The sequence below is a fragment of the Panthera pardus genome, unplaced genomic scaffold (assembly GCF_024362965.1).
Source record: "Panthera pardus isolate Hobbes unplaced genomic scaffold, ASM2436296v1 HiC_scaffold_3, whole genome shotgun sequence".
Lineage (NCBI taxonomy): Eukaryota > Metazoa > Chordata > Mammalia > Carnivora > Felidae > Panthera > Panthera pardus.
The window spans coordinates 37,708,704-37,778,576 of NW_026526876.1; the positions used below are offsets into that span (position 1 = coordinate 37,708,704).

A 69,873-nucleotide genomic window follows, 5' to 3' on the forward strand; every position below is an offset into this window, starting at 1 on the left:
AGCTGACTGAATATTAAGAGTCAGAATCTGCGGGGAAGGGCGGGGGGTGGGGGGCGAGGGTCGGAAGAGGTGGGGGGGGGGGTAGGATACAGATGTCGCCCACCTTCCTGCGTAGAAAACAACATTCTTTTTCTACTCAGCAACTAACAGCTCATAGTATTTTAATTTCTGTTGCCCCAAGCAGAGGAAAAAAAAAAAAAAACAACAAAAACCAACAACCCGTCACAACCCCCCAAATCCGACAAACACGTGGCTGGCTAGAACAAAACGCGGATTTGGAGAGTGGGTTTTGAAGGTGGTGATGGAGAAAACCGAGTTGGAAGCCCTCCCCCCACGCCCAAGCCCCATTTCTTTGCAGCGCGCGGGGAAAACCGGGAGGGGGACAAAGGTGCGGCGTGTGGTCTTTTAACTCCCGACTTTTTGAACGGTATCAAATCGTCTGACAGAAGAGCGGTGTGCCCAAGTCGGGGAGTCAGCTCACTGACTCTGCAAACAAAAAATAATAACAAGGAAAAAAAAAAATCCAAGGCATTCATATCAGTGCAGCCAACACGTGTTGCGGAGCCGGCCCGGGCCGCAGGCGACTGAGACAATGGGGTCGGGGACGGGGAAAGAGAGAGTGACCCCCTTCCTCACCTGCCCTCGCAGCACGCGTGCCCCCGACAGAATTGTTTCTCCCTCCCGCAGAACCCGGAGCAAAACCCGAGCTTCCGCCCAGTGCAGGGAGAGTCTGGCATTACCGGGGGTCCAGTCCCTCCCCCCTTCTTTTCCCGACCCTCGGGCCTGGGGGGCTCCGAGGTCCCCGGGCCGCGTTCTCCGCCCCCCCCCCCCCGCCCGGCGCCGTCCCAGCCCCCTCCGCTGGAAACTCGTTGCCCTCGCCCGCCACTCGGCCCGGGATCCCGGTTGCGCGTGGACCGCGCGTCCCGCTCTCCGCCGCCTATCCGGGACTCCGAAACGCGCGGCGAACTGCCCCCTCCCCCACCGCCGAGACGGGGTGCGACCGCCCACGTGTCGCCCCTAGCCCAGTCGGGTCCGTCCCTCGGGCTCCCGGGGCCGGAGGATCCGGAGCGAGTTGGTCAAAGGCGAGGAAAGGGACCAGGGCGGATCCGCTTCCCCCTCCCCAGGAACGGGCGGGGGAGGGGCCACCGCCCCCTCCTCCAAGCTCCCGCCCCTCGCTTCCCCGAGCGCCGAGCGGAAATTACCCCCTCCCCCCGCGGGTCTGACCTGGGGACGTGGGCGGGGCTTCGCGCTCGGCCCCCCGCCCCCGGCCCCTCTCCCGCCTTCCCGCCCGGATCCCACCGCTGCACCCCAAACAAAGTTCCGAGCCCCTAACCCAGCGCTGGGAAAGCTGCGGTCGCCGGCCTGGGTGGGGCGGGCGGAGGGGACTCCACCTGTCTGCCCCCGCGTCAGGGAGGGAGAAGGGGAGCGTTCGGATCTCCACCCGGTCACTCCCTCCCTGAGACCTCCCCCTTCGGTTCGCTCGGGTCTGCTCACGCTACCACTCCTCTTCCTCCTCTCCACCCCTCCCTCTCCTGGGGTCAGCTTGGGCCGGAGCCGCGCGTTCCCCCAGGACCTTGAGACGGCCTCGTTCAGCAGCCGAACCCCGGGTGCGAACCACCCTTCCCCCGTGGGAATCCCGAAACATGATTTCTTGCGGCTCCCTCGTTCCCAGCCGCGGTCCCCCCGCGGTCTCGGCTTCCCGGTCCCGCGCTCGCAGGGTCCCTCGGTCCCGGATCCCCGCAGGCGGGGGAGTCTCCCAGGGCTGGGGCCGGGAAGGCCGAGACCCCTCACGTAAAAATCCAGGGGAAAAGCGCCTTTCTTTTTAAAATCGCCGGCTCGCGCGACCCCCGCCTGAAGACCCCAGAGTCCTCGGCTTCTCTTTGTCTATCTCGGCCGTTCCCCGCCTGTCAGTCGCTAGCAGTTAACCGGGGTAGGGTGGGCAAACTCTCCCCCCAGCCTGCACACGAATAAAAAAATAACCGTACATTTTACCCATAAAGAGGTGGGAGATTCAGGGCCCGACCACCCTCCCCCAGCCGGGGCCGGGGTAGGGGGATGGGTGGGGGCGGGGCGCCTCCCTAGGGGCCAGATTCTTGCCAAGGGGGAGGGGGCAAGCCGAGCCTCGGGAACGCGGCCCCCGCCGCCCTGTTTTCCCCCCGGGGGTGAGTTGAGTGCCCCCTCCCCCCGCACCCCAGGCTAGGGATTGGTGGGCAGGGCCGGGCTGAAGGGCCGATGGGCCCAGAGGCGTCGGGGGTCTTCCCGAGCAGGGTGGGTGGGGGCTTTCACCACGTGGCTTCGCCTTTTTTTTTTTTTTTTTTTTTTCCGCTCCATTTTTTTTCAAGTCGATTTTATTTAGAGGCGGCGCCAGGGCGGCCGCGGAGAAACGTGACACACCAGCCCGCTCGGAGGGGTTTCGGACAGAAGGGAAGGAGCAGCGCCGAGTCGTCCGCCTCCCAGCGCGCCGCGGGCACTTCTCCCGGGCCTCGCCGAACTCTCCCGCGACCTCTGCGCGCCCTCAGGCCGCCCTCGCCGCCGCGGGCTCCGGACAACTTCAGGGGTGGGGTGCGAAGAAAGTTTGCGGCTGCTGCCGCCGGCCTCCCGCCTCTCGGCCTAGGAGGCTCGCCGCCCGCGCCCGCCCGCTCGGCCTTGCCAGGGACCGCGTCCCGCCCCGAGACCGCCACCATGAACAAGCTGTACATCGGCAACCTCAACGAGAGCGTGACCCCCGCGGACTTGGAGAAAGTGTTTGCGGAGCACAAGATCTCCTACAGCGGCCAGTTCTTGGTCAAGTCCGGCTATGCCTTCGTGGACTGCCCCGACGAGCACTGGGCGATGAAGGCCATCGAAACTTTCTCCGGTAAGAGTGCGCCCACCTCCCCGGAAAAACCACAACGAAATCCCCGAACAACGGAGACCTGCCCCTCTTCTCTCCTGGCCCGCCAACTCCTCTGTCCCTCCGGCCTGCGGGGCTTGGCCTGGGCACCCACCGTCCGCCCACCTCCTTCGACGCCCCCTGCATCCCCCCGACTCGCCCCTCGCGCGGAAATATCCCGGACCTCCTCACCCCTTCCTCCCAGCCCCAGAGCAGAAGCTGGAGGCTTTAGCAAGGCCGCCCCTGCCCCCCACCGACGGGGCGGGGGGCCCCATTGGCTGTGTGTGTGTGTTGGGGGGGGTCCCCACTCTGGCGGCCCCGGTCCGGGCATTATTTTCACGTCCGCCCCTCCCTATCCGAGGCTGGCCGCCCCCCACCCCACCCCACCCCCCTCGGCCCCCTGTGCGAACACCCCCTGCTCCCGTTCCTCCGCCCTAGGCCTTTCCAGGCGGGGAAAGGGGTCCCCGCTCCGTCTCCGATCTCCCGGGAGCCCGGTGGGGACTGCAGCCTTCGGGCAGGACCTGAGACGAGGGGGTCCCGCCTCCCGCCCAGGGCCTGGGCTTGAGCCATTTTGATTTGAAAGTGGGGCGTGAGCGGGGTGGCGCGGCGGCGGCGGCGCCGGGTCGCCATGCTGCTTCCCGAGACGCCCAGGCTGGGCCGAGAGGCGCGCGTCGCGGCCGCCGGGGACCCTCCCCGCGGGGCCCCGCACCGCTCCCCCAGGGCCTCTGCCCACCACCGGCCCCGACAGGTGAGCGCCCCGCCGCCCGGAGCCCCTCTCCGCGGCAGGACGGGAAACTAAAGTTTCATTCTGCACCCCTCCCCCGCCACACACTTTGGGAGCATCGGGGGGCCCTTTCTCTCCCGGCCCCTGCTCCCCACATCTGGGAGTCGAGCAGGCAGCCCGCCCACACGAACGCCCTCGTCGCCCCTTTCCCGGATCCGGCTCCCAGAGCGAGCCACTGCCCAGCCAGCCTCGGTGGGAGAACAGAACGAAACGAAAATTAACAAAACACAATAACGAATTTATAGGTTCCACCATTCCCAGAGCGGCCGTTTCGCGTCCCGGCCGCGGAACCCACTGCCTGGATTCCTGGGCAGATCTCAAATCCCAGGAACTCCTGAGTGCCCCTCTTTCTCCGTCCCTTTCCCACCCCACACTCCTGTTCCAGCTCTTACATTGTCTTTTTTTTTTTTTTTTTTTTTTTTTTAATCTTTAGGGAAAGTCGAATTGCAAGGAAAACGCCTAGAGATTGAACACTCGGTCCCCAAAAAACAAAGGTAGGAAAGGGCCCTTTGAGAAGGGAGGCAACCTGGGGGCGCTTAGAGGCTGTGTTAAGGGGTCCATAGTGTCTCCAGTGGAAGAAACCCATTACTGGCCTTCCCACCCCCAACTCCGGATGTTGGGGGCAGGGAGGGAAGATTGGCTAAGATCTTGTAATGGGTGGTTTACAGCTTGTAAAAAATAAGCCGGGTTTGGGGTGGGCTGGGAGAGATGGTATTTGGAGAAGTAAAAGGGAAAAAAATCAAGAGGGGAGAAGCCTTGTGGAGTTTATTCAAGGTGTATGGGGCCATTTTTGTGGGGAAGCTAAAAATCGTTGAAGAGTTGGAACTCCTGGACATTGCTGCAACTTCTAGCAGGCCTCATTTTCTCTTTTTTCTCCACTCATCCCTTAGCATAATTCTTAAGTGGATTGGGGGGGGGGTCCCCTCCAGTTCCCTAGGGGAGGTGGATTTGGAGTTCCTGTCCCCAAAAGAATTGCTTGTGCTTTATATGTATTTCTGCAACAGGCAAGGACCTTTTTTTTTCTCAGACCCCTACTCTTAGTCCCTCACATCACACATCCTCCCCTCCCAACTGGATTTTGCAAAGAATATGCTTTGGCTGTGTGCTATCCTTTCTGAGCGCCCCCCCCCCCTCCCTTCAGTCCATTGTTACAAGGGGACCATCTGGGGTGAGAGCTTTGTGTTCAGGCTGTGAGCTGGGGCTCTTTGGAGGGTCTAGAACTCCCTGGATGAATAGTGGAGAGAGAGAGAGAAAGAGAGAGTGTGTGTGTGTCTGTGTCCCAGTACCTTTCTGTTCTCACTGAAGCAAAAAGTGGGGTACCTCTATGATGTTCCCCCCAAATGTGATTCATGGAGGGGGGGGGGTTCCAGATCTTTTCATTGAACTCTGGTTGGGAAATTATAAGAACAGAGTCGGCTCTCTCAAATCTGACTTTAAACATGTTGACAGTGCAGTTTTCCCTCCTGTGGCAGCTCCCAGGAAATTTTTGAGCCCTGTGTTACCCTCTCCCCTCCCTAGGTGTGTTCTCCCCCTCATTTCACTGGAAACTTGCTGCATTGAGAATAATCCCTGGCCTTTTTCCTGGGTGGTAAGGTGTAGGTGGGTGGCTTTGGTTTTTTGTTTTTTTGTTTTGTTTTGTTTTGTTTTTGAGCCTGTGAAGTTTAACTGCAAAGTTTAAGTCAGATAAAAATCTGTTCCGTGGTTTTTTGCTTTGAGATATTTTAAGTAACTTGGAGCTATTGTATCTATAGATGATCAATATGGCTTGTAACTATGTTTATAGAGTCTGTGATTTAACCTCACAGTGCTTCCAATACTCTTATTGGAAAGGCAATTAGAGTTAGGAGTAAAGAGGCAATAAAATCGGAAGGACGGGGGGCAAAAAAAAAAAAGGCTTATTTATTATTTTGAAACATTTCCTGGAGATGGGAATGAGAGCAGCATACTGACACCAGTAGATTTATTGAGAAGATTGTGGCTAATTGAACTGAAAGCTGAGTGTTTGAAACATGTTGATGAGAGAGATCCAGAATAACTGGAATTCTGAAATATGTAGGATTTTTTTTTTCCCTTTGGCGCTTCAGGATGGTTTAAATTGTAAAGAGAATGCATCGAAGGCAAGAGAAATAGCAAAACGTGATGAAATGGGACCCAAAACATTTATACTTTAATTTCCATGGTGCTCTGTATTTATGGATCTTACCCCCTAAGCCATCTGTTTGCTTTCAAGCCATTTTTAGGCTCCTTCTTGTTCCCTCCAAAATGCATTACTTAGGGCCCTTTTGAGTTGGGAAGGGGTGGGGTTTGTGAGAAGAGTGGGTACAAAATCTTCCTTTCCCCATCCATATTAAATTCCATCTTTTGTGTGTTCTTCCCTTCCCTGAAATAATTTTTTGAGCACAAACACTGAGTCAGTTGTGTGTGTGTGTGTGTGTGTGTGTGTGTGTGTGTGTGTGTGTTTGCGGGGTGGTGAGAAGGCACTTCATTTTTCTAAAATGAATCAATTTTTGAAGTTTTAGGATTTAAAAAAAGAGTTTGTTTGCATGAAGTCCGTTTGCTCTATCATTTTGAGTTCTTTGAAGGAAGCATTTTGTGGTATGTGTTTTTAGTTAGTCTGTCTGAAAACCAGTTCTTCAGTTGGTCTGGGACTGGCCTTTTCAAATCTCACGGATGTATAAAACAGGATCTAGTGAATTAACTATAACTGATATTTGAAGCAAGATGAACAACTGTGCATGTGTATTTTGTGTGTATGTACTTCTTTTCACTGTTTAAAGAAATAGAAGTAACTATTTTTGGTGCGCTCAGTTCCAAATGAGATATGACTTGACACATTTCTGAGAGATTCAAGAAAGTCTAAACCCTATGTGTTCCTGTTTTTTGTTTGTTTGCTTGGTTTTTTTGGGGGGGGCGGGGATCAAACAAATGATAGAAGGTTACAGCAGTTACCTTAGCATCCCTGACTCTGAAGTATGCATCTATTTTGTTCTAAGTTTATATCTATTTGAATATAATTTGTACCTTTTTAAGAACCCAAGAGACCGAGCCCTATGTATTTACACTGAAAACATGTTTAATTTTAATTTTTAATCGGGTGACATTCGATTTCTTCCACCTTTCCAAACCCCTTCTTAGACAGTGTTGGAATTCTGGCTAACAGTTTTGGCTTTTTGCTGAGACTTTGTGTATTTTCACTGTCAAATGTTAGGACAACGGAGAAAAGCCAAGAGCATGTTTAAAACAGTTGTGGAAAGGGTTTATATATGTGTTTTATTTTGAGAGACGTAAGAGTCCTTTAAGGGAAGGGGGGGGTCCCATTTTAGACGTGTTTACCTTGGGAAATGACTTGCTTTTTTAAGGGAATTAAACTTTTATTTCATTTGCCACTGTGTGTGCCTTTTTCTGGAGGAATGTGACGTAAAGACAGCATACCTACTGTCAACTGCTGTCATAAAAATGAAAGGTGTTGGCTGTTAAGAGAAAAATGGAAGAGGTGCACCGCCTTTCTGCATGAAATGTGTTCAACTTAAAAGATTGATTTTCCTAGGCAGGTTAATGGCGGTTCTTTTCTCTAAGCTGACTTAACATGAGGCGGGCTAACCACTTTCCCTTTAATTTTCCAACTCTTACTACAAAAATGCCCAAACAGAAATTGGGTGTCAGAGCCACGGAAGCGTGGGAACCCTCCAAAAGGGCTTCAGCTTTATTCCGATTTTGCAGTCGAACTTCCCAAAGTTAGCAGCTTTGGAAATCTGTGCGAAGGGGATGTCCTTCGTAAGTGGCAAAAATATTATTTTTAATTTTAAGTGATTTGCTCTGAAGTCATTGGATCACTAAGTGTTTTCAAAACAAGCAAAAAGATTTCGCCTTCAGAAATGGATTTGTCTTTAATAAACAGTGTTCTCAGGGGCTGAAAGTGAATTATAAGGGGTTTAAGAAGCAAGGGAATGTCTTTAAAAAAACAACAAAGGAGTAAAAAGTACAGGGTGGGAGGATTTTCAGGCACTTTTACTTTAGTGGTCGCAGTTGAAAGATACATCTGACCTGTATTAAGCCAGTAAGTTTCACACTTTTAGTAAAAGGTTTTCTTGTGAGTATGTGGTTAGGGCTTTTTTTTTTTTTTTTTTTTTTTTTTTTTGCCTTGATATAAATTTAAAAATGGTTGATTCTTAAATTTGTCTGCACTCTTTGGAGAGGGAAGGTGGAAATCAATTCACTCTCACTTAATTTCCACCTAGCATGTAAACCTTACACATTCGTGAGTTATGTTTTCTTCGCTGCCCAGAGGAACCCTTCACTTGTTGCCACTTAGTGCACAGCATTTCAAGATCCTTTCCCAAGGACAGTGGTGTTTGTCCATTGGAAGAGTTGTGGGTTTCTAGAATCTTTTCTTTTCTGACCCAAAGTCAAAAGATGAAATTTTACCTCAGTGCTTTCCCCGATGGAGAACTTTGGAGGAAAGGAGGGGGAAGAGTTGTAATTCCCATCGCTAATTTATTCCAAGTATAGTCAACTCTTCCAAATGTACAATTTTAATGGCATAGCTTTTGGTGGAAAAAGAGCAAAACATTCTTGTAATTATGTTTCAGAGATGAAATACATGACATTAGCAGTTGGAAAAATCTTGATTCAAAGGTTCTGAGCTTCTAATCTTTTCAAATTACCTTAATATACATCATTTGAATCTATGTCATGTGTTTGGGTACTTTTAAGGCTTATTTTTTAAGAGTTTATTCTATACTTTAATGTGTAGCAGCCAGCTGACAAAGATTACCACTGAGATAGGCTAGGGAGGATACAATTATAAAATATTCTTAACAATTTCAGATCTGGTTTGGTTGAGTAAAAAGGGGGGGGGGGTGGGGAGACCAGCAAATGCTGTGTGAGATGGGGGGGGGGAGTTGCTGAAAGACATATACGGGTTCTATCTCTTGGGTGGCAATGTTGTCATTAGAATGAAAGTGTGAACCAGAGGCGTTTGAAGAACAGACATTTTGCCAGCTGTTAGGATTTGAATCCAGTCTCGTTCTCAGTCCGCCCTCTATAAAGATTCCTAAAACGTGGCCGATGCCTTCCAGAAAGTGCAGCTTAGAATTTGGGATGGGAGTGTTGAGGGAGAGGGGAGAGGAGGGGAAGGGGGGGGGGGGGAAAGCAGCAGCAGGGGAGACTGGAGAAATCAGACGAGTTAGTCCCGGGTTGGAAATTCCAGACGGGGGGAAAAAAAGAGAAAGAGAGATGGGGGTTGGGGTGGAGTCCCCGCTTCCCTTTTTAAAGAGAGGCGGCCGGAGGCGCACAGCGCCCCACGGGACAGAGGGGGTCGCAGGCGGGCGCTTTCGAAGACGGGTGGGAGATCGGGGCGAAGGGCAAGGCGCTTTCTGCCGGCGGGGTTGCCCGCCTGCCCTTCCCCTTTTTGCAAAAAAGCCGAGAAAGTCGCGGCGGCGCCGGCTGCGCTTCCTGGAGGGCCCGCGCCGGCCCCGCTGCCCCACGCCTTCCCCGCCCGCAATCTCCGCCCGCTCCGTTCCTGGGGGGGGAGGGGGGCCGCCGGCGCGCCCGCAGGCCCGGGGATGGGGGGGGGGGGGCTCCCAGGAGGGCTTCCCTGCCCGAGACCCCCGGCCGCGGCCCGCGGCCAGACAGCCTCGCCTTGGACCTGAGAGCCCCCGGATCCCCAGCCTCGCCCACGTGGAGCGGTCCGTGGCTCTGGGCGCAGCCCTTTCCAGCGCCCGGGCTGTCCCTAGACCTTTCCACTCCAAGGCAGAAGCAAAAGGCCAAGGAGGATCGAAGAGGGCTGGGGAGGGAGGGTGGGGAAGGAGAAAAGGGCGAGAGAGGTGGAGAGAAAATGGAGGTGCATGTGGTTGTTGTGGCCCTCTCCCAGTAGCTGAGGCCCCTTGGCAATGGGGCGTAAGACTGGAAGAGTCAACAGGGTCCAGGAATCTTTAGAAAATGGACTGGCTCCCCGTTCCAAAGGCTTTAGGAAACAACCACAAAAGGGAGTAATGGTAGTCAACCCGGGCTTCTAGGACGGGTTTTGTTCCCCCGGGGTAAAAGGTGGACGACAGGCCCTCCAGTGGGCCACTGACTGGCCCTTGAAGAGTTTTCTCAGGGTCTCAGCCCGGGGTTTGACTTCATGTGAACGTAAAATTTGCACGCCATTTCCACCTGTGCGAAGCACATTTCCCCTCCTCGCCCACACCTTTTAAAACGCCTGTCAAAACAAAAGCAAGGAAAGGTCTCAGAAAACATGCACTGGAGAGAGTGCAGCCTTTTTTGGTTAACTGATAAAAAGTTTGATTTGGCTAGGAAGAGATCTTTCGGGGGAGCGTCTGTGCTAACATACCCTTGGAAGGAAGGCACGGCCAGCGGGAAGATATTCAGTCTCCAGTTGGCTAATTCCATTCCGATAGAAAAACTTGGATGTCCTCTCAGATTTTGTTCAAAGGGGCCTACGTGCTTTTTTAGTGAGTGGGAGGGGTCATCCTGATACTGAACAAGCAGAGCCAGCTTTGTAAGGCCTTATGTTCGCAGCCAGTAGGTTTGCAATAAAGAGTCAAGGAATGAAAGGCACAGCAGGTTCAAACAAGTTTTCATCCTAAAGACAGGTCACCGAAATCAAATGTATGTTGATTACGGGTAAATCGCAGGAGAAAAGTAGGTCTGCACCTCATCATTGTGATACAGTCAGAGAAAACCTGATTGCAAGACACTGAAATGTAACCGTACGGAACAGACAGGGCCAGAAATGGAGTCGCATCGCAGAAGTCCAGTCCTCCAGGGTCTGGAGTCCTGTCGCAGAAGTCCAGTCTTCCAGTTGTATGGCAGAGAGCATAGAGCATGGCGACCCATCAGTAAACTGCTTTTGAGTGAAAGAGCAAACAGCTAGATGATGAGAAGAATTTTTGACTGGTATGTCCAGATATTTTCAAAGCCCCTAAGGACAAGTCTGATTATTAGACAAGTGGCATTTAGGTGGCTCGAGGCACCTAAGGGACCTGTCAGGATGGATGGGTGTGAATTTCGCTCCTAGCGTAGGGGAAGGGAATGGAGAACTGTCCCTTTGAGAGGAGACAGGAGGGGACCTGTTTCCCACACCATGTCTGTTCCCTGGATTCTCGTCCGCCCTCTCAGTATTTCTGTAGAAGAGGGTTAAGGAAAACTTCAGTTTTTTTATTCATATAGCGTTAGTTTCAGTTGAAAAACTAGTCCTTCATCCAGATGTTTTGGCCACTCGCAATGGAAAATGTTAAGTCTGCGTGAAATTTGATTGGATAGTTCCGTTGATTGGATGTAGTTAGACTCTTTCAGAGGAGAAATCAGAATTCAGGAAAAAACTGTTTTGTGTAAAGGTTGTTTGTGGGGTCTGAGTTCTTTGGCAACAGGAACCTGGTGGACAGGAATCACTGAGCTCCTGAGGCTCAAGGAGAGAGGAAGCTCTATTAGGTCAGGGTCTCGTGACCTACCCTGGGTCCCTCCCTCCACCCTCTATTGGACTGTGGAGGAAAGGTCTCCCAGGAGAGCCCGGTGTTTAAAAAACAAGAGCTTTGGAGTCAGGCAATGACTATGAAACCGCAGAAGTTAATCTTCTTAAGCCTCAAGTTTCTGGAACCGTAAACCGGTGTTACTACACATTAACTATTATTATTGCTGTTGTTACTTGTTTTAGATAGGGACCCCTCTGCCTTCTGTCTCTGGACTGGCAGCTTGGGGCATATACTCTAAGGCAGTAGGTCGGGTGTTTAAGCGTGCTTCTGTGAACGTGGCCTGTAGTTTACATGGGACAACGAGGGGCAGGCATATGGAAGGGGGTTTGTGTGTAGGGAGCTCTGATAACCTGCATGTTGAAAGGAAAAGCCCCCTTTTGGGAGAGGGAGCTGAGGCTTACCAGGGCAGTCCCCCCAGACCCCCTGGGATGTGGACCCCCGCTGCCAAGTCTCTTACCCCTCCTGTCAGACAAAAGGCTCGAAGAGAAGGTGCTAGCATGGTGGAGAATGCTGCTGCTGGTTATTCCTTAGGGGAGGGGGCCGCAGATTCTACTGTTGTTGATGCCATGAGCCCGGGCCAGGTGAAATTTCACACTTGAGGGCTACCGTCAAAGGGGCATGTGGTGTAGGGATACTGGTGAGTGAGGAGCCACCTTCGTGCTGCCGATGAGGTAAGTGTTACAAGAATTCAGGATGGGAAGGGGACAGTGGGAGTCCTTGAGCGGCTGAGGAAGGAAGAAATGAGAGCAGCTTCCCCCACCTGGTGGGAGATGGTCGCGTTTTGCCTCAACGCTCCTCTCTCTCTCTCTCTCTCTGTCTCTGTAAGCTCACAAAACAGCCTTTCAGGAGTTGGGGATCCCTGGATGCCCAGGAAGTGACTGCATACACTGTTCCCCGTCCTGGGCCCTTGTAGACGGCAAAGCTCCAATGGCCTCGCTTTCCCTGGCCCCCTGGACTGGAAAGGGAGCACTCCCCCCCCCCCCAACATCCACTTCCTCTCTCTGGTGCTCCCTGTTCAAAGGGTGCACAAACACGCGCTCGCGCGGACCTATTGCCCCTTTCGAAATCGCAGTGTAGGGACTGAGGATTGAACCTTCTCTTAGCGGGCTGGGGAGAGGAAGGGCTTCCAATCCGGATGTGGGTTTTGGCCATTTAACAGGCTTGTGACTTTAATCAGTTACCATAAAGGGTTTTTACAATTAGTTGACGTGGAATGATATGTGTTGCCTCTTTCCTGGAGTGGCGTCTGGGATTGCTTGGGGCTCCTCAGCTTCCCATGAGGTGCTCTGAAGATGAAGAGGAGAAAATGAGGGGAGACAGGAACTGGGCTGGGGGCTGTCGGGTGGAGTGAACTTGTTGAGGATGTGTGTTCGGAGCTAGAAATATTTATTCTACTTCCTCCTCCAGGTCTCTAAGTTGCTTGGGAGAAGTCCGTCTGTAACAGAGCATTTGCTTTGGCAGGATTTGGAGACAGAACCCTAAATTAAAGAGTAAAGATGATCCTCTGCAGACCAGGCTGTTGGTGGCTGCAGCCAGTATGTTCTGAGCAAGGACTAGACAGAGGATGTTGGCTTGGGAAGGAAGGCAGCAGGGTTCAGAAGAGTATTTTCTTTGAGTTCTTTGGTGGAGGGTCCCCCACACCAGCAACTTTTTACCGAACGTAAAAGAAGGGAAAAAATCTAGCTAGCTGACTAGCTTTTTTACCGAGAGGGTTTTCCTGAATGTGGTCATTACCATTTTGAACCAAAGCGGCTGCCGCTGCTGCTGGCTTTTTTATTTATTTTTATTTTTTTTTTAAATGTTTTTACTTATTTCTGAGACAGAGACAGAGCATGAGCAGGGGAGGGGCAGAGAGAGAGAGAGAGAGAGAGAGAGAGAGAGAGAGAGAGAGAGAGAGACACAGAATCCGAAGCAGGCTCCAGGCTCTGAGCTGTCAGCACAGAGCCCCACACGGGGCTCGAACTCACGGACTGTGAGATCATGACCTGAGCTCAACCGACTCAGCCACCCAGGTGCCCCGCTGCTGGCTTTTTAGAACAGGGTAGAGTGAGACCTGTCCAGAGTAAGCTGGGGGCAGGCAGGCAGTGGAATAAAATGATCTTCCCAAACATCCTAGGTCTTCATGAGATAATCTTTCACTTTCCTACCCTTGCCCCTCGCTGGGCTATCTTGAATGAGTAGTTGGCTGAATTTAAACTTTAAAAAAAAAAAAATTTTTTTTTAATGTTTATTAATTCTTGAGACAGAGACAGAGCATGAACAGGGGAGGGGCAGAGAGAGAGAGAGAGAGAGGGAGACACAGAATCTGAAACAGGCTCCAGGCTCAGCTGTCGGCACAGAGCCCGACGCGGGGCTCGAACCCACGAACTGTGAGATCACGACCTGAGCCGAAGTCAGACGCTTAATTGACTAAGCCGCCCAGGCGACACACTAAATTTAAACTTCTAACTGGAGGAAGAGCCATGCCTGTCTAGGCCCAGGCTCCTTTGGTCTCTTCAGAACATCCCATGGTCAGCAACTTTAGCCTGGGCGTGTGTGTGTGTGTGTGGGGGGGGGGGGGGGTGCTCTGGCATTCTGGCATTAGCCATTTTCTGCAGGGGGATGGAGAGACTTTAAAGATACGTGGTTACAACCAAATGTGGCATAAGAAAATCTTTAACAAGATGGTGCGGACTGGTGGGATAGCTTGCTTGCATTTTGCAGTGAAGTTTGGTACCTCTGAAATATTTGTAATTTAAAATTTCAGTTTTTTACGTTAAAAAAGAATTTTAGATATTTTAATTTGGCTTTTTATTTTTAACCTTTTATTTACTTAATTCTAAGTGGGCTCTAGGCCCACAGTGGGGCTTGAACTCATGACCTGGAGATCAAGAGTCCCATGGTCCACTGACTGAGCCAGCCAGGCGCCTCTTAAATAATTATTTTAAAATAATTTAAGTCAGGGGCGCCTGGGTGGCTTGGTCGGTTAAGTGTCCGACTTCGGCTCAGGTCATGATCTCACGGTCCGTGAGTTCGAGCCCCGCGTCGGGGCTCCGGGCTGACCGCTCAGAACCTGCAGCCTGTTTCAGATTCTGTGTGTCCCTCTCTCTCTGCCCCTCCCCTGTTCATGCTCTGTCTCTCTCTCTCTCAAAAATAAATAAATGTTAAAAAAAAAATTAAAAAAAATAATTTAAGTCAATTAAATATTTTTAAAGAATAATTTTATGTGGTGAAGCATACGTAACATGAAATTTAGCATCGTAAGCGTTATTCAAAAAAAATTTTTTTTAACGTTTATTTCGTTTTGAGAGAGCATGAGCAGGGAAGGGGCAGAGAAAGAGGGAGACACAGATTCTGAAGCAGGCTCCAGGCTGTGAGCTGTCGGCAGAGAGCCCACTGTGGGACTCAAACCCATGAACAACGAGATGGTGACTTGAGCTGAAGTCAGATGCTTAACCAACTGAGCCACCAAGGCACTCGAGCAACGTAACCATTTTTAAGTGTGCAGTTCAGTGCCATTAAGAACATTCGCAGTGTTGTGCAGCCATCGTCTCCACAACTCTTTTCATCTTGCAGGACTGAAACTGTACCCAGTGAACAGAAACCACCCCCCCGCCCCTCTCTGGGGGATTTCAACTGTTGCCAGTTTTGCATTTTCCTACATGGTGGTCATCTCTTCATCCTATATAAAATGGGAGTCTTGGGGAGCCTGGGTGGCTCAGTCGGTTAAGCGTCCGACTTCGGCTCAGGTCACCATCTCACAGTCTGTGAGTTCGAGCCCCGCGTCGGGCTCTGGGCTGATGGCTCAGAGCCTGGAGCCTGCTTCCGATTCTGTGTCTCCCTCTCTCTCTGCCCCTCCCCCGTTCATGCTCTGTCTCTCTCTGTCTCAAAAATAAATAGAAAAAAGAAAAAAAAATAAAATGGGAGTCTTTGCCCTGCTCCCCCCGCGCCCCCCCCCCCCCCCCCCCACTGCGCTGCATTAAATACTAATTATTGGGTTTTTATTTAGCACTATTGGGTCTTTTTCAGGGTGGGGGAGAGAAACAAGGGTCGAGAGGGTGCTGCACAAAAGAGGTACAAGATGAAATCTCTGCCCTCCGGCATTTTCACTTCAGATCCAGGAAAAGCTGTGGGACAGCAGAGGCCAAGAGACTACGTATTAAAATGGGAGGCACACAACCTCAGGGACTAAAATAGAGGAGGGAGGCTTTGAGTGAGCTAAGCTGTGTTTTGGAGGATAGGCAGACAAAATAGCGGATTAAGGAGAGCATTATGGATTGACAGGGAGATAGATGTTGATGGGAAGACAGTTCATCTGGGAGAAAGGGGTAGGTAGCATTGTAGTGAGGAGGCCTCAGGCAGGGTAGGGCACATATCCCTGTTGCTTTCCTTCGCTGAGCATCTTCTTTGCTCCAGAGTTCTGTTCGAGGCGACTCGGGTCAAAAGACGAATTCCTTCGACAATTACAGGGAGCATTTATGGAGTATCTGTTCTATGGAGTATCTGTTCACATTTAACCAACGTCACTTTGCTGAATTCTCGTAAGAACCCTGTGCAGGTATCTTCATTCTCCAGAAGGAAGCTGAAGCTCTGAGTGGTTCAAGTAACTTAGCTGGTCAATACCTCGTCAGTACCTTGAATGGGGAGTAGCACTGGGATTCACACCCAAGCCTTTTTAGCTCTAAGGCTGAGCTTTCTAAGAAGGTGGGAACAGGTGATCTTTTAACAGTTCAAAGGAATTTATTTATTAATAGATTTTTTTTTAATGTTTCTTTTTGAGAGAGAGAGAGAGAGAGAGAGCCTGGGTGGGGGAGGGGCAGAAAGAGAGGGAGACACAATCTGAAGCAGGCTCCAGGTTCTGGGCTGTCAGCACAGAGCCCGACTCAGGCCCAAACCCACGGATCCGTGAGATCATGACCTGAGCCGAGGTTGGATGCTGAACCGACTGAGCCACCCAGGCACCCTAGCGCTTCAAAGACATTGAATCTTGGGGCGCCTGGGTAGCTTGGTCGGTGGTGTCCGACCCTTGATTTAGGCTCAGGTCATGATCCTGGGGTTGTGGGATCAAGCCCTGTGTCAGGCTCTGTGCTGTATAGAGCCCAGACAGCGTGCGAGCCTGCTTGGGATTCTCTCTCTCCCTCTCTTTCTGCCCCTCCTCCTTTTTCTGCTCCTCCCCCCAATAAATAAATAAATAAATAAATAAATAAGTATTAAAAGAAATTGAATCTTACTTTGAGCTTTTTTGGGGGGGAAGAGCATAAGGTTAGCAAATGAAAACATGCCCAACGTTAATGCCTCCGTGAAACCCCATGAAATAAACTGTGTCGGTATTTTGAGTTACAATTTTGAGTTACAAGGGCCTCCATCGTGTGGCGTGCTGGTAGGCACCAGCCCAGGAGCCGGTGGCCTATCTCTCCCCCACCTTTGTTTGGGTTCAACTGGGAGAAAATGGGAGGCTGGGGGGAAGGGCAGGGATTGAGACGCTTCCCCTCTCACCCACCCCCCTCCTCCTAGCAGGAAGGGACAAAGAGTTGACCTTTGCGACGAGCCTACAGAACCATAATTCATAGCTTACGTATGTTTTGAGGCAAGAGCCCAGGTACCTGCCCTTGGCTGACAAGCAGGAGTTAGGCTTCACGTACAGCGACCCTCGCTGGCTAGCGTCACCTGGCGTTAGTCACCTAACCTCTCTGGGCCCGTGTTTTTGAGCTGCAGAATGGAAACAAAACAGTCTTCTGTGGTGGTTCAGAGGCTCAAGTCAACCTCTTGTCGCTGTTCTGGGTTCCTAGGAGGTGCGAGTGTAAAGGACTTTGTAAACTCTCAAGTACCGTGCAAATGTGAGTTATTAATAAGATCATCATGAATTGATGACACCCCAAGAGGGCAGACAAAGAAGGTCCTTCTCACCCCCAGACGAATGCCCTACGCTGCATGGGGGGTATGACTCTTCGATTGTAACTTTTCAGAGGAGGCTCCTGGGACGCCCCGGGAAGAGGGTCTTTTATTCTCCAGGCCCGGAAGGCCCCTTCGTTCCGTGCCCCCAGCCCAGCCCAGCCCAGCCCAGCCCACTCCCGGGCCTCAGTTCCTGCCTTCTCGGTGGGAGGCCTCCCTGGCCTGGTCCTGCCTCCTCCCGCAGCCCGGCCGAGGTCTCTAAGGAATGCCGCCTCCCGGGCCATTTTCTCCCCTCCAGCTTCTGCGGCCCCACTTCCAGCCCTCTCCCGGCCCCCTACCCCCAACCGGTTCCCACTTAAATGCTTGCAGGCCTGTTTGCAGGCGGGAAGCCCCCTCCCCCACAGGACCACCTCAGTCACAGCCCTGACCACAGGGAGGTCGGGTCTGGATTTACTAAAGGACCCCGGAGGGGGAGCCTGCCCCTCGCTGGCTGCCTGGCTCGCTCATGGGGTCGGGTTTCGGCCGGTGGCTCTGGAGAGAGAGACAAAGGGCAAAGTCCCGTCCCCACCCCCACCCGGCAGCCCGGGGGGCGCTTGTCCCCTCCCCCTCTGGGCCCCGCCGGGGAGGCGAGGCCCCCACCCCACCCCCTACCCTGGGCCGGGCGGACCCGCTCCCAGCGAGTCGGGGTACCGAGGGGGTTCTGGCGGCAGAACATTCTAGACCGCCGAGCCTGCGACGGGGGCGGAGGGGGGGGGGGTTGGGAAGGGGGGGACCGGGGGCATCGCCTGCCCCCTCCTTGAGCTCTGCCGACAGGGCCCACCCAGCGGCTGGGGTGGGAGGCCGCGCGCTCAGCTTTCCCTGGGCGAGGTGAGGGGCTGGGGGAAGGGGCCGCCCGCGTGGGGCGCAGGCCCGGCGACGCCAGCGCGGCCGCTCAGCTGCTCAGGCCTTCTCAATTGCCCGTTCATGAGGGCTCCCCTCCTCCCCCCCAGCTGCTGCCAGCCCTCCCCCACCCTCAGCTGCTGCCGCCCTTCCCAGGCACCTCTTTCTCCTCCTTTGCCCTGCCTGCCCCCGCTTTCCGCGGCCCTCCTCGGCCCTCCTCGCCGGAAGGCCCCGCTCGCCACCCTGGGGCTCCTGGCAGGCCTGCGACCTTGCCTGCTGCACCATCTTGGGACGCGCCGGTGCAACCCCACCCCACCCCGGCCGCGGTCCTTCTGCCCTGGGCTGGGGAAGGGTAGAGAGGCAGGATGGGTGTCCGGGTCCGAGGAGAGTTGTTCCGATGAACTGCTCACCCCACGAGGAAGAAACAAACACCAGCTTCCTGAAGTTTGCGACTACCAACAGCAGGTCTTGGCCGGCAGCCGGAGGGGAGACAGGAGTGAATCCCTTGAGGTGGTTACCCTCCTGCAGGAGGGACAGCCAGCGCCCCTTGCCACTAACAGGATGATCAATGTTCATTTTTAAAAATGTGTGCTGGGAGGCATTTACATCCTTTCATAGGGAGCACTCGCGATTCCAAGAATTAATGCTAAGTCCCATAGGGTCTTTTCTTCCCTTCCGGGTGGAATGGAGTTGCTGCAGAGTGATTTCTCTTGAGGCTGGTCTAGTTTCCTCTTCCTTGCTTCTGAGCCCCCCCCCCCCCCCCCCGCAAAATCTTGTCTTGAACTGGGCTCTCCAGGTTTGCCATTCCCTGCTGAGGAGAGGCTCAGCCTCTCTCCATTCCCAAGGCATGCCCCATGATGCTTTCCACCGAGCCCCAGCTCCGTCCTCAGCCAGGTCTCTGGGTCCCAGAGTGCCAGATCTTCTGGCTCTTAAGCTTTCTGGAGAAATGCTGAGATTCCCCACCGGAGGGTGAGAGTTCAACCTGCACCCCTCGTGCGGTCAGGGCAGGAAATAGTCTTTCTAGCCCTCCAAGAGTATATTAGCCTACCCCACTGGTAATATGGTGGAAGATGCTGGAAGGGTCTCACTGCTAGCCTGAAGAAGGTGGTGAACAATGTCCGCAACAGTTCGTTTCTTTTCTTTAAAAAAAAATTTTTTTTTAACATCTATTCATTTTTGAGAGATCGAGAGACAAAGCGCGAGTTGGGGAGGGGCAGAGAGAGAGAGAGAGAGGGAGACACAGAATCCGAAGCAGGTTCCAGGCTCTGAGCTGTCAGCACAGAGCCCGACGTGGGGCTCGAACCCACAAACCATGAGACCGTGACCTGAGCCGAAGTCGGTCGCTCCACCGACTGAGCCACCCAGGCGCCCCCGCGACAGTTCATTTGTCATCCCACACCATCGCTACCTCCACTAGGAAGGCTGCGCTGCTCACCGGGGGTCACCTCGTTATCATTTGTCCCTGCACAGTAGGTTTATTCCGAAGGCTGCTTCTGCCCACCTCCCCATCCCCAGATTCCCCTTCCTCACACTTACTAGCGTAGCTAGAGCTCACGCGGGCCCCCCCCCGCCCCTCCGCTCTAGGAACCACTCAGGTGAAAGACGACAGTTCTAGGCAGAGAGCAAGGTGGAGGGAGGGAGAGGCAGTTGGCCCCGGGCGGACTTGAAATTTGTCTGGAAAGAGCTCCACTGTCTCAGAGCTTCTGTTTTGGCTTCCTCTGGTGCTGCCCAGATGGGCAAGAAAAAAACGTGGGCTGTCTTGTCAAACCATGTATTTCCAAGATGAGTGAATTGAGCAAAGTATTCGTCTTTGAGGTTTGCTTGCTAACACAGCGAACGCGTCCCCTGCTCCGTGTCTCACCTTTGCTTCCTCGCCTGTCCCTAGACGTACACGAAAATTCGCAAGAATTTTTGGTGACTACCCTCTTACGCTGCTAACGTTTCTCTGACAGTCATCCAGCCGTATTATAGTATAGTTAGCTTTTCTGTGAGTTAAACCCTGTGCCCAAATTAGAGCCGCATGCAGTAAAAGCCAGTTGGCACGCACTTAGCCATACAGAATATGGGCATTTTTCCTGCTGCTGACATGGGGGCTATACAGGCTTCTGCTGTGTTAACACTTCTTGTCAGAGAGAAAGCAGCAAGGTTTGGTGAGATGAGCATACGCCAGCCTGGAAGGAGAGCTGAGTTCTAGTTCTACCTTAGAGCTGCCAAGGCGCTTTTCCTTTTTTCTGAGCCCCCGTTTCTCCAACTGTCAAATGAAGGTGACTGGTTGAGGACCCTCTCAGCCTCGAGGGGCTTACTCCTCTCCTGCTCAGTCTATGAATCTGATCTCCTTTAACGGGAACTTCCCAGTGCTGGCTTACGGGCTGTGTGTGTGTGTGTGTGTGTGTGTGTGTGTGCATGCATGCATGCATGTGTGTGTCCTTGGTCCCATAAGAAGCCTAGCGATCCCTCACCCCACCCTTCTTCTCTGGCCTCCAGGTAGGCCAGGAGCACGTTAAACACTGTACAGAGCCTTACGAAGGAGAAGGCTGTGTGGTTCATTTCAGAGTCTCTTCTGGAGATTTGCTTTTCCCTTCTGCTTGTTTCCGGCATTATTAGCACAGGAATCAGCACATGTGGGACAGTACATGTGTGCTACATCCATTTAAAACAACATGTTCACACTGGGGCGCCTGGGTGGCTCAGTCGGTTAGGCGTCCGTCTCTGGGTTTCGGCTCAGGTCACGATCGCCGGGTTTGTGAGTTCGAGCCCCGCATCAGGCTCCGCGCTGACCATGCAGAGCTTGCTTGGGATTCTGTCTCCCTCTCTTGCTCTGCCCCTGCCCTGCTCGCTGTCTCTCTCTCTAAATAAATAAATAAACAAACATTAAAAAAAAAAAAAAAGACCATGTTCACAGGACCACAGATACACCCAGTGGTGTTCCTGCCTTCCCGTACCCCCTCCTACACCCTGGCATTCACCTGGGTGGTGCATCTGCGCTGCCCGGTCTTGTACCTTTCAGTAGGTTAATATTTTCCTTTCCAGCCCCTACCCTGCCCATCAGCCCACCCGACAGCCTGCCTGTCTGGCTGCCCTGCCTCTGGATCAGCCTGGCATGGAGCCCTGGGCACGGTGCCAGCTCCTCCTCCCCCCCAACCCCGCCCCCTTTCTCAGCTACTGCCATGCCTGGAGCGTGCCAGGTCCGCCTCCTTCAGCGGCTTTCCTGGACCATTATTTTCTTCACCTCTCCACCCTACAGGGGTGCGGGGGCAGGGTGGGGAGGAAGGATGGGGTCAGTGGTGATCTTATGGAAAAGGCAGAGGTTGGCACTTTGGGACATCTTTTATGTGTGACTTCCAGCTGGCAGAAACTGGGAGGAGAGCCAGCTTCGGGAGGGTGCTTCTACTCCAGCACTAGTCACAGGGGACTCTCTTGTTGAGAGAAGTCCACAGCATCACCCACTTCTGAAGGGATCCAGTGGACAGCCGCCCTCTCCTCTCCAGTTAACCCTGTCTGTTCCCTCCTCCCATCCCCAACAAAATGGGGTCTCCTCCTGGACTGTCTTCTCCATGAGAGCAGAAGGCATGCCTGTCTTCCATCATGTTAGGTCTGCACTGTAGCACTTCTCAGCCTCCTGCAGTAGAAATGCAGTGAGAGCCACAAACGTAAGTAAATTTTCTTTTTTTTCCTTTCTTTCTCTTTCTTTCCTTTTCGCTTAGATTGTTTTTGATTTTTGGAATTTTCTAAGACCCATGTCAGAAAAGAGTGAAAATAATGAAAAGGATTAATCCTAATATTAAGTGAAAAGTTCGAAGTATTATTATCGTTAACGTTTATTTATTTTTTGAGAGAGGGAATCCCAAGCTGGCTCTGCACTGCCAGCACAGAGCCCGACTCGGGCCTTGATCTTACGAACCATGAGATCATGACCTGAGCTGAAATCAAAGCGTTGGGACGCTTAACCGACTGAACCGCCCAGGTGCCCCTGGAAAATTCAAAGTATTATTCGTGCAACATGCCATCAATGTAATAATGAGGTCTTTATCTTGGGGGGTGGGGTACAAAGTGGTAAAGAATCTGGTGCATGTTTTTTTACGCTTAGAGCCTGTCCTGATTCAGTTGCTAGTAAGTTTTCATCGGAAACGTTTGATCTGTATTTAGACTTCCCAAATTTTACGGAGGAAAAGTTAAAGTTGTATGAACACAGAAGACAAGAAAATGATGATCCCGGTTGCGGTAGCCACAGTTCAGTTGCTCAAAAGCCACATGTGACTAGCGGCTACTGTGGTGTAGACAGCACGGGCCCAGTGCTTAGTAGGTGCCAGGAAAATCTATGGAATAAATGACTACAGCAGCTGGACTACAGAAACCTTGGGGCAGGTCACGGTAGCGAGTTTCTTGACTACTTATTAGGATTGAGCAAGCATGATGCGTCTGCCGGTGTGTAACATCTTTGCTCTTTTCCAACGTGCACGTGATAACTCGAGCCCCATCCCCAGCCAAGCTTATTTTCTAATTGCCTTGGGTTAGTTTCTTCCCAGCTTTTTGAGAAGATACCTGTAGGCTCGAATGAAGACTCAGACGTCATTGGGAAGAGTTAAATGCGTAGATGTGTGGGAGGATGTCTTAATTTGGGACATACGGATGGATTCTGAAGTTCTCATTAGCTCCTGAAATCTTGAAATGGTGTGCAAACTGTTGGCGTTTTTCTGGTGTAGAGCGTTCTTCCCTTTTCTCACATTCCTGATGGAAACCAAGTCTCAAAAAAGGCAGGGGGGCATCTTAAGAACCACTTACCCTAAGACCATCAGGGCCCAGAAAATTCCTCTGATTAAGAAAGCCTTTTCCTACAGGTGGACCGACTTGATCCCCGTCTGGGGAACACAAGACTCGGTAAAAGGCTAATCCGAATCCTTGTTTCCCAGATGTGAGAAACTGAGGTCCAGAGAGTTGAAGGTTTGACTTGCCCAAGGCCACATAGCCTGTTAGTCAGAAAATCACAGCCAGGGGGAGGCGTAGAGGTGCAGGATCTAATCTGGAAATCCCAGTTTAATCCTGGTTCTCTGCAGAGATGAAAGTCCAGGTTTGACTTTTGATAAGGGGCCCAGAGCTCGACACGATTTCCAAAACCTGTTGCTGCTTCCCTCCCCCCACCTTCCGCTGGTTGACCCCACCCTGGTTTAAAGGAACCCCTCCTAGAGAGGGGTGAGGTCATCTGCTTGACTGAAGACGGCACCTTCCCCTGTGGCTCTGGGGGCGGAAAGAAGAATCCAACACTCCCTGGGGCAGTTTTCAGCTTTTCTCCAGGAGACTTGGAGTTCTTCCTTATACCTAGGGTGCATTCTGCCCTGCAGGGAGCCCCCATTCCGTACTCCGCAGGCTCACCGCCAAGGCTCGCATTCTTGCTAATACAACTCCAACTGGAAAACCTCATTTGTTGGATGCATTCATTTAGAACCTGCTGTGACTTTAAAACTGGGTGAGCTATGGGGCGCCTGGGTGGCTCAGTCGGTTAAGTATCCGACTTTGGCTCAGGTCATGATCTCCCCGGCTCATGAGTTTGAGTCCCGCGTCGGGCTCTGTGCTGACAGCTTGGAGCCTGGAGCCTGCTTCAGATTCTGTGTCTCCCCCTCTCTCTACTCCTGCCCCGTTCGTGCTCTCTCTCTGTCTCAAAAATAAATAAACATTAAAAAACAAAGCCGGGTGAGCTAGAGTAATTTAAAAAACAATTTTAATGATGGGAAACAAATACAAAAAAGTAGAAAGGATAACGTAATAAATCTCCCGTGTACCCATCACCTTGCTTTAAAAATTACCAACCCAAGGGGTGCCTGGGTGGCTCAGTCGGTTAAGCGTCCGACTTCAGCTCAGGTCGTGATCTCAGAGTTCCGTGTGTTCAAGCCCCACGTCGGGCTCTGTGCTGACAGCTCGGAGCCTGGAGCCTGTTTCGGATTCTGTGTGTCTCTCTCTCTCTGACCCTCCCCTGCTCATGCTCTGTCTCTCTCTGTCTCAAAAATAAATAAAACATTAAAAAAAAAAAAATTACCAACCCGTGGGGCGCCTGGGGGGCTCAGGTGGTTAAGCGTCCGCCTCTTCAATTTCAGCTCAGGTCATGATCTCCTGGTTCGTGAGATTGAGCCCCGCATCAGGCCATGCGCTTGCAACAGAGAGCCTGCTTCTGATTCTCTCTCTTCCTGTCTCTAAGTAAATAAATAAACAAACAAAAAATTACCAACTCCTATCTAATCAGTGTTTTCTTCATCCCCTGATTATTTTGGAGCAAATTCTGGACACCTTATTTTATCTGTAACGGTCTTTTTTTTTAATATGAGAACTTGAAGAATCATTAGTTCTTAATAGTGTAATCAAGCATCTAGTCAGTGTTCAATTACGCCATAGGATCACTTCACCCACTTACGGAAATACGCAGCTAGGGAAAGTTACTAAGCTCAAGAAATTACGGGCGGAATGTTCTGATTTATTGGAGAACAGTACCCACTTCAGCCAGGCCCATTGTTCACCGTGTTGTATGAATTCCGAATATTTTTAATTTGTCCCGCGGCCTAACTTTGACTGTATTTTGGCAAAGGCTTTTTGTTCCTTTTCTTCCTTCAAGACAGCAGCTCAGGGGACAGTGCACCGAGCCGGGAATCAGACAGGTTTTGAGTTCAAAGCCTGACTCTGTGTGACTTGGCCAAGATACTCAATCAATCTCCCATTCTTGGGGCCCTGGTCTCTAAAAGGGAGCCATGGACCCCCAGCATCATGGGTCATGGGAGTCTTCTAGCAAGTGCAGAATCTCAGCTTGGAATCTTTCAAGTATTCCTCAAGTGTTAGGCCCTTCCCTAATTGACCTGTTTTCCTTCCCCGTGTATACTTCTCTGAAAAGGTTGAAAAGGACGAGAGCTTCCTTCCCAGGGAGAAGTCCCAACCACATCCCTTTCCTGATACCCAGCTCCTGTACTTCCTGAAATTCTTGGTTTGCTGCTTAACTCCTACTCCTACTGTTGAATGGGTGCTCCCTCCCTCCGTTCTCTCCTGGAATCTTCCCAGGGCTAGAAAGAAATGGTCACTTGGCTCTGTGGCCTTCCCCTCTCCCCCACCCCCATTAGAGAAATCAATCCCCTGTGGTTGCTCTGTACTGGGAGCTGCCCCAGGACATGGTCAGGGCAAGCAATGCCTTCAGATCCGGGCAGGCAAAGAGGTCAGAAGCCACAGGGTGTTGGCACCCAGGGAAGTAATGAGGTTGGTGGAAACCATTGCCTTCGTTGCCAAGAGCTATCACTCAACAGGTTTATCAGCTCCTTCGTGGACGGACGGGTGGTGGTTCTTGTACCTCTAGGCATTCTCTGGCCTTTTCTGAACAAGTGATGTTGGGGTTTAGGCCCTCCAGGCTCCGCTCAGACTCTAGAGCCCTGCTGCCTGTAGAGTAAAGGTACCGCGCAACCGTAGTGGGAGCTGATGCTCTAGAATGTGAGTGGGTCCCTCGGCCGAACTAGAACCCTTTAGTTGTCAAGGGAGGCGGGGGAGTGGGACTATAGGCCATGGTATTTCCCACGATTTCCTCAGCACGGCAACCTGAAGACTTAAAACGGTTACCATCACGTTGAGTGCTCATTGTCGGCCCTACCCGCCGCTCTCCTCCCATCCTTGTCTGGACCCCTGTAGGCTCCTGAGGACCTGGATAGGGATTGAGCACTCCCTCCGAGTCAGGTGCCCCAATTCACATGCCTTGTCTCTTTTAAGCCCTCACAAAAGCTTTTATCAGTTTCCACAGGAAGAAACCAAGGTACAGAGCAAAGAAGTACCCTATCAAATGCTCTTAGCTTCTTCCATGGACTCCCAAGCCCTCAGCGCACTGCCCTGGCCCAGCTTGCATCAGGCCTACATAGTTTGGGAGTTAAGCAGGGGTCCCGGGAAGGGGGTACTGGGTATAGTTCCCAACATTGCCCCATGTGCTCTGGGCCTGAAAGAAGTTAGGTAGCACCATAAGTAATAGAAACCAGGCCAAGGGCTTAAAAGACAAAGGGCCTTCGTGGCTTCTGTTGTGCTTTTATCAGGGTTGGGGGCTTTGCTGAAAGGAGGTTTGGAGGCCTGAAGGAGCCTGGCATGGTTTCCCAGGATTGGGTGTGTGTGTCCTGGAGGGGTGGGTGAGTCCCTGCCTATTGGGGGTGGGAGGGGGCTGCCAGGAGGTCTTTTCTTTCATTGGTCGTGTGGCCCTGCCCTCCTCCCCCTCCTTCTCCTGGAACATTCCAGACATTCCAGACTGCCATTGCTTTCAGGATATGGATTAAAATCCCAAACCGAGATTTGATTTCCTCACCTCATCCCCTCCCCAACTCTTCCCTACCCTGAAAAGAAAGCCCCTAAAACTGGGAGTTTGAAGGAGGAGGGGGGAGGGTACTTTTGACTTTTGACCTGAGATTACACTAAGGCACCCTCTCGAAAGAGCCATCTTCAAACTGAGCTCCTGTACAGGGGTTGCTTTAAGCCCTTGCAGGTTTGAACTCCCAGGCAGGCAGCCCCCACCTCTTCCATCCAGAAGAGTTTGTTAGGGCCTCCTCCCTCAGCTTGAGTGACTCCTGTCATTGGCATCGGGCTAGATCAGTGTCCTCAGTCTTTGAATGGTGTAACCTCAACCCTCCAAGAGTTGGACTTGCACTGTGAGGGTTCTTGAGTTTTCTCTGCCCATTTGGGCACAAAATGAGTGCTGTATGGGACATCCCTCGCGGGGGCAGAGACCGTGGGGCTCCCTCTTTTGCCTATGAATGAAATCAAAGAAGGCGGTCCGGTGTGCGATCTGAGGACCCACAGAACTGGACTTACTTCTTACGGTTACTCTTTTGTCCTGCATAGTTGTCTGACTTTAGGTCAGGTTCACGAACCAATCAATCGAGAAAGCCATACATTGATTCTCAACACCTGTCCTCCTTTGGCCTGAAGTTATTTCGTCCCCGGGAGAGGTTTCCTTAGTGTATTTCATCAACAAAGACTTTATGTGCTCAGAGCTGCATAGCTAGAAGGGATCTTAGAGACCCTTTGGTTTCCATTTTGCAGCTGAAGACACTTTGAGGTCACAGGGATGGAATGGTGAGTGAGCTGGCTCAGGACAGAGCCAAGAGGGAACCATTTCAGTTAGAGCTTAGCATCCTTTCTCTTGTTCCCATGTGTTTACACTCCCGCCCGCCCCCCCCAGCCTGGCAAGAGCCGACATGGGCCTTGTTAGGAACACTGAGGCCTGAAACTTACTTGGCTTAGTCAGTTGAAGACCCAGTCAGGGTAATTTAAGGGCTAGAACTGGATTTTCTTGCTTCCCAGGCCAGTTTTCCCTCATGCCGTTAGAATTTCCTTGGACCTTGTCCCTGAACTAAGTTTGTGATCCAGGATATATGCAAAGACCAAATGACAGTTGACCGATGAAGATCAAGTCAATTGAAATGTTGTAAGCCCAGGGATTAGGGCATTGATTTGGGTGGTGAGCAGTTAATTGCCCTGGGAGTCAACTTTGAACCTAAAAGCCTTCCTGGAGGTGTCGGGGGCGGGGGGGGGGGGGCAGGGGTGGTGGGGATACTACATTTTTAAGAGGTATTTGAAAGCTGGGAAGGAGAGGGTGTAGTCATTTGGGAGGAGGAGTGGTCGTGATGATGTGTTGTGTGTTAACCGTTCTGGCCGGAGCATTCCAAGATGCCTCTGTTACAACACTTCTGAGTACTTGAAGCTCTTTGCTAAGCTCTAATATTACCTAACAGCACCTTAAACCCTGTGAATAGGGATTATTCCCCTTTTACAAAGAAAGAAAAGTGAGCCTCAAAGAGGTCAAATTTTAAGAACAGTGCTGTTAAAAGTGGAATACAGATTTAAATCCATACCTGTATAAAAACCACTTGACGACCGCACTATTATCCTGCTGTAATTTGGCTGCACGTATGTCTCCCCTAATAAATGGTGAGCACCTTGAGGCCAGGGACTTTGTTTTGTTTATCGCCGGGTCCCCAGCATCTCGAGCAAAGTCCAGCGCGAAGTAGGCAGCAATTAAATAGGTAGCAGATCAGTGACTGATGTTTTCTGTAGCAGCTTTGCCTTCCAAGTGCCTGAGACGGAGTGGGAGGTAATAGACGCTTACTGGAGAAAAGAATCAGTAACACCTCAGTAGAGGGATAGACACAGCAGATGTGAGTTTTAGGGAATTCCGCGGCCCTGGTGCTTAGGGCATCTGGTTTCAGGTTTCCCATCTGTGGTAACGCTGATAATTTACTCTCCGGAGTGAGGCACCCCTGCACCAATTCTGTATCCCCAAAGGTTATCATTCTTGGATTCTCAGACTTTGGTGTTGAACAGAAGGGAGGGAGCTAAAGACTGAGGCAGGGATTAAACACTGCGAGGTCAGAGGCTCCTGAAGCATCCGGAGCCGTCGCTAATCCTGTTCCTTCTAATTTCAGGAGTCGGAAAATCCAGATTCGAAATATCCCACCCCAGCTTCGTTGGGAAGTAAGTGATTGGGGGAGACTCAGTGGGTGGGCTAGCGGAGACTGGAAGGGAAGTCCTGGTCAGTCTGAGTTGGTAGAGACGACTGGGGAGGTTCCCTGGCGGCCTGGGGGTAGGCCAGGGCTGCTAGTGCTGAGGAAGGTTGCTTGGATCTCATCCTCAGCCTAGGACTACCAGTGTTAGCCCTTTGGGCTTGGCCCTGTGGTGAGAGGCATTATGGAGGTGGGTAGGATGTTCCTCGGGCCCCAAACTTAATGATGGCAGAAATTGACTCAGGGACCCTGGCGGCCCAAGTCCACTTCCAGAACGGCCCTTAAATGCTTTTTTGTGCTCAAGCACATTTCTGTAAAGATACCCCGAAAGGTCACTGCTAGTGTCGATACCCCAGAAAGGGTAAGCCGAACGGGTAGTATTCAGTCCCCATCTAAGGCTCGGCCTGTGCCACTGTGCTTTGGGGTGAGGGGTGTTCGGGGCTGGCTTTGTCTCAGTTCCTGGGATGCCCAGAGTAGCCTTCCTCCCTTTTCTGTGCTCCTAGGTGCTGGATAGCCTGCTGGCCCAATATGGTACAGTGGAGAATTGCGAGCAAGGTAAGAGTGCAGAGGGGGTGGGTGGCGGGGAAGGAGGGTGGGAGTTGGGGGGGATCTTCTTTGCTTCCTTTTCCGTGACCACATCTGCCTGGTGTACCGAAAGAAGATAGGCAGAATATGGCATGGAGGGAGATACACCACACAGGGGCTGTGGGCATGTTCTCCTAGCTTGGACTGGGCCGTTTATCTCTGGGACGGGTTTCTCCTGTGAGTGAGCAAGGTGGCTCATTTCCAGCATGGTGTCCCTAGGCCCCATAGGGATCAAGCACAGTAGAATGAGGTCCCGCTGTTTTAAAAGCCGTAGTTTAAGAATGGAAATTGTGTGCTCGGCCTGAGTATGTCTGCAGCCCTTTTACTTTAAAAGCTTCGTGATTCTTTGTGTTCGGCTGGACTCGTCCGTCAACTGGTGGTTTCTTTTTAGAAGCTCTGATTGTCAGGTGCATGTCTTGGGTCAATAATAATAATTAAAAAAAAAAAAACACAAAAAAGCCGAGGATTTATTACTTGGCACATAGTGATGGGGAGGCATAGTCTTTCAAGAGTGGGCCCACAGCAGAAATAATAAGAAAGCAGTCTAGGTCAGAGCACATTTGGCTACGATTTCTGAGGATTCTCCATTGTTTAAGATTATAAATAAGTTTCAGACGAAATGAGCTAAAATGTGGAGTGATTTTGGTTGGACATATAATGGTAGAGCTTGGCCAATAGAAAAGCTTATACTATTTGAGTTTGTAGTTCTTCAAGGAATGTGCATCATCAGCTCGTGAAGATTTAAAATTTCCTCTCAAGTCTCTATGGAAAGGTGCGAGCTAGAAATCACTCTAGATGGAAATATGTGCCTGTACCAAGGTCAAGGCCCATCAAACAGGATCTCCTGCTCTGATCCTGTAGCTTGCCCTTTTATCATAAATATTTGCCAGGACACGACCGGGCACACTGATAACCATTGTCCGGTACTGCTCATGCGTTAGACTAATGACGGAGTTATTCCTGGACAAACAGCAAGACGGAGCCCTGGCTTGGGAGCACATCGTGAGCCTCACCGGGCAGCCCGGCAGGAGCCCACATGAGTTTAAATCTGTGTGGGGCTCACCAGGGAGCGATGACCCAAGGAACTGTATCAGGAGGGGACGCCTGCTACCTGGAGGAGAGAAGAGAGTGGGAAATGTTTGGTTTTGCTGGACAGCAGAGTCTTCGAGTGTCAATTTTCCTTTCTGTCCACCGCATTTAAGATCGTTACCCCTCACCACCGCTTCCTTTACCCTGATTTACATTTCTCCATGGCCTTGATCAATCTGTGATGTTCCCGTAGAATTTGCTTATTGTGCTTACTGATGTCTGTTCCAGCTGGAACGTAAGCTCTGGGAAGGCAGAACTTTCGTTGGTTTCGTTCATGACTGTGTGTCAGTTTAACTGGAAAGATGATTCTTGGAGAATCTCCCTCACCACTGTGGTGGGAGAGCTCTGTGGAGGAAGGCCAGAGGGGTTAAAGAGTGGTCTGCTTTAAGGATTTGTGGCCCACTGACTCATTCTCAGCATGGTTGGGAGAGAGGCGTGGTTTTTGTCAAGTGTCCTCCACCCCAGGGCTGAGCAGGCCCAGGAGACCCCAAATCAAAAGACAGTGGTGCACGAGACAGGTTAATTTTATTAATTTAAAATGAGAAGTATGTCCCCGGATTGCCTGGAATTCTAACGTCCAGCCCAGTCTCCCATAGGAAAGAGTATATGGTGATCAAATGAAGACCAAGGGGTTTCATGATGAGAGCCTAGGACGTTGATGGGATTAATGGCATGTGCCATGAAGTCATGATAGATTGCATGTGCGTTTCCCCTGTCAAGATCTTTGGAATGCCCCGTCAGGCATTGGCTTGCCAGTCTCTGTGTGTGTGGAGTTTTAACTAGTTTAACTTCCCGCGAATAAATTTGTATCCCAAGCCAGGTGTGTGTGTGTGTGTGTGTGTGTGTGTGTCTGTGTGTGTGTGTGTGTCTGTGTTTTCCTGCCGCCTAACTGCTGATGTGTTGATCACACCCTTTTATTGCCCAGATTCTGAGGGGCTGGGTAGGGACAATCAAAGGAAGACACAGAAAGGAAAATGCAAAAAAAGGTTAATTTCAATTTTCCCGTTCTGGTGAGAGGGGCCTAAATTAGGGGAAGTATTTTGCCTTGTCATTCAGCTCTTTCCTTCTCATGACACATGTAACTTCTCATAACCTGGAAAGATGAGCTTTTAACACTTGGGGTTCATTGATGGCATCTCCAGATCTCACGGCTCTAACCTTGGCTTCTGTTTTGCTCCCCCAGTGAACACCGAGAGTGAGACGGCAGTGGTGAATGTCACCTATTCCAACCGGGAACAGACCAGGCAGTGAGTGGGCCGGAAAGTGGGGCAGGGAGGGTCTTTTGTGGGGTATTGGGAGCCAGGTACCCCTGCTTCCACAGGGTTGGGGTCCTGGCAGGCGGGAGTTACTCCTTCGGTTCGGTTATGGTGATAGCCAATCCCAGACTCTTGTCTGTTGGTTCAGGGATCTCAGAGGTACAAAAACTCAGAAACTCAGGAATCGATAGCAAACACATGGAAGGGAACGGACCCAAAGACCTCCCAGGAAAGGTATACCCTGGAACTGCAGAGGGCCTTTGCTGTGTTGATGGCTCCATCCAGTGGTAGTCGGGAGGAACTGCGAGCTCTACAAAAGGGATTTGTTCATCTTCTGATGTGGCGGGGGCAGACATTTTATTGCGGTGATGCCATGAGCCCAGTTTATGCCTTTTGCAGGATCCTTTTTGTCCCGTCACACCCACGATTTCTAGCTCCTTAAGCCCTTGGGCTGAGCAATTACACTTCTCACCCACGGGTGCTGACAGAGTTTGTACATTTTGTGCATGTACTCATTTATATCCGACCCGTTACGGGCCTTCTGCCACATTTTGCTTTTGGTGGCTTTCTTCTTCCTGCGGCAGGCCACCTTTATCTTTTCGGTGCCCTCCAACCTAGTGTTAACGTCGTAAAATGCCACTACTTCCTCAAATAACCACTGTCTTTTCTTCTTTATTTATTTTTTATAAAAGTGTATTTATTTTTACGTAATCTCTACACCCAACGTGGGGCTTGCATTCACGACCCTGAGATCAAGAGTCGCATGCTTTTCCAGCTGAGCCAGCCAGGCGCTCCTAAATATTTTTCAAAGTAATCTCTCCTCCCAGCGAGGGGCTTGAACTCATGACCTTGAGATCAAGAGTTAGCATACTCTGGTGGCGACTGAGCCAGCCAGGCGTCCTGCCCCCATTTTCCTTTTGGCTGGCTCATCGGCTCAGACGGCTCAGAATTTTCTGGAAGTCCCTACTGCCCCTTGTGGCCAGTGTATGGTCCTTAGCCTGGCTTTGAACGTCACGGCAACACTCTCCTCTGGCTGTTGTTGCCTTGTTGAGATTTCTAACCTGCATCAGCCAGTGTGGGACTGGATGGAGCACGTCTTCCTGCACAGGGGTGAAGAACACCCCAGGTTTGCAGACATTTCCAGATACACTTAAACTCCTGCTTCCAAGTGGTAAGCAGGGCACTGTGGCTCTCTCTCTCTCTTTTTTTTTTTTTTTGTACGGTTTCCTCAAACATGGGAGGTGCCAGACTCAGCAGTTGCAAAAACAAGCCTCTTGTGCCATCCTGTTTCTATCTGTTAACATTTATTCACCATCACGACCTGCGATTCTCACATGAGTCTTATGATTGAAATTATTATGTGGCTGAAATTCATAAGCCCGATGGGAACCGCCTACGTAGGTTTCCCTTCGATGTCATCAGCCATTTAGCCTGGAAAGTTCTCTGAGGTGGAGGTTGGAAAGGGGAGGGGGGGCACGTGGTCATCTCCCTGGCTTTTAGCGGGTTCCAGTTTGGAACCCAGCGTGCTTTACACGCTGGAGGGCATTTGCTGTGACTGGCATGGATTGGTGTGACCGGTAGATTCTCCCTCTGTCCCCAGAGCCATCATGAAGCTGAATGGCCACCAGCTGGAGAACCACGCCTTAAAGGTCTCCTACATTCCCGACGAGCAGATAGCACAGGGTCCTGAGAACGGGCGCCGAGGAGGCTTTGGCTCTCGGGGTCAGCCCCGCCAGGGCTCCCCTGTGGCAGCGGGGGCCCCGGCCAAGCAGCAGCAAGTGGACATACCCCTGCGGCTCCTGGTGCCCACCCAGTATGTGGGTGCCATCATTGGCAAGGAGGGGGCCACCATCCGAAACATCACGAAACAGACCCAGTCCAAGTGAGTCTTGGCTGCTGGGAGATGGAGGTCGGGTGCCTCCGGGAAGCACACCGAGGAGCGTCAGTATTGACCTCTTAGGAAATGTCGCCTGGAACGCGTTCCCTTTTCTCTGTGTTCGTTCGGGGGTCGCTGCTTCCAGTCACGGCCTCCTAGGAAGGCAGGGGCCGGTAGGGGTGGAGGAGGGGGTTGAAAAGGCCTGGGGCGGGCCATTTGGTGGCAGCGGCTGGGCCGCACAGACCTTAGAGGGGTTCTGTAATTTCTTGTAGGAAAGTCTCATCAAGCAAACCTAGTCTTTGTGAGTCAGCCCCTCCTTGGTGTTCTGTGGTTTCAGTACTGCCTGTTGGTGGCCGGAGGGCTGGGCAGCCTGGCCAAAGTCGGCCCTCAGTAACAGGTCATGATCCTGCCCCATCGCCCATCCACCGCGGCTGCTCCTCTAATCCCTTTTTAAAATTTTTTTTTTCCAGTCGCGTATAGTTGACCCTCTTCTCTAATCTTTATGGCTGATCAGCATACTCTGGAAAAGAATGGGTCACGTCGTGTCCTTAACGCGAAGGCATCCTTTATTATTTACTTTTAATTTGGGACAGTGCGCCTTCCTTTTATAGTTGTACGCGGGGCGGTGGAGGCGGGGGGAGATCCAGAATTTAAGGGAGAAGTGCAGCTTTAGAGCCGTGGGCTGACGTCCGCCAACCCCGTGTTCCCACCCCAGACGCCACCGTTGTCCCTCCCCACCTCCTGGTTGAGACACAATCCGGAGCAGCAGGCTGGCCGGGTTTCCCTGGCCCTTTCTCTGCCCCTCCCATTCTTCACTTGGACGTGTTCCAAGGGCCCCTTCTGTACCTTCGGTTGAGGAAAGGTGGCCAGGAGTGCGAAGACGACCCCGGGTTTCACCAGGGACGCCTAACCGTCTTTGACCTTGTGGTCCTCAGGATCGACGTGCACAGGAAGGAGAATGCAGGCGCTGCGGAGAAGGCCATCAGTGTCCACTCAACCCCCGAGGGCTGCTCCTCTGCGTGTAAGATGATCTTGGAGATTATGCATAAGGAAGCAAAGGACACCAAAACGTAAGGCTTTTGCCCGGCGTGTCTTGTAACGAGAGGATTGCCACTTCCCCGCCCCCAACTACGAACTGTTAGCAAGAATGGCGATAAATAAGACATAAACTGGGAAACGAGGTTCTCTTTCCCACAAGGAACACCCTGTACGTATCCTCTTAGCGATCCCGTGAACTCACGGGTGTTTGTACATCGACGTGCTGTGCACAGGTGTATGTGTGCACACGTACGTTGTAGCACAAATAGGGTCCTGATGAACATGTTCTACAGTTGGCTGTTGCACTTAATGTGGATCAGTAATCCTAGACCCACCTCATTCTTTTTATTTCTTTTTTAATTGCCTGGAATTCGGTTGTCCGCGATGACACGAGTATACGGTTGGATGAGTTTAACAGGCATACACCTGCGAAGCCATCGCCCCACTTCTGTAACGAGCGTAGCCATCGCTCTGGTTGTCCTTCTTCCCCTTGGCAGCCCAGCCCCACTCCCACATTTCCGTAGCCCTCAGCAGCCACCGCTGTGCTGGTTCTCGTCATCTTTTAAAATGTAACTCTGTCGCGTGCTTTGTCCTGGAAACCCCACGTCTTGTGGGGGCAGGATGATCGAGTCTGAGCGTGGCCTGCCATTTAAGGATCTCTTACCCCTCACTTCTTCCCAAGGGCCGACGAGGTTCCCCTGAAGATCCTGGCCCATAATAACTTTGTGGGGCGGCTTATTGGCAAGGAAGGGCGCAACCTGAAGAAAGTGGAGCAGGACACCGAGACGAAAATCACCATCTCTTCGTAAGGCTCTCATTTCCCTCTTTATTTATCAAAGGACTTTTAGAGCACGAGCAGGGGAGAGGGGCAGAGATTTTTGTTTGAAATTTTTTTTTTTTGAGAAAGACAGAGCATGGGCGGGGGAGGGGCAGAGAGAGAGAGAGAGAGACACACACACACACACACACACACACACACACACACAGAATCTGAAGCAGGCTCCGGGCTCCGAGGCATCAGCACAGAGCCCGACGCGGGGCTCAAATCCACGAACCGCGAGTTCGTGACCTGAGGCGAAGCCTGACGCTTACCTGACTGAGTCACTCAGGCGCCCCGAGAGTATTTTTTGTAATGTTTATCTATTTTTGAAAGAGAGACCGAGCAGGTGAGGGGCAGAGAGAGAGAGAGAGAGAGAGAGAGAGAGAGAATCCCAAGCGGGCTCTGTGCTGTCAGCACAGAGGGCTCGAACTCATGAACCGTGAGATCATGGCCTGAGCCGAGATCAAGAGTCGGACACTTAAACCAACTGAGCTACGCAGGCGCCCTGAGGGAGAATCTTATGTGGCCTGATGTGGGGCTGAGCCCCAGTCACAGAGTCGGACGATCAACTGACCGAGCCTCCCAGGCGCCTCTTTATGAGTGGGATGCCCCAGGGGCTCCGGGTCAGCAGTATTTCATTATTGAGCCTCAGTACTTGGCCCCTCAAGTTGGATGCGGTTTCTGCCTACTGAAGGGTAGTCAGCGAAGTGGCAGAGAACATTTCTCTCCGTGAGGGCTGGTGGTGTGGGAGTGCCTCCCTTCAGCCCTCCGGCCTGCGTCTCACAGAGCCTGCGGCCAGGAGCCAGGGCCTCGGGGTTTCAGGCCTACCTGCCAGGCTGAGAAGGGGCCCGACCTAGGTCCTATTCTGAACGGGGACGGAGCGTGTGCTCTCCCTGTGCAGCGGCCTTGCCTCTCCGGCAAGAAACAAGGCCAAGCAGCTCGATTAGGTGGGTCTTTGGTGAGCGCTGTGCCTTGTGGACTTTCTCTGCTCCAGAAGCACAGGAAGTGGGTTGCCTTGGACCACGGGGGAACGTTCCGGTCCTGAGCATCTTCCTTTCCTGGTTTTACCGGTGGTGAAAACCTGTCTGAGTGGACTCCTTGCAAACGGAGGGGTGTTTTCCTCTCCCTGGCACCGTGCCCCCGGCCTGGGTTCCAGACCGAACGCCAGAGACCAGGAGCTGCTTGCCAAAAGTGAAACAGCCTGCAGACACGGTTTCTGTGGCTAGTTACGAGCCGGGGCCCACTCCTGGCCCCGGCCGGTCAGTGTGGAAGGGTGACTCAGCTCTGCTCTCCCACCAGGCTGCAGGACCTCACCCTCTACAACCCCGAGAGGACCATCACCGTGAAGGGGGCCATTGAGAACTGCTGCAGGGCCGAGCAGGAGATCATGAAGAAAGTTCGGGAGGCCTACGAGAACGACGTGGCTGCCATGAGCGTGAGTGCCTCGTGCCCCTGCTGACCGCTCTCCGAGCCTGAGCCACGGCAGAAGGGGGTCTCCATGTGGGGTGGGGAGGCCATGTGCTTTTGGACCTCCATTCCTCAGAGTGTTTTAAGTGTAATTAATTGAGATTCTTTATCGGATTCCTGGGGCGGGTCCCCTCTTGGGCTTCAAGGTCCGTGATCTTCCTGTACAATTGGTGTCGGCGTGTAGTTCGGTGAGGAGAAGGGTCCGTTATTTTAATCTGATCAAAAAAAATTTTTTTGGTATTTATTTTTGAGAGAGAGAGGGAAACAGAGCGCGAGAGGGGGAGGAGGGGCAGCGAGAGAGAGGGAGTCACAGAATCCGAAGCAGGCTCCAGGCTCCGAGCTGTCGGCATAGCCCAGTGTGGGGTTCGAACCCACGGACTACAAGATCATGACCTGAGCCGAAGTCGGATGCCCAGCCGACTGAGCCACCCAGGTGCCCCTAAATTTTTGTTTTAAGTTTATTTATTTTGAGAGAGACAGAGACCGTGTGAGTGGGAGAGGGATAGAGAGGGAGACAGAGAATCCCAAGTAGGCTCCATGCTGTTAGTGCAGAGCCCATCGTCTGATTTTTATCGTATTTTTAAATTTTATTTTATTTATGATGAACAGGCTGTAAATTTTGTTTTAACGTTTATGTATCTTTGAGAGACAGAGAGGGACAGAGCACCAGTGGGGGAGGGGCACAGAGAGAGGGAGACACAGCATCTGAAGTAGGCTCCAGGCTCTGGGCTTGAACCCACAAACTGTGAGATCTTGACCTGAGCCGAAGTCGGACACTTAACGGACTGAGCCACCCAGGCACCCCCCCCCCCCCCCCCGTCATCTGATTTTTAAAGGGGAGGGAGGATGGTGGGTACGGGAAGAAAGGTGAGTCCTGGAAGTTAATGGACATCTGTCCTCGCTGTGCCTTCTCATAGGAATGTTCCAGTGCAGGGTTCAGTGGGGTAAACCACCAGAGATGGGGGTGACGACATCTGAGGCTCTGTTGGACCCTTCTGGGGGCGGGGGGGTGGTGGTGGCCGGTTCTTAGTCCAGGGATAATGTGCCACGGCTCACAAATCCACGCTCTATGTGTACGTGAGCGTGTGTGAAAACCACAAGGACAGGCCGGTTTTGTGCAGGTACAGCACCCAGCGCTCCTGTGTTGGCCCCCCCACCCCGCCCGCCTCTGGGCTCAGCCAGGCCCCTGCAGGGTGAGCTGACCTCTTCCTCCTCACCTTCCTTCCCCAGCTGCAGTCGCACCTCATCCCCGGCCTGAACTTGGCGGCCGTGGGTCTTTTTCCAGCCTCGTCCAGCGCGGTCCCGCCACCGCCTAGCAGCGTCACTGGAGCGGCTCCGTACAGCTCCTTTATGGTAGGTGCAAGATCTCACCCCAGGGGTCCCCGGGCCCTTCTGTGGCCTCCCTTCGGGCCCAACCCCCCGTGGGGGCCCGATGCTTGGGGATGCATTTGCAGGGAGAGGGAAGGGAGGTCTGGGATGCCCCCCTCGTGCGCACTCCCGGCCGCTGGTGCCCCGCTGCGTGGATGGCGCCTTCTCGGTCCTTACTGGGCAGAGGGAGAGCCGGGGAGGGCGTAGCCCCTGTTGGCCGCCCGCTGCCTGCGCCCTTCTGCCTCGAGGACGCGTGCCCGGGGTGCGGGAGGGCTGCACCCCTCGCCCGTGCTAACGGCACCCCCTGTCTTGGCAGCAGGCTCCGGAGCAGGAAATGGTGCAGGTGTTCATTCCCGCACAGGCCGTGGGCGCCATCATCGGGAAGAAGGGACAGCACATCAAACAGCTCTCCCGCTTCGCCAGCGCCTCCATCAAGGTGACCTGCTCTGCCTGCCTCCGGGTCCCGCGAGGAGGGGAGCGCTCGCTCGCTTGCTCGCTCGCTCGCTGCCGAGGGCTCAGACCTCTCTTTCCCGAGGCCCTGGGTGGCCAGCCCTGGGGCGGGGCCTCTTCCCCTGAGGGATCGCAGCCCCCCCTTTGCTTTTCACCTTGCCAGGGTCTTCCTTGCTTCCGGGCTCTCAGACGAGGGAGGGGGCAGGTGTTGCAGCGTAGAAAGCGAACTTGGGTTCTGGCACGGACTGATGTGGGTTCAAGCCCCCGCCCGCCCCTAAGCCAAGGACCTCGGCCTCCGGTTTGCTCACGACTGCGGAAGCCGAGGCCCCGGGCTCAGGGTGCCTGGCGCACAGTGCTTGCTTTGGTAAGTGTCAGGCTGGCTCTACACCTTGGTTGGCCAGGGTCCAGGGCAGAGAGCAGGGAGAATCTCTCCTAGTGAAACTAAGCGGTTAAGTTTCACAAGCCTGAATCCATCTGTGGTCTTAGAGGAGCTGGTCAGAAGCAATGATCCTTCTCTGGTGAAGTGTGGGCGGTAGGGGGCGCCTCTTTGACCACCTCTGTTTGCTTTGTAGATTGCTCCTCCCGAAACTCCTGACTCCAAAGTTCGTATGGTCATCATCACTGGACCCCCGGAGGCCCAATTCAAGGTTCTCATCTTTGTTTTCCCAAGCTAGACCCGGGAGCTGAGGCCGGGTGGGAGTGCAGATCCGCACGCTTTTTAAAAACAGTTTTTATCCATTTCTTGGAGTAATCTTTTTTTAAACATTATTTTTCAAAATGTTTTTATTTATTTAGGGGAAAGAAAGAGACAGCGTGAGGGGGGAGGGGAGGAGAGAGAGAGGGAGACACAGAATCTGAAGCAGGCTCCAGGCTCCAAGCCTGACGTGGGGCTCGAACTCGATAACGGTGAGATGAAGTCGAACGCTTAACCGACTGAGCCACCCAGGTGCCCCGATTTCTTTTACGTAATCTTTATACCCGGCGCGGGGCTCGAACTCACGACCCCGAGATCAAGCGTCTCCCGCTCTACCGACTGAGGCAGCCAGGCGTCCCTGCAGGATAAAGCATTGCAGTGCACCTTCCAGTTGGGCATCACACTTAATTTCTGTTGACTTCTGTTTCCTTCTTTACGTCTGAAGGTGAACAGGAATTCGGGACAGAAGGAAACCCTAGGGCTTGGCTTCTTCCTTGGGCATTGCCTTAGTTACATCAAAGGAAGACCTTTGATGCCAAATTTCCTTCTCTCCTTTGTATCCATCGCTAAGTCCCTGCACTTCTGGTCACACAGCCCAAGAGCCGACAGTGAGCACATCCTGACCGAGGCAGGCATGGAGAATGGGGACAGGTTCTTTAGGCTGTGTGCAGCGGCCCACAGCCTGTTCTCTGCGGCCTCATTCGAGTCAATGGGGTCATCCCAGACCCTATAGGGATTTGTAGCTTATGAATTGTTCTGGGAGGTATGGGTTCAGTTAACTCTGCCCCGGCTCTCCAGTGTTACAAGCAATCAGAAGGAACAGGTCAATGCCACGACAATGGCATTTTCGGTCGCCTGGGTAGATGGTTGATCTACTCCTGGGTGGGGCCTGGGGGGCAGCAGGGGAGGGGCTGGAGCTTGGGGACCGGACGTCTCTGTTTACCTCGCTTCCCTTTTCGTCGCGTGTATGGCCTGCTGATTAACAAGGATCTCCTCCTCTCAGGCTCAGGGAAGAATTTATGGAAAACTCAAGGAGGAGAACTTCTTTGGTCCCAAGGAGGAAGTAAAGCTGGAGACCCATATCCGGGTGCCAGCGTCAGCTGCCGGCAGGGTTATTGGCAAAGGTGGCAAAACGGTGAGCCTTGAGGGCCAGGCTGAAAGTTCTGGATCTTTGTCCTCAAACCCGACAGCTCTGCTCTGGCTTCCCTCTCCCCTACCCCACACAACCTGAGGACTCCCGACGTGCTCCTTGACCTAATTCTCCTCCACAGCCCAGCTCTGGAGTCCTCTAGTTACCTGCTAGCAATTTGCCTCTTGTCCTTCCCTCCAACCCCACCCTTTCTTGATGGCGCCCTGAGCTTCTCTTCACCCCTGGCCACGCAGGTGAACGAGTTGCAGAATTTGACAGCAGCCGAGGTGGTGGTGCCCAGAGACCAGACCCCAGATGAGAACGACCAGGTCATCGTCAAGATCATCGGGCATTTCTATGCCAGCCAGGTACACGTGGCACCCCCCCCTCCCCGCCGCCCTTTTGCAGGAGGGCGGCAGGAGCCCGGGGATCAGAGAGGGAAGACTCCAGATGTTGACCTCCATGGCCTGGATGAATCCGGTGGACTCTGCCTGCCTCCGGGCTGGCTCAGTTTCCTTTTAATTTGTTTTGAGAGAGAAAGAAGAGGGGCAGAGAGAGGGGAGAGAGAATCCCAAGCCATCTCTGTGCTGTCGCGTAAGCCTGAGGTGGGGCTCGAACTCACAGACTGTGAGACCGTGACCTGAGCCGAAATCAAGAGTCGGACACTTAACCGACCGAGCCACCCAGGCGCCCCTGGGTCATTCTTTTCTAAGTGTAGGAGTGTGACGTGTAGATGTCTTATTTCCTCTTGAGGCTGTAGGGAGAGCGGTCTGAGGATTACATGTATGATATATATCCTATATAATAGCCAGTATGTATTCTATATTCTTGGTCATCAACTAAGAGTCTTCCTGTTGTCTAACGTTAGTGCTTCGCTAACACCTTGTGCACAGGATGAGAAAGGAAATTGGTATCACCCCCTTCCCCCGCCAAGTCTTGTTTGTGAAATAATAATGCCGATAACCACATTCTGGACGGCCCTTCCCCAGTACAGTCCCTTAGCCTTTCTCACAATGACTTTTCCATCCCTGCTTCCAGTCCTTCCACCGTCCCATTGCAGAACTCCCCACCCCCACCTCCAGGGAGCCGGTCGGCACTGCCCAGCATTGGGACTGACCCCAGAGCCTGCAAAGGAGAGTGGATGTCGGGGTCAAATGCTCCGTACTTTGAAAAGTCAGGCAAAGGATGACCGGAAGGGAGTGAGGTTTTCCTAACATCCTCCAGTGTCGGAACCGGAAGGGGTACGGAGGCCTTTGGACGCAACCCCTTCCTCTTAGAGGACAGACGTTTCACAGCAGGCTTGTGGCCCGACCGACACTGTCTAAGGCAGTACGGGAGCCGGGAACCCGGGCTCTTGGTTCCCAGTGTGGTGTGGCTGTGCAGCAGCAGGAACGTGGGTTCTGGAGGCAGAGGCCTTGGAACTCGAACCCCCCTTGCGTGGTCTTCTGCGCCGTATGGCTTTGGCTGACTTTTCTGGGACCGTCTTTTGAGAAGTATGAACGGTAGCGTCTGTGGCCGAGTCTGCTGCACCAAGCACTATTCTGTGTGGTTTACATATATTAACTCGCGTAAGCCCCACGATAGCCTCATTTTACGGATGGGGGTGTGAGCTTAAGAGGGTAAAGGACGTACGCAAGGATGCACAGGGCCAGGAGGTTTTCAGTACCGAAGCGGGGATGGTTTTCATCTGTTGGGATGAGGAGTAGAGAGAAAAGCTACGTAAGCCGTCCGCTCGGGGCTGACCGAGTAGGAAGTGATCTAAAAAAAGGGAGTCCACCGTCTTGCCTCAATCTAGACCACCTTTCTGTTTAACCAAGAAACCAAGCACGCCGTGGGTGGGAGGACGCGATTCTGGCGACCGGTTCCGGGCGTCGCATTGTGCTGTTGATTTCCGTCGTGGAACCGTGTTCTTGGGGAAGGCGCCTTTGAGAAGGGGAGGGGAGAGACACCGATCCATTTTGTACGGTGGGGCTTCGGTGTCACTGCTGGTTTCTAAATCCGTCTCTGGACGTTTCGTTCTCTCTCCTGGGAACGTCGACGTGTGTGGTGGGGCTGTGGTCAGTGGGGAGGAGGTCTCCGAAGTTTATGACCCTCCGAGGGAGCACACGCTCCTGGCGACTCCAGGAGGTTGATTCGGGGTTCCGCAGTACGCGTGGCAACTTTGTTAACCGGAGGCCCTCACTCTTGCCGCTCGTCTGTTTTTTCCTACAGATGGCCCAGCGGAAGATACGAGACATCCTGGCCCAAGTGAAACAGCTGCACCAAAAGGGACAGAGTAACCAGGCCCAGGCACGGAGGAAGTGACCAGCCCCTTCCCTTCGCGGCGACTCAAGGACAACGGGCTGAAGTCGAGAGCGCGTTCTCCCCAGCAGGCCTGAGAATGAGTGGGAATCAGGGACCCTTGGGCCGGGATGTAGACCAGGTTTGCCCGCTTGGCTTGAGGAAAGACGTTCCAGTGAGGAACCCTGATCCCTCGGCCCCACACGCCCAACCAATTGGCCCGACACTGCCCGCCCCTCAGGGTGTCACCATGGAAATTCTAGCTCAGGGTGCTTTTAAACGTGGATTGTTGAAGTAAGTTCTCCAGGTCCCACCAAGAGAGTGGGTCAGGCCCCAGTGGGAAGAGAAATAAAATTTCCTTCAGGTTTTTAAATCATGCAGAGGGGTGTTTTAATCAGCCTCAAAGGATGGTTTGCTTCTCAACCCGAAAATCCTTCCAGCCTTCTCCTACTTGGTTCGTTGATTAAAATACCTCTACTCTCGTGCCCTGACATAACCTCTTCCTATATAGCCTCTTCCTGAAGTCACGCTAATTGTTTTATCTGTACTGCTACCAGAAAAGGTGGGAACCAGTGCATTGTTTTGCTTACGTTATTGACTCAGAGGAGAAGACACACCAGCATCTATAGTTTAAGTCCACTCCTTCCCTAACCAACCAGTAGGAACAGCAAGGAATAAAGAACGGGGGAGAAATGTGATTAAACTGTATAGTAATCCACGTTTAAAAGGAGTGCCCTTATGGCTGATCTAGTCCAGATCGCCATCTTGAAAAATTGGCGCGATGAAAATGTTCTCCACTCTGTCGGGACTTCCCCACTGAGATTCCCTGCCCCATTCACGTCCTTCTCCCCATCTAGGTGCACGTGGGCGGTAGTGAATGCTCGGCAGGGTAGGGGCTGACCACTGTACTGTCCCTGATTCCCACCATTCTCAGGCAGATTTTATATTTTTTTAAAGTCTATTTTAATGATTGGATATGAGCACTGGGAAGGGGACGTAACTCCCCTTGATAAAGTCTCAGTTCCACGGAGGACTTGAGTGGCCCCAAAGGCTGCCACTGTGCCCTCACTCCAGCCCGTGTGCTCCTATAAGGGCTGGTTCCCAGAGGCAGGGGTTGTGGGGCACTCCCCCGCCACGGCACTGTTCCCTTGGTGGAGGTGGGATGTGGAACCCAACCCCGAGCTCCCGGTGAAGCTGAAGTCCACCGTCTGGCGTACGTTATGAATATCCAGTAAATGGGAGAGTATTTGCTTCTGTTGTTATCCCAGAGGCATGATTTAACCGATGGCTTCTGCCTCCGTGAATCACCGGCATGACAAAAGTTGTGCCTAAAAACAAAGTTCAAAATACCAGCAACCTTATGCACAAAGGGGTAAATAAGCTTAATTTATTAATTTCCCAGGCTCAGTAAGATCCCGTTGGAAGTTCAGCCCTTGTGGAAGACAGCAGCCATCAGTTGAATGAGGTTGGGCCTCCCCTCCTAATATACTGATTGTCAACGCATATCAGCCAGGTGGTGCACTTTAGTTAGCTACCTTGGACAATGCTATCAAGTGTGCTGGGAAGGGAGGAAGGCCTCTCTGCATGTGGAAAAGCCCATGCGTGGAGTCCCCTCCTTCCGACACTGCAACAACAACAGTAGTAACAACGAGACAACCATGACACGTGGGCGGAGTCAGTCAGGTAATGCTGTGCGCGAAGTAAACTACCTCAAGGTATGAAGTTACCTCAGCAATTACTTTCCTTTTTGTTCCCCCCACCTTTTTTTAACCTTTTTTTTTTTCTTTGCGGCTTGCTGATATTTTATATAAAAAAGAAAAGCAAAGCAAAAGAGAAGCTGATAGTCTTGAATATTTTATTTTTTTAATGAAAAGAAAAAAAAAACGAGAAAGTTATGTTTCATAATTTCTTACAACATGAGCCAGTGTAAGCCTTTAGGATCTCTCTATGGAGAACAGGCCCTATGGGAAGGGCAGCAGGGGCTGGCTCTTTGGGAGGAGGCTGGGGCTCAGCGGCCCAAGGTGGAGAGAGCCCGGGGTGAGGCCCTGATCTCTGACTCCCAGATTCCTAAGCCACTGGCCTCTCCTGGGAAATTACGCCTGCTGGGGATTCAGAGACCTAGCAGAGCCGTGGGCCTCCGGTGGCCGAACAGCAGTCCCCAGCCACCTGCTCATGGCGTCTCCTCTCTCCCTTTTTGGTTAAAGGGCATCCCAGCCAGTTCTCCCCACCAGTGGTGCTGTTGAGATATTTTTAAATAATTGCCTCCGTTTTATCGAGGAGTGAAATAATATCTAAAAAGTATACCCACTTAAAAAAACAAAAACAAAAAACCCTCTATTTCTCTTTCTAGAAGTATGGGAGCCAAGATTCCGTTGGTGGAAGAGACACAGCTGCTCTCTTACCCTCAGAGAGGTCCACCTGGTTTGTCATTGCAGTCTTTTCTTTTTTTGGTGTTGTTTTCATTTCAGTCCCATCTTGCTGTTCCTTTGGGTCTGCGTCAACAGACCAAGGAGCAGACAGACACTCAGATGATTGCCCCTTCGTCTCCTGTCATCTTTAGATTGATCTGATTGGTTCTAACAGCGGACCCAAACCTAAAGGAATTCTTGATTTAGGGTGGTACGTGCAAGAAGCAGTCGGGGGGTATGGGAATGTGACTGGGGGGCAGGTTCCTGCCTCGCTCGTGTCTTATCCTTGCATCCCCATGACATTCCTTTACAACCTCCAGAACTGTCTACCCCGAAGAGAGGAAGAAGCAGGAGAGCATTTAGGGGTGATATCAGGCCTCTGTAATTGAGCTTCCCACCTGCCCTAACCACAAAAAAAGGGTCTCCCAACTTCCATCTCTGGCTCTATATGCTTTAGCCCAAAATGAAGCAGATAACGTTCAGACATCGGCCATTTGGTGATTTAAGGCGAATTTCCAGCAGCAAGCATGCTTTAATATCCGGTTCAAACTACCAGCAGAAAAACAAAAAACAAAAACCAACAAACAAAAAAACCACCCACAGTACCTGAAATGTGATTGTTGCAGTGTTCAGTTTCCTTGGGATCCTGCTCCCGTCACACCTTAAGCCCACGTCCTTTTCCTTTGGCTGGTTCAGCTCCCGGAAGAGACCAGGAAGTGTGGCGAGGGACTGTCAGACGTTAGTTGAATTAGGCACAGCTTCCACTCATCGCTGACATTTGCCCAGCAGGAAAGTTGTGAAAGTTACCCTATCAGAAGCAGAAGGAATATGGTTTGGTGGTTAAAGTTTAGCGGGATAAAGGGACCTGTCTTGGTGGGCCCGCCTTTGACCCTTAGGCTAGGTCTTGGGGCAGCGCCTTGCCCTCCTGCACATCACCTCCATTTCCCCGTCCTTGGCGAGATAAGTCAACGCGGAAAGCACTTGGGAGATTTGGATGATCAGAGAAAAGTGACTTTTAGAAAAACCACTTCTATACTGAAGAGAGAGAGAGAGAGATATATATATGTGTGTGTGTGTGTGCGCTACATATATATTTTTAAGAAAGGACCATCTCTTTAGGATATATTTTTTATTCTGTGGAACACACAAAAAACCAAAATGGTTTGATTCACTTAACTTCAAAGCTGCATCTGACAGTTACACCCGGATGGCTTTAATCCCCTCTAGGGTCTGGTTGCCTTTTGCAGTTTGGGTTGTGGACTCGGCTCCTCAGAAGGGTCTGGGTAGGAGAGAGCCATACGTAGGGACAGAGTTTTATCTCCTGCTGCCCTTTCCTGCCCTCCCCTGGGTCCTTGTCAAGTCCTTATTCCTTTCCCGTGAGCTCTCCACCTCCGGGGGGGGGGGGGTGGTGGTGGTGGTTGGGAGCTATTCTTAGGTATGCCTCACTATTGGCAGGAAAGACCCCATGTAAAACCCAGAGAGCACTGCAGGGAACACTCCAGGTGGCTCTGTGTCCGTTTTCCTCTGTGCCAAAGACAGACAGACAGACGGGGGCTGAGAGAGGCCGTTTCTGAAGCCAAGCAGTAGCCATCTTTCAACGTATACTTGGGCCCTCTGAGAGGGGCTCCTGGAAACAGTGCGAGCTTAAAGACCCGTCCCTTCCCTTCTGAGGCTCCTGGGGGACGTGGGGGCGGTGCTTAACTTGCCAAGGGGGTAGGGAGCTGAGAAAGGGGTCCATTGGCTCCTGGTTGCACTTTGGGGAAGGAGGGGAAGTTTGGGGCTCCTCCACGTGGGACTGCTCTCTGTCCCCTGCCCCCACCGCAGAGATAGCATGGCGAGTTCCCTTCAGGCCTGGCAGACTGGCAGCGAGGAGGGGCCTCAGTTAGCTCTCAAGGGTGCCTTCCCCTCCTCCCACCCCAGACATAACCCTCTGCCAAACTGGGAACGAGCAGTGCTATGTAACTACCTCACAGAGCCCCAGAGGGACCGCCCAGGCTTCCAATTCACTCCGAAGCCAAAGCCGGCACCTCTAGTCACCCCTTTCCTCCCACCTCCCACCCGTGGGGGGCGGGGAGCGGGGAGGCGATCTGCTTTCATTCTCCTGAAGTGTTTTCCGGGGAGACCCTAGTTAGTGGCTTTGACATTCAAACCGCGCCACTGTTTTTTGCCTGTTTGTTGCAAACTGGTGGAAGGAAGACAGCACAGCCTGACCACGGTAATTGCAGGAAGATGGGAGACCTCCATGCCAGGGGACATAAAGCCATTTCCCTTCCAAACGCTCGATGCCGTAGACGCAGAAACGTCTCTCTGGTACCCAGACTTCGAGTAACGCCAGCTGGAAGCTTCGGTTTCTTTGGATACATAAGGCTTCTCTGTCGGGGTACAGGGCAGGGAGGAGGCCTCGTGACCGAAGGTGAAGGTAGAGGGCGAGGGCCAGATCCCAACCTTGACCCTTGGGCCCGTGCACCTCCTTGGGGCACAGCCTGATGTGGGCACCGTTAGCGTGGTGTCTTAGTGTGGTTGAATCCGGACTGACGAGACATTGGAAGAAGTTTTCGTTCTCTTAAACAGCAGGAAGCTCCTCGGGAGCGTGTGTTTTCGAGTTACCACAGGTGATGGATGCTACGAGTAGAAATGGATTAACTACCTCAATCCTTACAATAAGATTGGAACCGAGGGCAGGGACTCGTGCATAAGGGTATGAATCCTAGCCAGGAGAAGTGAGTTGAGGCTTGTGCCACAAAAAAGGTTTGTTCTTGAGGAACAGGCAGGCCTGCCAGGACTTCCCCCCACCCCTGTCCAGGGGGCTGGGCGGTCTGGCAATTAGGTCCCCCCCCCCCCCCTTCCGCCTTCCTTGCCCGGGGGTCCAGCGTGTCACCCCTTTCCCTCCGGCTTGACCTCCGCTCACTTGCTCTAGCCTATCTCGTTGGACCAGAGAGGCTGGCTGGAGGTGAAATCCGGGGCTTTGGCCTGGAACCCATCACTCAGCCCTAGCGTCAGGAAGCCTGGGGAAGCCAGAGCTAAGACCTCTTCAACAGGGTTTCTTTGAGATGCTCCGCCTCCGCTGTGTCCTCAGTCTTCGCAGGGGGGGGCGGGGGGGGGGGAGGGGGGAGGACAGTTGGCTCTAGAAGAGGTGGTGCGGGATCCTTTGCCCTGAGAGAGTCCAAGGCCCCCGGTCCTCTGGTCGCTCAGGCGTCTTTGTAGTCGGGGAGTCCACTGGGCGATCCCAGCCCCTCCCCACCCTCTAATGGACCTCCTCATAGAAGCCCCATTTCACTTTTGTTTTATCTACCTCTTAGCAAGACAATAGAGATAAATTAGGTAGTGGCAACTCCACTTGCTTAGGTTAGGGGGGGAAAAAGATTTCTTTTTCCAAAGGAAAAAAAAAAATATTACCTTAAAAATACTTTCCAAAAAATTTAAAAAAAAAACCAAAAAAAAAAAAAAAAAAAAGAAAGAAAGAAAGAAAGAGGGAGACATTTTCCAGTGACCACTGGATTGTTTTAATTCCCCAGACTTTTCTCTTTTTTTCCCCCGTAAATAAGTTTCACTCTTTGGCGAGTTTCTCCACTTGTTTAAGATAATGTGCTGTCCTAACTGGGACGGCGATCACGGTCTGCCCCCCTGGCTTGTCCCACCCCTACACCCTGTTCCCACCAGTGAGTTTTACCTGCGCTCCTCCCCCTGACACCCTCCCGGCCAGGTGACTTCCGTCCCCCCAGCAAGAATAAAGACTGTGTGTGTGTGTGTGTTGGGGTGCTTAAGTCTTGACTCACCTTTTTCCCCCTGTGGGGGTTGGGAGGCCACTTGTAACACTTCCGTGTACATTTTATGTAACCCACTGCAATGTAAAGGTGTTCAAAATGAATTTCAGCAGATGATGAGTTAGCATAATGAATAGACATCCTCTGTCGCCACTTGGATGCTCCCCTTTGCTCCAGCATCTTCCTCCTGGTCCCGGAAACCAGAATAAGTCAAAGGAGCCCCCTCCCCAGCGCAAAGTGAATTCGCATCCAGTCCTGAGACCCCTCTTAACTCAGGAGAGTGGAAAGTGTGTTTTTCTGGAATGCGGATCCTGGTGGCGGCCGGAAGGGGCTCCTGCATGTGACTGTGCTATCCCATTTTGTAATTCGCGGCCACTTTGAAAATTGTACCTGGCTGGAAGTCTGCCAGCCATCGCCACGGTATTTTGATTGTACCCTTTCTCCCACCCTTTAATCTGTACTTTGCTTTGTCGGGGGAGGTGGGGCAGCTGACTCAGACTTTGCGAATTTGTTCTTTTGCTGGATGGGCGCTCCAGCTTTTCCCATGAAGGTTGTTTAAGCTACAGACCACTTCATTCTGCTGTTTCAATTTCAAAAATAAAAAGGAAACTTCTATCGAAAGCTGTGCGCGTGTGTGTGTCTGTGTCATCTCGGCCGGTGGGGGGGCTGGTGGTGGTGGTCTTTGGGGTCTGGTAGCGGAGATGCTCAGACCTCCAGCAGCCGACTTCAGTGTTGAGAGTCCTGGTTCCCAGGGACCAGAGTCACTCAAATGCAGACGAGGCCTTTTGCTTAAATTCACTGACAGCCAACAAGGAGTGGCCTTTAGATGGTGCCTTGCTGTTAACGCCTTTTGCATGTTGGAATACGGCCTCCGCCGTGTTGCAGAATCGGTGCATGTTGGAGAATCAGTGCAGAGCAGTCTCGGTGGCTCTGGAGGTCAGGAAGAGGTATTACCCTTCCTGACCCCTGCCCCAAGAAAAATTACGCAAATGGCTTCTTCCTTCCGGGTTTCCGTCACCAGCTACCGTGACCCTGCCCTCGCCTAGTTTCCTTTCTGAATGTCAGCAAGGTGGAGGGACACAACCTAGACTCCCAAGCGTGGCTCCCCGGATTCTTGGTCCAGCCCTTTCTGCCCTGACATCTTTCAAAGATGACCTGATGGTACAGGGCGATACCATGCTTAAAAGAAACGTTCTAGGCCATCTGTTCAGACCTAGGGCTGTTTGGACCCTGAATAGATGGGTCTAGCGCCAGTTAATGGTGTTGTGAAGTCTGATGTCAAGGGGACACGCTAAGAATGGAATGATCTGTCCCTCCTCCTTATGTCTGTCCTGGGTATTGGGCAGATCTGTGAAGATTTCACTTCCCCCCCCTCCGGGACGGTGGGGAACATTTGCTTAGAATGGTTATACCTGTCGTTTCTCCTAATCCTCTCTCCACATCTCTTCTTTTTTTCCCTACGTAACCCAATCTTTTTTTTTTTTTTTTTAGTTTATTTTGAGAGAGTGAGAGTGCGAGTGAGTGGGGGAGGGGCAGAGAGCAAGAGTGGGGGGAGGGGGGAACCAAGCAGGCTCCATGCTGTCAGCGCGGAGCTCGAACTCACGAACCCCGTAAGGTCATGACCTGAGCCGAAACCAAGAGTGGGATGCGCGACCGACTGAGCCACCCTGGCTCCCCAAATCCAATCGTGTTTGCGAAAGGTTTAATTAAGGTGGATCTGGATAAGTTAAAAGTCTTTAGGCTGGGTTTAGTGTTGGCGGTTATTTGTGCCCTCCCACATAAGGAGATCAATGTCGGGACATGATTTTCCAGTCTTGCTGGAAACTTCACGCAGGAGGTGAATATTTATTTGTTCCCTGCCCTGTTTCTGAAATCATTTAAGGTGGCTGAAACACGGGGATGAAGCCCTGTGGACACTTTGCTGATAATGGCCAACGTTTGTTGGAATCAACAGTGTGCTTACATCCATTTAAGGCACTCGGGGCCTTACGTGACAGCGTGTTTAACTCTCCCAACAATCCTGAAATGAATGTCACTCCCCTTTTATACACAGAACCGAAAATCAGACAGGTTATGTTACTCAAGCCACAAAGCGTTTGATTCTAGAACCCAGACCTTTGCCAGTACAGCTAACCACCCATCTCTACAAGAGGAACCTTCGCTGGTGTAGGCGAAACACGGAAGCTACTTCTGCTGACGGTTTGCGAGAACACCCTTCTTTTCACCATCTGTGTAAGTAATCAGTGGTAAATTCACAAAAGCGGCTTTTTGTATCGTTCCTGGTCGAATCGGTCAGAACTGGCTTTGGCCTTGCCTTCCCATGTGTGCACGAGCCTGACAACTTTGGTACCCGGTGTGGGGCCCATGAAGGTACGGTGCCCTTAAAAGACTGGAGGCTGCATGGCAGGGTAGGGGGTGCTACACGTGCCCCAGGGTCTGGTAGCTTAGCCCTCACCTAAGTCGTGGGCGAGAGGGCAGGTGTCCTACCTATTCGGGAACTGCGTGGGTCAGGTTGGCGTATAGGACTTTCTGGAACCTCATGGTTAATACCACCTGTGGATAGACGTTTGGAGGTCAAGCGGCGAGAGGGAGGATCGGTGCTTTCAGGTGTTAAAGGTGAGTTTGAGGCTGAGTTGATGGCCACTTAAAACTGAAAGGAAGTGCGGGGCGCCTGGATGGCTCAGTCGATCAAGCATCCGACTTCAGATCAGGTCATGATCTCACAGCTCATGAGTTCAAGCCCTGAGTCGGATTCTGCACTGATGGCCCGGGGCCTGGAGCCTGCTTCAAACTCTGTCTCTGTCTCTCCCTTCCCCTACCCCCACCCCCGCTCCAGTGCTCATGCGTGCTCTCTCTCTCTCAAATGTAAACAAACATTAACAAAACCCAAAAGGAAGCGCAAAGTTGTGCAAGTTGCTGCGTAATTCCCACAGTGTCTGTGTTAAAACTCCCTGGTTTGTGTTTCTGTTTTTTTTTTTTTTTTTTTTTTTAAACACCTAATGGATTTGGGCCAAAAACTTGCAGGAAAGCGGTGGGAGGTAGTAGGAGGGGTGGTGCCCGAGGTAAAGATAAAGTAACTTTGCAAGTGAAGGGTCCAGACCATTTACAGTATGAACTGTCATAACTGGGACTGAAATGTGTCACAGGCTGTACTGTGAATGTACACAAAGTGCTAGAAAATTCTTCGAGTGTCCAAAATTTTCAGTCTATGATGATATCTTTTTTTTTTTAATCTCTGCATAGGAAGGTTTTTATTTTTTCCATTGTACATTATATTGCTCTATTTGTCTATAATAAACATGTATAGTTATATAATATTTATTTACTTATTTATTCATTCTTTTTTATGTTTATTTTTGAGATAGAGAGACAGAGCATGAGCAGGGGAGGGGCAGAGAGCGAGGGAGACACAGAATCGGAAGCAGGCTCCAGGCTCCCAGCTGTCGGCACAGAGCCTGGCGCAGGGCTCGAACTCACGAACCCGAGAGATCGTGACCTGAGCCGAAGTTGAACGCTCAACCGACTGAGCCACCCAGGCGCCCCTAATTCATTCATTCTTGAGAGAGGGAGAGAGAGTACACTCTTGCTTGCCCGTGGTGGGGGAGGGGTAGAGAGCGAGGGAGAGAGAGAATCCCAAGCACGCTCAGCGCTGTCAGTGCATGGCCAGACCCGGGGCTCGAACCCACGAATTGTGAGATCGTGACCCGAGCCGAAATCAAGAGTTGGACGCTTCACTGAACTGAGCCACCCAGGTGCCCCTTTATTTTGTATTGAGGTCAAATTGGTATATAACGTTATGTTAGTTTCAGGCGTATGGCACAGCAGAGTGACACGTGTATACTCCCTGCAGAGTGATCGCCACAGTAAGTCCTTACCATACGGTTGACCCCCCCCCAAACCCTTTTCACCCACCCCCTCCCTCCTTTCCCTCTGATAAACACCACTGTATCCTCTGCGTCTCTGAGTTTTGTTTGTTCGGATCGCTTTTTAGATTCCACGTAGAAGTGAAATCATATGTGATTTATCTTTGACGTATTTCACTTGGCTTAATGTCCTCATGGTGCATCCATGTTGTCACCAATGGCGACAACATTCTTTTCTGTGGCCGAGTGGTATTCCGTTGCCGATACAGATCACATCCTCATCCATTCATCCACCAATGGACACTCAGGTTGCTTCCATATCTCGGCTGTTGGAAATCACGTTGCAATGAACGTAAGGATACGTGCATCTTTTCGAGTTAGCATCTTCCCTTTCTTTGGGTAAGTACCCAGAAGCAGACTTAGAATTGCTGGATCGTATGATCGATGTACTTGTAATTTTTCGAGGACCCTCCGTATTGTTTTCCTTAGTGGCTGCACCAATGTACATTCCCACCAGCAGCATCAGAAAAGGGAGGGCTCCCTTTTCCCCCACATCCTCATCAACTCTTGTTATTTCTTGTCTTTATAATGATGCCTTGTTGTTTGGCGAGTTAGAGATCCCAGTCTTCATGGCCTTGGCTGCCTGCCAGGGGGAGCGACCACAACCAGTAATCCCAGCAACTCTCGAGGCCTGCCGGCCAGGGAGAGTGTCTTGAAACAGTGAGTTTCCCTGACAGTCCAGGGAAAGCGGCTGTTTTTTTACAAAGTAAAAAATTCCATGTTCCTAATTCAACATTTGTAACTCTCAGCAGAAGTTGGTCAAAGTTGGCCTATGTGTCTTGCTGTAAAGAGGCTCTATTAGGGGCGCCTGGGTGGCGCAGTCGGTTAAGCGGCCGACTTTGGCTCAGGTCACGATCTCGCGGTCCGCGAGTTCGAGCCCCGCGTCGGGCTCTGTGAGGACAGCTGGGAGCCTGGAGCCTGTTTCAGATTCTGTGTCTCCCTCTCTCTCTGACCCTCCCCTGTTCATGCTCTGTCTCTCTCTGTCTCAAAAATAAATAAGTGTTAAAAAAAAAATTAAAAAAAAAAAAAATGAGGCTCTATTAGTTTCCTAGGGAGGCTGTTACAATTCCCTCGAAGCTGGTGGCTTAAAACGGTTCCTGAGGCCGGAGGTCTGAAATCAAGGTGTCAGTAGGTCAGTTCTGGAGACCCTTAGACCTACGCCTCTCTTCCAGCTTCCGGTGCTTGACAGCGGTCCTTGACCCTCCTTGGCCTGTAGACAAATCACTCCAGTCTCAGCCTTCATCTTCACATGGTCTTCTCTGTGGCTCTGTCTCTGTCTCTCTGTCTCCTATGAAGACAGTCGTTATTGGACTTAACGGCCCACTCTCTCATCCAGGATGATGTAATCTTGAGATACTTACAGACATCTGCAAAAACCCTTATTTCAGATAAGGTCACATTCTTTTGTTGTTGTTGTTTTAACTTTCTTTTAATGTTTGTTTTTGAGAGAGAGAGAGAGAGAGAGAGAGAGAGAATGAGTGGGGGAGAGGAAGAGAGAGACGGAGACACAGAATCCGAAACAAGGTCCAGGCTCTGAGCTGTCAGCATAGAGCCCGGTGCGGGGCTCCAACTCACAAGCAGTGAGATCATGACCTGAGCTGAACTCGGGCACCTAACTGACTGAGCCACCCAGGCTCCCCTTATAAAAAAAGTTTTTATGTTTATTTTTGAGAGAGAGGGAGCATAAGCAGGGGAGAGGCAGAGAGAGAGGGAGACACAGAATCCAAATCAGGCTCCAGGCTCTGAGCTGTCAGCACAGAGCCCGACACGGGGCTCGAACCCACAAATGCGAGATCATGACCTAAGTCGAAGTCGGACGCTTAACCAACTGAGCCAGGTGCCCCCAGACAAGGTCACATTCTAAGGTTCACGGTGGCCATATCATTTAGGAGGATGCCATTGAACCCATACAGAGGCCATACTTCATGGGGCTTGGCCCACCTGCCCCTGACAAGTTGGTTATATTGGATTTTTAACACCTCTTCTTCTGGAAGTTGAGGAGATCGCAGTGTCCTTTTGGAAAGACATAGGTGAGACCCTGCAGCCCAATTCACCAGCTATGGGTTAGGATGTTTGGATGGTGGTGACTCTGGTTGCTGAAGCATTTGGTGACAAGGGGGACAGGTGGTACTTTACTGTGGCCCCAAGACCCCAATGTTTTGGGTTGGCTAGAGTTACAGATGAAGGGGAGGGGCTTCATAATTGTTCCTCCTCTTGCACAGGAGAGAAGAACTCCTTCCCTCCAGCCTGTGGCTGTGACTGTAGGTCAAATACTCCCTGGTGGTCAAGGGCAGTCATTTATGCAGAGTTGTACTAGGGTCTGCTCTTAGAATGAGTGGGAAGGGAGGAACATTGGGGATGGTTTGGGGCAAAAGCTTGATTCTCTTTTTTTTTTTTTTTTGAGGGAGAGAGCAAGAGAGAGCATGAAAGCAGGGTGGGGGGGGGGCAGGCAGAGGGAGAGAGAGAAAGAATCTTAAGCAGGTTCCCCGCTCAGCACAGAGCCTGAGGCGCGGCTTGATCCCACGACCCTGGGATCATGACCCGAGCCGAACTCAAGAGTCGGACGCTCCACCGACTGAACCACCCAGGCGCCCCAAAAGCTGAATGTCTTGGTCACCCTGGGCTGGTGTAACAGAATACCACAGACGGTGTGGCTTATAAACCACGGAAATTTATTGTGCACAGTCCTGGTTCCCCGGGAGCCTGGGAGGTCCAAGGTCAAGTCATAGGCAGCTTGGGTGTCTGGCGAGAAGCAGCTTCCTGGTTTAGACAGCCGTCTTCCAGCTGTCCTCCCATGGGAGGGGGACGACGGAGCTCTCTTGGGTCTCCTGCAAGGGCACCAATCTCAGTGGGTCTTTACCTCAACGAGGAAGCACTGGCCTGCCCGAGAGAAGCTTTCTGAGAGGTCCGCGTGGGCGACAGGAAGGGAAAGCTGTAACTTCCCTCCGAGTCACCGTGACCTCAGCCTGGATTTATAATGGAAAACGTAAGCACCCAGATGATGAGGTAGCCACTCGGGGGTCGGACTGACAGTTGGCACCAACTGTCAGGGACAATTAAATCCAGAAAACTTCAGCCCCTGGGCAACTAGCTCCCCCCAAATGGCGGCCCAGACACGGGTTGAGGTAAATCCCCCTTCGGGCTGCAGGGGAGAAAACGAATCGAAGGTCCAGGCTGTAGGTCAGTTGCATGGGAAATGGGTGTCATATCACTCAGGGACTCTTAGATGGGCTGCGTCACGTTCTGGGGCTTCCTGAGCACAACCCTTGGTAGCAAAAAGTACCCAGCAGTGGGCGGCACCTGGGACATTCGCTGGACCTTTCAAGCTGGCATCATCCCCAGGCGGCAGGTGGCCCTGAAAGACGGATGGACTCCTGAAAAGGGAAAACCCAGAAATGATAACTAACCGGCCAGATGAGGGTCACCTCCCCGCAGAACAGATTTCAGACGGGTTCGGTCTCTGCATGTGGCAATTCCCTGGAAGGTACCTCCCACTGAAGTCAGTTATTCAAGGGGGCGCCTGGGTGGCTCTGTCGGTGAAGCGTCCGACTTCGGCTCGGGTCATGGTCCCGCGGTCCGTGAGTTCGAGCCCCTGGACGGGCTCTGTGCTGCCAGCCTGGAACCGGCTTTGGATTCTGTGTTTCCCTGTCTCTCTCTGCCGCTCCCCCCACTCGCGCTCCCCGCCCCCCTCCTCGAAAACCAATAAACATGAAAACAAAACAAGTCATTCCATTGTGAGTTTGGGGAAGAGAGCCAGAATGTAGGAGACCCAAACCACATAAGTAGCCCTCTCGTTCTGCTTTTCCTCCCTGTAGCCAAGAACCATGTTTTAGGAAAAACCAACACCTGCCTAATTCTCCACCTGGACTCCTGGGGTCAAAATCAGCTCTACTTTCCTGGTCGGCTCAGCCTTGACCTCAGCTCCTCTGATCACAACCTTCTCCCTGCCAGGCACCAACCCAGGGTTTGCAATCACTCCCCACTCACCGCAGGCAGAGCGTGGGAGCCGTACAGACCTGACCTCAAATCCGGGAAAATGACTGTTCACTAATCTACAAGGTAAGGATATTAATACTACCCTCGTTAGCGCAAATAACGGCCTCTACGATGTGGATGTTATCAAAGGATCGCTTTGATAATTAAGAAAACAAACGCCCTACTGAATCAATGACATCGATTGCGAATAAGATGACATCGATTGTGAGGCGCAGCATTATTTCGTATATTATCAGGCCATCGTTGCTTCTTTTTGAGGTTTTTTGGTTTTTCCGGTAACGCTATTGAACTACAGGGGCGCCTGGGTGGCTCAGTCGGTTAAGCGTCCGACTTCGGCTCAGGTCACGATCTCGCGGTCCGCGAGTTCGAGCCCCGCGTCGGGCTCCGGGCTGATGGCTCGGAGCCTGGAGCCTGCTTCCGATTCTGTGTCTCCCTCTCTCTCTGCCCCTCCCCCGTTCATGCTCTGTCTCTCTCTGTCTCAAAAATAAATAAACGTTAAAAAAAAAATTTTTTTTTAAAAGAAATACAATTCCACTCAGCCATATCATCCCGAACCATAAAATTCACCCACTTGAAGTGTGTAATCCCTTGGGTTTTGCACAGTCAGAGTTCAGCATCTATTACCGCAGCCCCGTTTTAGGGCATTTTCATCCCTCCCCCACAAAGAAACCCCGTTAATGGTCGTTCCCCATTGCCCCCTTCCTCCAGCCCCCGGCAACCAATCTGTCTCCCTAGATTTGCCTGTGTGGACATTTCATAGACATAGAACCGAACAAGCTATGGCCTTTGGTGACTGGCTTCTTTCACCTATCTTTTCTTTCACCTTTCACCAATGTTTTCGAGGTTTGTTCAGGTTGTAGACGAAACCAATACAAGCATACCTCGTTTTATTGCACTTTGTAGATGCCACGTTTTTTGTTTTTTTTTGTTTTTTTTTAACGTTTATTTATTTTTGAGACAGAGACAGACAGAGCATGAACGGGGGAGGGGCAGAGAGAGAGAGAGGGAGACACAGAATCTGAAACAGGCTCCAGGCTCCCAGCTGTCAGCCCAGAGCCCGACGCGGGGCTCGAACTCGCGGACCGCGAGATCGTGACCTGAGCCGAGGTCGGCCGCTTCACCGACTGAGCCACCGAGGGGCCCCGCTGCCACGTTTTTTGCAGTGAAAGCTTGTGGCAACCCTGGAGTGAGCAAGCCGATGGCGCCATTTTTTCCAACGGCGCTCGCTCGCTTTGTGTTTCCGTGTCACCTTTTTGTAATTCTTGCCACGCGTCAGACTTTTTTCGGTTATATATGTTTGTTACGATGACGTCTGCCCAGTGATCTTTGATGTCACTTACTGTGCCTGTTTTAAGGGCACCACCAACAGCACCCATGTAAGACAGTGAACTTAATCCGCAGGCATCCCTATTCCCTGAGACCCGTCAGGGAAGTCAGGCCCGTTAAAAACCCGACAGTGGCCTCTAAGTGTTCACGGGAAAGGGAGAGTTTCACATCCCTCCCTTTAAGTCAAAAGCTGGAAATGATTAAGCACAGCGAGAAAGGCATGCCGAGAGCCGAGATAGGCTGAAAGCCAGGCCTCTCGTGCCAAACAGTTAGCCAAGTCGTGGATGCCGAGGAAAAGCTCTGGAAGGAAATGAACAGTGGCAGCTGCGGTCAACACGGGAGTCAGGAAGTGGAACAGCCTTATTGCCGATAATGGAGAAAGTGTTAGCGGTCTGGAGAGAAGATCAAACCGGCCACAACATTCCCGTAAGCCACAACCTCATGCAGGGCAAGGGCCCCAGGGTTCTTCAGTTCTGTGCAGGGTGAGAGAGGTGAGGGAGCTGCGGAAGGAAAATACGAGGCGAGCAGAGGTTGGCTCGTGGGAAAGAAGTCCTCTCCATACCATTAAAGTCCAAGGTGAAGCAGCACGTGTTGATGTACAAGCTGTAGCACGTGATTCTGGAGATCTAGCTAGGATAATTATTGATACCAGATTTTCAATACCAGATGTCCATGGGAGGCAAACCAGCCTTCTTTGGAGGAAGAGGACATTCATAGCTAGAGAGGAGAAGTCAATAACAGGCTTCAAAGCTTCAGAGGATAGGGTGACTCTCTTGTGAGGGACTAACGCAGCTGGTGACTTTCAGCTGAAGCCAGTGCTCCCCTATCATTCTGAAAACCCTCGGGCCCTGAGGAGTTATGTTAAGGGACGCGTGGGCGGCTCAGTCGGTTGAGCCTCCAACTCTTGATTTCGGCTCAGGTCACGATCTCAAGGTAGTGGGATCGAGCCCCGAGTCAGGCTCTGTGCTGACCATCGACTCGCACGGGATTCTCTCTCTCTCTCTCTTCCTCTGCTCGTGTGTGCTCTCTCTCTAAAACAAAACAAAACAGAAAAAACCAGAATGACGTTAGATTCACTCAGCCTGTGCTGTAGAAATGGAACGAAGCCTGGATGACAGCACATCTGTTTACAACATGGTTTCCCGGATATTTTAAGCCCACTTAAAGAACTGCTGCGTTGGAAAGGAAAAAGGTTCCTTTCCAAAAGATTACTGCCCCTTGACAATGCACCCTGGTCACCCAAGAGCTCCGGTGGAGATGTACAATGAGATTAATGATTTTTCATGTCTGCTAACACCACATCCATTGTGCAGCCCTTGGATAAAAGAGTCATTTTGACTTTCAAGTCTTGTTGTTTAAGAAATACGTTTTGTGAGGTTTCAGCTCTCCTAGATAGTGATTCCTTTGATGGATCTGAGCAAAGTAAATTGCAAACCTTCTGGAAAGGTTTCACCATTTAATTTTTTTTTTAGAGAGAGAGAGAGCACGAGTTGGGGAGAGGAACAGAGGCAGAGAGAGAGAGAGAGAGACAGAATGTTAAGCAGACACCATGCTCAGCAAAAAGCCTGACATAGGGCTTGATCCCACAACCTTGAGATCATGACCTGAGCCAAAAATCAAGACTCGGACGCTCAACCGACTGAGCCACCCGGGTGTCCCAGGATTCACCGTTTAGATGCCACGAGGAACATTTGTGGTTTGCGGGAAGAGGTCAAAATATCAGCATTCACAGGAGTTGGAGGAACTTGATTCCAACCCTTGTGGATGGCTTTGAGGGGCTCAGGACTTCAGTGGAAGAAGTCCCTGCAGACGTGGTGGAAAAGCAAGAGAACTAGAAGCAGGAGGGGAGCCAGAAGATGGGAGTACGTTGTTGCGATCTCGTGACTAAGTTGAACAGATGAGGGGGGTTGCTTCTGAGATGGACCCGACTCCCGGCGAAGATGGCGGGAAGACTGTCAAAACGACAAACACCAGATCTGGAATATCACACGAACTTCATTGATAAAACAGGGCTTGAAAGCCATGACTCCACAATTTCGAAAGTTCTGTTGGGGATGGTGCTCTCACACCGCACGGCACGCTGCAGAGAAGTCACCCGTGAAAGGAAGCGTCGGTTGACACAGCCCGCTTCCTTGCTGTCTTATTTTAAGAAATTGCCACAGCCACCCCAGCCCTGAGCAGCTGCCACCCTCATCCGTCACCAGCTGTCCGGCTCAAAGCAAAACCCTCCACCAGCAAAAGATCACAACCCCGCTGAAAGCTTAATGATAGTTAGCATTTTTTTTTTTTGCAATAAAGCACTTTAAAATTAAGATGTGTCCTTTTTTTTTTTTTTTTTTAGACGTAATGCTATTGCACACAAAGCCACAATATCTCCGAGGTATGCCTGTGCTTTTTTTTTTTTTTTGAGATGTAATTGACATATAACGTTATGTTAGTTTCGAGTTTACAGCATAATGATTCGATATTTCTATATCTTTTGAATACATCATTGTTTTTATTCCCAAAACAATATTTCACTGTATGAATATGCCATACAGTGCATTTTGTTTATGCATTCATAAATTTAAAAAAAATGTTTTTTCTTAATGTTTATTTATTTTTGAGACAGAGACAGAGCGTGAGCAAGGGAGGGGCGGAGAGAGAGGGAGACACAGAATCTGAAACAGGCTCAGGGCTCTGAGCCATCAGCACAGAGCCCAACGTGGGGCTCGAACTCACGGACCGCGAGATCATGACCTGAGCCGAAGTCGGTCGCTTAACGGACTCAGCCACCCAGGCGCCCCTATTGTCTGTCTTTTTGATAATAGCCATGCTAGTGGGTGTCATAGCTCACTGTGATTTTGATCTGCATTTCTTTGATGGCTGATGATGTTAAGCATCATGTCATTGTTTCCTATTAGAAAATTTTTTTCTTGTAATGAGAACTTTAAGATTTACTTTCTTAGCAACTTCAAAATATGCAACACACTATTGTTAACTGTAATCACCATGCTGTACATTACATCCTCATGACTTATTAATTTTATAATTGGAAATTATTTAAAAAATGGAAGTTTGTATGTTTTGATCCCCTTCACCCGTTTTGCCCACCCCCCACCCTGGCAAGCATCAGTCTGTCTCTTAAAAATTTTTCTAAGCTTGGGGTGCCTGGGTGGCTCAGTCGGTTGAGTGTCTGACTTCGGCTCAGGTCATGATCTCACCTTCCATGGGTTCGAGCCCCACGTCGGGCTCTGTGCTGACAGCTGGGAGCCTGGAGCCTGCTTCGGATTCTGTGTCTCCCTCTCTCTCTGCCCCTAACCCACTCGCTTTCTGTCTCTGTCTCTCTCAAAAATAAATAAACATTAAAAAAAATTTAAAAAAATTTATTTTCTAAGCTTATTTATTTTGCTTCTTTTTGTAAAAATTTTTCATGTTTATTTATTTTTGAGAAAGAGAGAGAGAGAGACAGAGTGCAAACAGGGGAGGGCAGAGAGAGAGAGGGAGACATAGACCCGAAGCAAGTTCCAGGCTCTTGAGTTGTCAGCACAGAGCCTGATGTGGGGCTCGAACTCACAAACTGTGAGATCATGACCTGAGCTGAAGGTGGACGCTTAACCGACTGAGCCACCCAGTCGCCCCTATTTATTTATTTATTTTTTTATTTAGAGAGCACATGTGTATATACACATATATATACGAGAGAGAGAGAGAGAGAGAGAGAGAGAGAGAGAATCCCAAGTAGGCTCCACACCACCAGTGCAGAGCATGATGCGGGGCCCAAACCATGAACTGTGAGATCATGACCCGAGCTGAAGTCAGACTCTTAACCGACTGAGCTACCCAGGCAGCATTATTTACAACAGCCAAAGGTGGAAATGACCTAAGTGTCCACCAGTGGTTGAAAAGATAAAGAAAAAATGGAAACCAATTTGACAATAAACTTGATATATTGAAAAAAAAAAGAAAAGATAAAGAAAACTGTGTAACTATATATGGTGAGAGATGTTAACTAGACTTAGCGTGGTGATTATTTCACTATATACTATAAAGATAGATAGATATCATTCTATTGTATACCTGAAACAAATATAATGTTGTCTATCAAATATACCTCAATAATAATTTAAAAATACCGTGTGAACCAGGTATAAAGTTGTTAAGGAGTTTGCTCAGAGTGTAAAAAGAGAGCTCTAGGTTATCACGGAGTTAGAAATTGTCTGAAGTAGCTACAAACAAAAGGAAGAAGTTTCTTCTATTGGCTCTTTTGTCTGCAGATTATTGGTTGCATTTTCCTTCTTTTCATGTCCAGTAATTTTTTATTGTATGTTGGACATTGTGGTACTATGTTGTAGAGGTTCTGAATTACTTTATCTTCCCATAAAGAATATTACATTTTTCTCCCTTTCTCTGACCCTCCCCTGTTCATGCTCTGTCTCTTTCTGTCTCAAAAATAAATAAAACGTTAAAAAAAAAAAAAAAGCGGGGCGCCTGGGTGGCTCGGTTGGTTAAGCGTCCGACTTCAGCTCAGGTCACGATCTCGCGGTCCGTGAGTTCGAGCCCCGCATCGGGCTCTGTGCTGACAGCTCAGAGCCTGGAGCCTGTTTCAGATTCTGTGTCTCCCTCTCTCTGACCCTCCCCTGTTCATGCTCTGTCTCTCCCTGTCTCAAAAATAAATAAAACGTTAAAAAAAAAAAATTAAAAAAAAAAAAAAGAATATTACATTTTGTTCTGGCAGGAAGTTAAGTTACTTCCTGAGGGAAGACAGGAAGATAGATAACCCTGTCTTGCTGAGGCATGGTTTCAGGCTTTGTTACAATGGGTCTATTTCAGTTTTCAGTTTTATCCCTAGAGTGTATGTAGCATTACTGCTAGAAGAGTTCAGACTATTTGCCAAGCTCTCTTCCTTCTGTACAGGGCACAATCCAGGCTGACCACAAAAATCCATATGTATGAAAATAAAATAAAATAAAATATAAAAACACTTCAGATTTTATGGGAAATTTGCTGCCCTCCGCTGGCCCTTCTAGAGAGAATTTTTTTTTTTAATTTTTTTTTTTAATGTTTATTTTTATTTTTGAGACAGAGAGAGACAGAGCATGAATTGGGGAGGGGCAGAGAGAGAGGGAGACACAGAATCGGAAGCAGGCTCCAGGCTCTGAGCCATCAGCCCAGAGCCCTACGCGGGGCTCGAACTCACGGACCGCGAGATTGTGACCTGAGCTGAAGTCGGACGCTTAACTGACTGAGCCACCCAGGCGCCCCGATTTTTTTTAAAATATGCCTCGCTTTTCATTTCTCAGGATGGGATTTTCTTCCTCAGACTTTGAACAAAAGTCTAGAAACTGGGCAGATAGAACAGAACAGGTGTAGTTTGGGGGGTTAAAGGTGTCAAAGATTCTAGAAGAGGGGCCAAGATTTAGTCTTTGGTGGAAGTTGTGAAGAGATTAAATTAAAAAAAGCAGAAGTTAGGAGAATGGAAGGAAGAAATGAAGCAAATGGAATTTGATAGAAAAACAAATGCTATCTCCCCCTTTAATAAAAAATTAGGGGCGCCTGGGTGGCGCAGTCGGTTGAGCGTTCGACTTCAGCCAGGTCACGATCTCGCGGTCTGTGAGTTCGAGCCCCGCGTCAGGCTCTGGGCTGATGGCTCGGAGCCTGGAGCCTGTTTCTGATTCTGTGTCTCCCTCTCTCTCTGCCCCTCCCCCGTTCATGCTCTGTCTCTCTCTGTCCCAAAAATAAATAAAAAACGTTGAAAAAAAATTAAAAAAAAAAAAAAAATTAGATCGGTCAGGGGCGCCTGGGTGGCTCAGTCGGTTAAGTCTGACTTTGGTTCGGGTCATGATCTCACCGTTTGTGAGTTCGAGCCCCGCGTCGGGCTCTGTGCTGACAGCTCAGAGCCTGGAGCCTGCTTCACGTTCTCTGGCTCTGTCTCTCTCTGCCCCTTCCCCGCTCACACGCTGTCTGTCTCTGTCTCTCTCTCACAAGTAAATAAACATTAAAAAAAATAAAAAAAATTCGATTGGTCCATAAGTTGCTATAAGCTAGGCATTAAGAATCGTCTACCCATCTATGACTGTTTGCACTATCATCAGGGATGTTTATTTTAGCCAAGTCTCAGTTATGCATGTTGTTAGGGGAGGCCTTGGATAATCAGAAATTTAAATGCTCACCCTAAGCAATAGATTTGCTTACCTTCTCTTTCTTTTAAATTCTTCACTAAGAACCACTCACACATAGGGAATACTATGATTTGCAAAATCATGATTTGGAAAGTTTCTTCTCTCATTTTCTTCCTGTTTGGTGGTGGGGCTTCCGTGCGAAAGACGGGGATGGTTAATCCATAAGCGGAGAGCGTCACGCCCTTGAATGCCTGAGAACCGGCTCCCTCCTTCGCTCTCAGGGGCTCAGTTTTCCATCTGGCCTCTCTGGGGGCTTCCAACAGGCCATCAAAGGATGGGCCCTAGTCGGAGGACGGGGGTCCTAGAACCCGCAGCCTCCTCCCCTTGGGAGGTGGTCACTTGAGTAGGTGCCTTCTGGTGCCCACGGGTGGTTGTCTGCTTCAGATCTCGCCGAGGGCGACAGAAGGACGTGCGGGAGCCGTCGAGGCAGCCGAGGCTTCCGGGGGTGTGCCCTCGGTTTGGACCCGGATGTGGAGGTGGAAGGACGTTCTGGCCTCACAGAGGCCTCCAGCTGCTAGAGCCATTCCTGGCCCCTTCCTTCCAGCGACCACGGGGGCCCCGCGGCAGCGCTGCCTGAACAATCCCACCGCCTCATCTCGCGCTCCCTCTGTCCCCTTAGACGCATCTGACCTTCGGGAAGGAGTTCACAGAAGCGGAAGAGGCCAAACAGGTGGCTCGGCAGGAAGGAGAAGCAGCAATTCCCAAGGTCAGATCGGAAGGACTCAGCAAAGTATACTCACATAGGATGGAATAATGACAAAGGATACAATACAGCCGGAGATCGAAAGCCCAAGTAAATATCAAAGAAGTTCAAGACACCCAGGTCCTTTCTCAGTTGCCCAAAACATTCTTTTTTTGGGGGGATCACAAACCACCAAGATATCGGTGAGATACATAGGTCTTGCAGGAAAACAAGAGGACAGAAAAAAGCAAAGTTATGGACTGAATTGTGTCCTCTCTAAAAGGAAGCCCTAACCTCCAATGTGATGGTGTTTGGAGCCGGGGCTTTGGGGGGAAGTAGTTAGGTTTAGATGATGGCATGAGACAGGGGACCTTAAGATGGGATAAGTGCCCTAATGAGACGTGATGTGATCACGCAGTGAGAGAGTAGCTGTCTGCTAGCCAGGCCGAAAGCTCTCACAGGAACCTGACTATCCCCGTACCCTGATCTCACACTTCCAGGCTCCAGAACTGTGAGAAAAGAACTTTCTTTAGGACACCCGGTTGATGGCATTTTGTTATAATGGCCTTAGCCGATTAATCCATTAATATATGTTGTTCCAGAACAAAAACGTCCCTTATTCCGGGCAAACTAGCCCCGCCTCAAGTTGGGCGAGAATAACTCACCTAATTTCACTCATTTATCGAATGCTTATTATGTTCCAGCCTTTGCACTGGTACTGAGGACATAGGATAGTGCAAAATAAATGAGATCTCCACTCTCCTGATGCTTCCATTCTGCAGGAGGCGAGGAAGTAATAAACAAAGAAAGTGATTAAGACGTAAATATCCGGAGGGCACCTGGGTGGCTCCCAGGTTGAGTGTCTGACTTCAGCTCAGGTCATGATCTCACAGTCCGTGAGTTTGAGCCCCGCATCGGGCTCTGTGCTGACAGCTCAGAGCCTGGAGCCTGCTTCGGATTCTGATTCTGTGTCTCCCTCTTTCTCTTTCCCCTCCCCTGCTCATGCTTTGTCTCTCTCTTCTCAAAAATATATAAAAACATTAAAAAGAAGAAGAAGAAGAAATAACTATCTGGTAGTGATAAGTGCTATCCAAAAATAAACAGGGTATGATTAGGGAAACACATTAATATCAAGAGTACCCGCACGTCCTGGGAGGTGACATTAAATTGAGGCCTGAGTGACCAGAAAGGGGCAGCCGTGTGACCTGGAAGAAGAATATTCCAGGCCGGGGAACAGCTGGTATAAAGGCTGCAGGGGGAAAGGAACTCGATGTGCTTGAAAAAATGAGATAAGGCCTGTGGGCCTGGAGTGGAGTAAGGGTGGTGGGAAAATAGAAGCTGAAGTCTGAGAAACAGCCAGAGATCAGATCACCCAGGCCATGCTAGGAAGCCTTATTCCGAGTCAGTGAGAGACACTGGACGGTTTTTAAGCAGGGGAGTCTCATCACCCGATTCACCCTGCGATGTGAAGAATGGCCTGGAAAGCAGGAGAAGACGCAAAGAGACCGGCTGGGACACTTGCGTAAACCAGACCGGAAACAAGCGATGGTGTTGTGGGCCAGAGTAGCACCTGTGACAATGAGGCGATGTGAACAGGTCTGTCACGTGGCTTGGGAATTGCTGCTAGGTCAGATACCAGGGAGTAGGGGGAGGAAAGAATAAAGGACGATCCCCAGATTTTTGTCTCGAGAACCTTGTTGAAAGAGCATGTCATTTCCTGAATCCAGGAAGACCGGGGGGGACGATCCAGTGTGGGGAAAATTCCGATTTGTTTTCAGTATGTGAAGCTTGCGATGCCTTCTAGACTCTCGAATGTCGGGTAGGCAATTAGCTGTGTCAAGGAGATAGCTGGATGTGCAAGTGGTGTAGAATAAAGAATTTGGCTGGTCTTTGGCTGTGGTTCCGGGGAGGTATCCCCTAAGTCCTTGGGATTTCCCAAGTGACGGGATTTTCTTTGTGAGTCCTGGGCCATTTCTGAGTTAGTGTGAGACTGACGTGGAAAACGAAGGCATAAGAAATACAGAAAAAAAAATGAAACTTGCAGCCCTTGACAAGTACTGGAGACAGGCAGGGTGACCTTCCCCCAGGAACTCAGCTGCCTGGGTGTTAATGCTTTGCTCCAGGCAAAAGACGACCTCAACCTGACATTCGCCTCACCTCCAGGACCCTGTAAGTCTTCTTTAACATATGAAAATCCCTTGGGGCGCCTGGGTGGCTCTGTGGGTTGAGCGTCTGACTTTGGCTCAGGTCATGATCTCGCGGTTTGTGGGTTCGAGCCCCGCGTCGGGCTCTGTGCTGACAGCTCGGAGCCTGGAGCCTGCTTCAGATTCTGCTTCAGATTCTGCTTCAGATTCTGTGTCTCCCTCTCTCTCTGCCCCACCACCCCCACACTGTGTGTCTCTCTCCTTCAAAAGTAAACAGACATTAAAAAAATTAAAAAAAATATATGAAAATCCCTTTGAAGGGGCGCCTGGCTGGCTCAGTCCGTTAAGCGTCGACTTGGCTCAGGTCATGATCTCGCGGTTTGTGAGTTCGAGCCCCGCGTCGGGCTCTGTGCTGACAGCTCAGAGCCTGGAGCCTGCTTCAGATTCTGTGTCTCCCTCTCTCTCCGCCCCTCCCCCACTTGTGCTCTGTCTCTTTCTGTCTATCAAAAATAAATAAAATTTAAAAAAAATTTTTTTTTAAATAAAAAATTCGCGAGATCATGACCTGAGCCAGGTCGACGCTTAACGGACTGAGCCACCCAGGCGCCCCAAAAGAATTTTTCCTTAACTGTTCACTCCTGGACCCCAATATTTCACATCAAGATGACTCAGATGGGGGCTGGCTAGAAAGAGCAAATGGGATTAGAGGGTTGGAATTTTGAGCTTCACCTCCAGGCAGGGGAGGCCAAATCATGAATTCAACCACATGATTAATGTATCAATCCATCCTACCTATGTAATAAGACCTCAGTGAAAATTCTGCATACCCAGGGCTCATTGAACTTTCTGGTTGGTCAACACATTAACGTGCTGAGAGGGTAGTGTCCTGATTCCGTGGGGAGAGGACGAAGAAATTCCGCACTTAAGACCTTTCCAAGCCGCTCACTGTATGTCTTTCCATTTGACTGGTTCTGATTTGCATCCTCTGTAACAAAACTGTGATAAGAAGTATATAGAGTTTCCTGAATTTTGTGAGTCATTCTAGCAAATTATCAAATCTGAAAGAGGGGGGCAATGGTAACCCCTGAATGTGTACCCAGTTGGTCAGAGTGTGGGTGGTCTGGGTACCCCTGAATTTGGCTTGTGAAGCGAAGGTTTTGGCGACTGTGCTTTTAAACCTGTGGAATGTGTGTACTAACTCCGGGTGATTAGCGTCAGAACCGGATTGCAGAACACTGGGGAGTCTGGAGTGAAGGGAAATGGCCGAGATAGAGATTTATTTGATGGTCGCCGGCCCAGAGATGGTCTTCAATGCCATGGTGTTGGGTCCTGTATACCTGGAGAGAGGAGGCTCAGGAATGACCTTGAAGGTGCTTTGAGCAGAAGAAGAGCCAGGAAAGGAGACTAGAAAGCACCTGGCAGGGATGTAGGAGGGAAATCTGAAGGATGTGGCTCAGTAGAAGCCCAAAGAGGACTAGATTCCTGGAAAGACGGAACGGTCAACGGTGTTAAAAGGTCCTAAGAAGACAAATACAAGGAGTGTAGCAAAGAACCTCAGTGGAGCGTTTACTACCTGAGCATCCTTCCTGTTAGATCCCCCTCAATACTCACCAGGTCCTTCCTTTCTTGCCTTCCTCCTTGGTCACATTGCAAGAGGGCGTTGAAAATATGCCCTCTGTGTTGGTGGAGAAGCTTTCTTAAGCCGCCTTTCTGTCTGTAGAAAATTGGGGGCACAGAGGTCCTTTTGTATCTCCAGAACCTTTCAGTCCGAGTGGGGGACAGTCTGCCAACGTAGTTCTCTCAAAACTGGATAGTTTCTAGGTCTTTCATTTCAGACAACTTCATGGATCAAAAGCAATGCCCACAATTCTTTTTTTTTTTTTAAGTTTATTTATTTTGAGAGATCCAGACAACGTGAATCGGGGAGGGGCAGGGGGAGGGGGAGAGAGAGAGAGAATCCCAAGCAGGCTCTGTGCCGCCAGCAGGCAGAGCCGGACGCTGGGCTCAAACCTACAAAACCAAATCCGCAAGATCAGGTGTGATCTGAGCCAAAACCAAAACAAGAGTGGATCAGGACCTCAGCCAAAACCCTGAGTCCAATGCTTAACCTGCCTGAGCCACCCAGGCGCCCCACCCACAATTCTTTCCTGCATTTCTCTCTAGACTTAATTTCAGATACTTAAGAGCGGCTATCAGGCTTCTGTGGGTTTACGGTTAATCATTCTAGGAACTCTTTTGTCTAGCTGAATGGATCTACAGGCACCAGCTTAATCCTTTCAGCAGCCGAAAAAAGGGTGTGACAGCCATCCCCTGGGCTTAGTCTTTGTGCTAAAGCCTTGTGGTCGATTGCAGTAATGACCACAAATTCCATCAGTGGCTGTAGGCACGCCCCTTTGCATTGTGACTACCCTCCCTTCAAGAGATAGAGTCTATTTCTCTCCCTTCTCATCTGCTCTTAGCCAGGTGCCTTTCTCTATGCAATGGTACATCAGCAAAAGTGATGAAAGGAGAGACTTGAGAAGGGTTGTCCGGCTCTCGCTGAACTTAGGAACCCTCTGCCATATGGGAAGAAAACTGCTGGAAACTGACAGACCAGATGGAGCAGAGAGCAGCAGTTGCAGCCAAGGATTCCTTAGACCACTCACCCTGCCAGTGATCAGGCATGCAGGTGAAGCTCTCTTAGCTCTCTTAGATCATCCAGCCCCAGTCCAGACCAGAAGAGCTGCCCTATCAACCCACAATATCATGAGAAATAGAAATGCTTACTGTTTGAAGCCATTACAATTTGGAGCTGTTTGTTATGCAGCAACAGCTAACTGATACAGGCTGTATCTTCATGGCAGCATCCTAGTTTTTTCCTGAGTCCTCACATAGTCATTAAATTAGTATGGATGGAAAAGTGGTCAGAGGTTAAGATACACGTGAGCTTCTGAATAATGAAGACTGGCTCTCTCAGCTGAATGGTCTTGGGCTCGGAAGGAGCGGAGTTGAAAGGCTGGAGAGAGGAGGTCTGGAGAAGTCACGTGTGCATGGA

At 51.1% G+C, this 69,873-nt stretch overlaps 1 protein-coding gene across 2 annotated transcripts; it reads left to right on the forward strand.

The window, feature by feature from the left end:
* The first annotated feature begins 2,360 nt into the window (after positions 1-2,360).
* IGF2BP1 (insulin like growth factor 2 mRNA binding protein 1) lies at positions 2,361-44,271 on the forward strand. 2 transcript variants are annotated; one of them, XM_019415865.2, is made up of 15 exons: positions 2,361-2,857; positions 4,090-4,150; positions 28,306-28,354; positions 28,887-28,938; positions 31,241-31,304; positions 32,914-33,195; positions 34,125-34,259; positions 34,910-35,032; positions 36,347-36,482; positions 37,745-37,867; positions 38,202-38,318; positions 38,905-38,979; positions 40,030-40,161; positions 40,410-40,523; positions 42,367-44,271. In XM_019415865.2, exons 1-15 carry the CDS (start codon positions 2,683-2,685, stop codon positions 42,457-42,459), a joined length of 1,731 nt encoding a protein of 576 aa, XP_019271410.1. In that variant the 5' UTR covers positions 2,361-2,682; the 3' UTR covers positions 42,460-44,271. The 2 variants fall into 2 exon arrangements, with proteins under 2 accessions (XP_019271410.1, XP_019271408.1); XM_019415863.2 differs by having other exon boundaries at positions 2,362-2,857; positions 38,199-38,318.
* The last annotated feature ends 25,602 nt before the right edge of the window (positions 44,272-69,873 follow it).

What these genes read in the sequence shown, in the direction of transcription:
- IGF2BP1 (XM_019415863.2), top strand. Translation starts at nt 2,683, where the DNA reads ATGAACAAGCTGTACATCGGCAACCTCAACGAGAGCGTGACCCCCGCG. An exon ending in TCGGTCCCCAAAAAACAAAG is followed by an intron (nt 4,151 to 28,305) that starts GTAGGAAAGGGC and finishes TTCTAATTTCAG; the next exon opens with GAGTCGGAAAATCCAGATTC. An exon ending in CCCCGGAGGCCCAATTCAAG is followed by an intron (nt 38,980 to 40,029) that starts GTTCTCATCTTT and finishes TCCTCCTCTCAG; the next exon opens with GCTCAGGGAAGAATTTATGG.